The sequence below is a fragment of the Ictalurus furcatus genome, chromosome 7, assembly GCF_023375685.1.
Source record: "Ictalurus furcatus strain D&B chromosome 7, Billie_1.0, whole genome shotgun sequence".
NCBI lineage: Eukaryota > Metazoa > Chordata > Actinopteri > Siluriformes > Ictaluridae > Ictalurus > Ictalurus furcatus.
Genome location: NC_071261.1, coordinates 10286214 through 10358302, shown reverse-complemented (window position 1 = coordinate 10358302; position 72089 = coordinate 10286214). Strand labels below are relative to the sequence as shown.

Sequence of the window (72089 nt, the reverse complement as noted above, 5' to 3'; positions counted from 1 at the left end):
CAGCAAGGTCAAATCTTGTTGGCAGTGGAGGCTTCCCAGTTGTCACAACTGGCATCAGGTTCTACTTGTTGGCTGTTGTTCTTCTATCCAGTTCCTTTATGGCATGTTTGGCCCAAGGATCTGCTGGATTAGAGCATATTGTTTTGCTATGTACCAAATTAAACCTGTGAAATGACATTTTCAGTAGTTAGTGATTGCATTTTCTGGAAAGTGTTGCAAATTTCATAATTTCATCATATTCTTTTGCATACTGTATGCTACTAAAGAACTTGGATATCACTATGATTATGAAAAAATTTCAACAGGTCTTACTTGCCTTATAGCATTGATAGGGCATAGTGGTTCATCTTGATGCACATAGCTCACAATCTTTTCAACTCTGACCCTGTATTTGCTGGTTTCTCTACAACATGATATGGGGTTTTCATGTCCTGCTGAAGAAAAGTAAATCATGAACATTCGTATTTGTCCATGAAAACATACTGTATTACCATTCAAAACACACACATTTACACTCTTTCTCTTTTTCTCTAATAAATTCACAGTACCACCACACACTTTCTGTATCATACAAAGCAAAGCACACTGAGAATTCAGACCACAGTATTAACTACTGAACTACTGAGCTGAAGAGAGAAACAATTTAAAACTCACCTGTTATCATGCTGCCTCTATACTGCATGGCACACAACAACACAGCAAAGAGACCCAGCTTCATTTTGTTATATTAGACTATAGAGACGAGTATTAGAGGCCTTTTCCTACAAACTCATCAGGATCCTCCCCTCTATGCCTCAGGCACAGGGTTCAATCCTAAACTCTGGTTGCAATCTATCGGCTACTGCTGTCACACCTCTTATCGACTTGTCCCTTTTTTTTCTTATTTTCTTTGGACAGTTTGTCTGTTGTTGAGTAGATCATCTACAGAGTATTAATTTTGTTTTTCATTAGGCAGGTGGTTTTCAAGTTCACATTTTATTTGAACAGATTAGCAAAGCAATTGAAATGTCCTTTTGTGAAATCAAGGATGGAAAAACAAAGAAAGAAAGGTAAATTTATAGTTTTTGGGAATGTAACAGAATTTGCGTCAGCACCTTTAGATAATAACAAAAAGCGCTGAATCATGGTCTCTATGAAAACCAAACACAGACAATATTAATCATCTTATTTTATTCAGGATGGCTAACTTTATACATCAATAATGTTAAGGTTCATTCTCATGTCTAACACATGCACTTAAATAATGTTGTGTTTGTGTGCTCACTGACTGCTTTTATCCAAGGCAGGGATGGAGGCCTTATGTTTCAAAGCACCTGAAAGCCCCTAGTGACTCATGGGATATACGGTTCCTGCCAGTGGTCAGGACTGTGCATTGTGTCCATCTTCCTTTAGAGGGAGCTAATCAATTCAGCTTAGACCTAATCAATTATCGATCGCTGAGAGTCATACGTCTTTCAACAAGACAACAATGCTGCCTTTCTGACTTGTGCCCTTATACAGCTATTTCTTCTCTGCAAATCGTCTAGGTGCTAATGTTCTCTACTCTCCACCAACACCAATAAGAATACACTAATTTATCACAAAAAAAAAGATGTAGCGATGGCAACCACACAAAATGAAACCTTTTGCAAAAAACGATCTCAGAAAGATAGCAACAATGCCAGACCACAATCACAGTTCCAGTAAAGAAAGAAAAAACAACATAAACCGCTATCACAACTATCTTGAAAGTTAGCCTTGCCAAGAAGTTACTCCAGAGGTCTTCGATTTTAGCCACAAAAGCCAAGGTGACTTTAAGTTTCCAAAACTGAGTTACCGTCATGATTCAGTCTGGTACACTTTCTTTATGAAGAAAAGATATTTACAAAATGAAAAAATGCTAGAAGGATTAATTTAATGATTTCCTGTTTTCATAATTTTGTCTTTAGAATTAAGTTGACTTAATATTAATAATTTATACTGTCAGCACACAATAGTATATGCTGTATCAAGCGCTAGTTTATAAGCTGCCGAACAACGAAAATGGAAGCCATATCGTTAAATTAAACCATTTTGCAGTGTCACGTATTCCACATAATGAAGGTTAGGATGGATGCAAGTGTAGATAAGAGCTTTTAATAAAGAGAGACAGGTAGACAAATCCAAATCATAAGACAATAGCGTGGTCAAAAACAGGTAATGGGTCATGCGAGCAGCAAACAGGCATAAACGAGGCAAGGCAAGGCAAGAATCAAGAACGAGGAACCAGAAACAAGATCAAAGAACATGAATCAAAACGAGGAACAGGGTACAAATGCTTGGTATGGGGATAACACACAATAATTCGCAAAGTCATTGTGTTCAAATAGTCTCTTTATACTGTGGTTGTGAGTGCGTGTGAGATTGGATACAGGTGTGCGTGATTAGAAGGATTTAGTGTTTAGGGAATTGCAGTCCATGGCATGTTTGTAGGCCACAGTGCAGGATGGGAAATGTAGTCACTGGTTTGCTGTGACATGACATGCCGCAATATATTAGCCATATTCTAGACTCCCAGTGGACTTGCCTGTCTGTTTCTCATTTGTTTATCGTCATATATGTATTTTTTTTGTATTTTTTATGTCACATTGTACGTATTACATTTGACAGCAAAGACAACAAACATATTATATATATATATATATATAGACACTACTAACAAATCCTGCCTCAAATGCTTCCCCATCATTTGAATGGGAGCTCAGCAGCTGCATTTAAGCAGGTACGTAAACCAACTCTGAATACACAGAACTTTCCCCTGTGTAAACATTGACGTAACTCTGGGTCATCCTTCAGCCCTTAAGATGGATCTTAAGATAGACCCGGACACACCCCTTCCATCTTGTTATCATGTTCATCTTTTAAAGCAAAGTTTTTTAAAAAACCAATGTCTGCACACTTAAGCATTACAGTATGTGGGAAGGTATGACAGCTCATATACATACTCCAACCACTTTTTTTGAGCCTCTGCATTCACACCCACCCAACAAATGGTATATTCCACCTCGGCTTTTAAAGAAAGTGTTACCCACCTCCTCTTTGTCTCCTACACGTGCTGTGACAGAGGAAGACGTGGTCTGAGACTGTATGACATTTACAACAATCCAAATCCAACAAAGAACAAATCCAAACGAACATATCTACAGATTATCTCGTTGTATGCGAATTTATTTCTTTTTCAAACGTAAAGGGCAAGCAATGCATGCTCATAAGTCCCCTGAGCTAGTTCTGCAGACAATAACCACAGTGAACAGTGTGTGCAACAAGAGAGGAAACACAATTAGGTCACACACTTTGCTGTAGACCCTTTCTATGTACAGTATGTATGTGTGCGTATGTGTACACTATTATCTCTGAAATGGCTCGTGCTGTATGTTTGTGAATTGACCATCAGATAGCGAAATCCTCAAGTGAATCTAGGAATGCTTAAAATTTGCCATAATGACCTTGAATATCCAGTCTCAAGGTCAAGTCTTCACCCTCAGGTTTCCCAACATACTTTCAGTGCAGAACCTCCACTTTGGAAAGTTTCAACCAGTAAGTGAACCACTGCGGAAGGAGTGTGGTCACGTCAAAGACGTAGATGGTTGCATAACCCTCGTGTCAGGCCTCGTATGTTGGACCTAATGTCAGCGTTATAGTTCAGCCCACAGGATTCGGAGCATTCGATATGTTATTTGTGATACATCATTTCTGGCCACAAGCTTCAGAATCATGAAGCTTGCAATCTACTGTCCTTGGCTCTCCACATTTCGCCGTATATGTGCTTCCATTTAGAACGATACAACTCAATCAGCTTTTCAATGCAATCGATTTTCTGAAGTAACCGACTCTTGGCTACGTTTATCGCGAAACTTTCTACAAATGCTAAAAAGTTCTGGTAGCTTCCAACATCTCTTTCTATCACAGCATCTTCTTCAATGTTTCCCTAAATAATATTTTACATATCATAATTATTTTTTATTGATTATAGGACACGAAGACGAGTTCCTGTTACCGCCCCACAACAATTTTTCACATATAATTTTTATTCATTAAATAACGACACGTCAATCTTATATCTGTTTACAGTGAAGTATAATGTGGAAGTTCTTGCGTCTGTTGTTCCTGGTCCCTCACCAGCCTCTCTCTCTCTTTCTCTTTCTCTCTCTCTCTCTCTTTTTTTTTTTGCTTTCTCTTGAAATGAATCAAACAAACAAACAAAACATACCAGTTCAGACATGTTTAAATGTAAGATGTTCTTATGGAAATGATAACATCAGAACAAGTAGGGTTCAATTTTGATTCATATCAATTTCGCAGCCGGTTGTTGTTTATACAAAGTGCATAACATCAATATCAATGACCAATCAGAATCGAGAATTTTTAATATAATTATAATTATTTAAGATAATTAGAAGACATTTTTACAGACATCTAAATGACATCTGAATGATATGTGCTTTATGCAGAGAGAAGGTGAGTGGTGTGTGTGTGTGTGTGTGTGTGTGTGTGTGTGTGTGTGTGTGTGTGTGTAAAAACGCAAACCACTGTAGTGATGGGGGAAACTTTTAGTCTCATTTAGTCACAGAGCATAACCTACATCTTTGCCTTTATAGCCCGTGCACATGACACGTGAAACTTCTCTCTTCCTTTTCTTTGTATATGTTCCTACTGTATTTCCTGTCTCGGTGAGATGCTTATCTATACTAATGACTGCTTAAACCCCTTTATATTAATTCATACATGTGTATTTTATATCAGACGTGTGCACGTGAGGAAAGAGTTATGCAAAATGCCCTTTTTATACAAATTGTTCCGAGTCATTTGCTCTTACATAGTTATATGCATTGAACTGCGTGCGCCTCTGAAAGCAAGACTACAGATAGTAGCTACGATTTCATACTATAAATGCTATATAGCATTTAGATGACACTTCTGAATTAAGGGGGGGAAAACCCAATAAGTTGGTTTCACGACCACTGAGTACTATGGAGCCCATTCGTTTTTTGCACCCTGTGGTCAGAAGCATGCATGCAGACGCTGCTGGTTAACAACTGTAGAAAACCCACACAGTTCTTTCCCCGTATTTAAATAGCTTGTCACACTATCGTGGGCTACACAGGCTGTTTTCCACTTAGTGAAACCTCCCCTAGGATGACTGATAGTGGGGTCTACATACTGATTCCATGACTGGAGGGCCATTTAACCCAAGTAGTTTGTAAAACATGCATTCAGAAAACAATATCTCAACAATATCTCATTTTTAAAAGGTTTGTTCGCTGTTTTAAAGTAACGGCTGAGTTGAGTTTTTAACATTTTAAACTTTCAATCCTGGTTGTACTTTCAAAATGACCTCCAATATAACACTTTCAAAATGACAGTATCATTGTAAAATCAACAACAATGAACTTACCTTTCTTCTTCCTGTGAACGTCTGGAAAGTTGGATGTTCGGAAATTCAGGGAAATTTGAAAGACAACTTCCTGCTGGTGGGATCTTCCAAATGTTTCATATTTGGGTTGAATGTGTTTCATGCCTGACATGTTAAATGGCTTCACACATTAATGTAAAAAAAAATAACATTTAAGAGATTTTTGGGGCAATTATATTATATTTCAATGCATTTCAATCAGCCATAACATTAAAACCACTGACAGGTGAAGCAAATACCATTGATTATCTCGTCACAGTGGCACCTGTCAAGGGGTGGGATATATTAGTCAGCAAGTGAACAGTCAATTCTTGAGGTTGCTGTGTTGGAAGCAGGAAAAATGGGCAAGCGTAAGGATCTGACAAGGGCCAAATTGTGATGGCTAGACGACTGGATCAGAGCATCTCTAAAACAGCAGGTCTTGTGGACTGTTCCTGGTATGCAGTGGTTAATACCTACCAAAAGTGGTCCAAGGAAGGACAACCGGTGAACCGATGACAGGGTCATGGGTGCCCAAGACTCACTGATGTGCATGGGAAGCGAAGGCTAGCCCGTCTGGTCCGATCCCATAGAAGAGCACAAATTGCTCTAAAAGTTAATGCTAGCAAGACACCTTCAGAGGTCTTGTGAAGTCCAGGCCTTGACGGGTCACAGCAGTTTTGGCAGTTGGACCTACACAACATCAGGCAGGCTGTTTGAATGATATGGCTGATCGGCATATGTATACACATGTATACAGGTTTTTGTGTTTGGAAACAAAAACTGTTTTTATATTTACTTTCCACACTTTTTAAAAATGTAATATTGTAAATATGGGACACAACTGGCACTTCAATCCTTAAAGCATCTAAAATAAGTGGATGGTAAAGCGAAAACTGTGCCAGGGTGCAGTTGTGAAACAGGAAATAGCCACATCGAAGAGTCTAGTATGAATCTGAAAGTTAGTTTTCTTTAAGGGGTTATATTAAAAATCCAGTTTTGAGTGCCACAGATCAAAAGTTCACCACATATTGTGCCCTACTTAATTATACATTATTTTAGCCTGTTTACTTATTTATATATCTTCTTTTTTTTAAGAATACACATACACACAGGTATATTTTTGCATAGATTGGTATTCTAGCGTAATCTACAAGTGTTACGGCATCCACCTCCAGAGTACTGACTCTAACATGATGCAGTGATGTAATACTAATGTATTGAAAATAAGCTTCTCATATGAGTAATGATGAGGTGACGTGTGGCTATTTTTACTCATGGAAACAATTGAGTTCTACTCACTTTTGACAAACCATTGTGGCCACAAGAACCTGAGAATGGAGATGAATGATAATACAGTATTACACTTTACGGCAATCTTGGAATGACATAATTACATCCCTGAGTCACTGATGTTTGCGACGTGGACGTAGCCCACCCTACGTGTTACTTAATTCTCAAAGTGAGTCGACTTTCTCACCAGGACATATTTTGTCATGGGCACACCTTACACACTTTTACAGCCATCGCTTTCATATCTTGTAATTCTTGGCCATACTTAGTTGTGGCTTCGAAATTTTAACTCATGGCCTTACTATATTAATCCCTGGCTGCACCCTATTAATAAATAGCCACCATGTCACCTCCATAAAAACAATACAACAGAGCATAAGTGTGCTTTCTGTTTTATTCTGTTTGCTATTTCTTCTTATATCGCAGGTATATAACTTTCACAATACACATTTAGCCATACAAGTTAACTTATTTAAGGAAAGGGTTTATAGCATTTATACATGAAAACATGGTTCCATGGACTTATTTATAAGAAGACGTAGTATAAGAAGAAGTGTGAAGCAACACTGGTTGCTTCTTGATCTTGATTTTGATCTTGATTCTTGATGTACTTTTCCTCTTCCCAACTTTGTTCCTTCCCTTCCTTCTTTGCTTTTGCTTCTTTGGTGTAGAAGATTTTACATTAGCAGGCGAGTCTGCTCTGCTCTTCTCCATCGGCATGGCTACACTTGCAGGCACTTGAGGCCATCTACTGGTCAAAGGCATCATGGTTGCTGTCAGTAAACCCTCTGTGCTCTCCTTTGGAGCATCTGGTGCCAGTCCAAATCTGTGGTTTCGCTTCTGTTTTGCTTCCTCGTCGAGCTTCCGCATTGCTTTTTTGGTCCAGGGTGAGACTGGATTAGAGCAGAGGAATTTCCCATTGTTAAGCGTGAACCTGTGCAAAAAAAAAAAAAAAAAAAAAGTGGTCACTTTTTAAATAAAGTACTACTGCCCCTAGCAACAACTTCCACTTCCTGCAGAGGATTAATCATTTGAATTATTTCAGGCATGCTAAATTCTGGAATGCAGATGTTTTGACATTACAGATTTGTTGAAAATCACAGAATACATATACGTATATTATTAGGTTCATTCACTGTCTTACAAATTCAAATACTTGTATGCCCACGAGCAAATAAAGTAGCAACAAAAACTCTGATGCCCACTAGCAACACAGCAGCAGCAACAATAACAAGTACAACAACAACAACAACAACAACAAAAACATCATCAACAACAACAACAACAACAACAACAACAACAATAATAATAATGATAATAATAATAATAATAATAATAATACTAATGGCCACAAACGGTGACCTGTGGGGTCCAGACTCCCTTCACAAGTAGCCCCCAGTCCCCCTACTACTACTACTACTACTACTACTACTACTATTATTATTATTATTATTATTATTATTATTATTATTATATAGTCACAAACAGTGACCTCTGGGGTTCAAGCACCCTTGCAAGTCACCCAATCCCCCAAAAGGTATGGCTTATTGTATTTTACACTAAAACATCTCTAACTCCAAACTAGTAATAATAATAATAATAATAATAATAATAATAATAATAATAGATATAGCCACAAATAACAATCCACCGGATCCAAGCACCTTTCACAAATAGCCCCCTAACTACTACTACTACTACTACTACTACTACTATGACTACTACTACTACTACTACTGCTGCTGCTGCAAATAATAATCATAATCATAATCATAATCATAATAATAATGGTAACAAGCAGCGACCTATGGGGTCCAAGCTCTGAGGGGCATGGGTTATTTCACTCAAATAAAATAAAATAAAATAATTAATAAATTACTGCAACAGCAGCAACAACAACAACAGCAAATATAGTGACCGGTGGGGTCCAAGCACCCTTTGCAAATATTGCACCTTTACTTCACTCTGCAGCAAGTGTGCAGTAATTCCATTTCATTAGCAATTTATACAAAACTGCACCTTTAACAAAATTATTTTTGAGTGTAACACACATAATAGTTTCAGTGATATGACTGTAATAACTAGACCCCAGAACACTGAGTTTGAAGATAGAATACACTTGGGATGGAATGCCAGTCCCATCACCGGGCATCATACACACATTCACACACTCACTCACATGTAGGGGCAATTTAGAATCACCTATAGGCCAAAAGGCATGTTGCTGGGAGGTGAAAGGAACCTGGAAAACCTGGAAGAATCCCACATGGACACAGGAGAACATGCGAATCTCAACATAGACATTAAGCCGAGCTCAGGATCAAAACAGCCTGGAGCTGTGAGTTGTCAGTACTACCTGCTGTACCATGATGCCACCCCAACTATAATAATTACTAATACTAATAAATACATATAAGAACTTCGTGGGTAAGCCTTTCAATACTTGATATAACAAAGACTATTTATATTTTACATTTACACACCTTATATATAATATATTAAAAACACTGTAATAATGATTTTTTTGTACATATAAGATATGGGGTCACTTACACAATTGCTGTGACTGGACAAAGTCCTTTGTTCTGCTTCCAGTAGCTCAAAATGCTTGTCACACGGACTTGCTTAGGATTTATTTTGTTACAACAATTTGCGGGAGATCCATTTTCTGTGGGACAAAAGTGCTGGTTAAAGATGTTACCATAATGGGAATCCGTGATGCATATTTCTCTAATTTACTACAAAATCTTACAGATGGTGAAGACCACACACATACTGATGCAAATGAAAAGAAGAGCAGAGTTTCTCAGTTTCAAACCCACAGAAGCTACATATAACAACCTGACCTTACAGATCTAGGCCACCCCACAAAATACGACAGAAGTGTGTACTGACACAAATAAAACTTACTCGCAAAGATGCTGGAGAACACTGCAGTGGTGCAGAAAATAAAGAGCATGAGGTGTGTTTTCTCCATCTTCTGAGACTACGACTCTGGCTGCACTTGGTCTTATTGTTGGGGGTGGGACCACCATTAGCATACATCTTTCCAACGAACTACATATGATGGAAGGAAAATATGAGTCTGATGACTCAACAGGAAGTGGACACAAAGGTAGATTGAAACTCTTAGCCACCATGAACATCCTTTCATCCTGACCCCCTCAGTAGCCTCCGTAATTTAGTTAAAAAAGTTAATCTAAAACTATAAATGATAGTCTCGTAAAGGTCTGGAGTAATAATAATAACAATAAAATGGTATTACAACCAAATTTTGTCAATGCTATTTAATTTGTAACACATAATTGGGATTTTTACCATTTTATGTCCACAACTAGGTGATTGTGAAGGTGAAAAATATTGTCGTTAAGGTAATAAAACCCCAAAAACAGATATTTTTGGTTACATAAGTATCCACCACAGGATTTACAATGGATCCTGATATTTCTGCCCATGTTGCTTGGAAAAATTGGACAAGGTTGGTCAGACTGGATGGCAACCATTGGTGAACAGTTATTCTTGCCACAGATTCTCAATGTGAGCTTGTCAAAGCTGGCTAGTACAATCACGGATTTTGCTTTTGAACCATTCCAGTGGTTTGGCAGGTTGTTGTTCTGTTGAAAGTGAACCTCTGCCCAAGTCTCAATCTCTTGTGGACTGTAATTGGTTTTCTAGGACTATCCTTTGTTTCGCACTACCCAACGTGTCCTCAACCCAGACCAGTTTCCCTGGCGATGAAAAACATTCCTGCAGCATGCTTCTACTACCACCATGCTTCACTGTGTGGATGCTGGTCTCAGAGTGATGAGTAGTGTTGTGTTTCTGCCAAGCATAGTACTTTGTACAAAGGCCAAAGAATTAAAATTTATGGAAACATTTTTCCCATATGTTTGCTGGGTCTCCACGATGCCATTTGGCAAACTCTAAACAGGATTTCATATGGCAGCTTGCAGCTTTATGGAGTGTCTGGGCTATGGCTGTCCTGTGAACCGCTTCACCCATCTAAGCTGTGGATCTCTTCAGCACCTTCAGAGTAACCCTTGGCCTCTTAGTTGCTTCACTGGATTTTAGCGAACCCGGCACAATTGTGTGCAGATTCATGACATATAATCCCAATTAAGTTAATTTCAGTTCCAGGTTGGAACGCTACAAAATGTGGACTAATAATTATGTATGCTAGTATGTCTCTGATTATCTCTTTTTGTGTGTGTATGTTTTGCTCCTTTTATTCTTAGACTTTCCAAAAAACAGTTTAGGATTAAACCATTCCTTCTTGCTGCAATGCCTAGTCTCACTTCAATACCATAGACTCACATTTCCTACGAACTGTTGCTGTGATCAGAAAAACTGCCCCATTCTCATCCCAGGACTATTATTCATAATATGATCACACCAAACATTTTATATCCCTTCAACACACTTTGCACTGTTTGTCTTTTCTGATCTACAAATGTGTAATGTAACCACTTATAATCTTACTATTCTGTGTCACCCAAAAAGAGGATATATTCCCTTTTGAGTTTGATTCCTTTCAAGGTTTCTTCCTTATGTCTTCTCAGGGAGTTTCCTTGCCACTTTCACATTTGGCTTGCTCAGTAGGATCTAAATATTCATCTGGGTTTCTGTAAACCATTTTTTGTGACAATAGCCCTATTTAGGTTGGATTTGTTTTACATTGGGTGGAGGGTTAATGTACCTCTGAGATTTTAGTCCCATTTGAATCTGTCATGTGAATATTTTTTTTTTTTTACTGAACTGTACATATACATATCTGGAAAGATTGCACCATATTTTACCTTCTATACAGCAAAATGACCAGTAGACATATACCCCATGTAATATGTACTGTATCTCATCTGAATTGTCAGGTTGGTCAACTCAGAGAGTATATACATATATTACATCCTGGGAGATACAGTATATTATCGTCCATTTGCTCATTTGGCTGGCACAGTTGTTTAAGGGTCTTGCTCAAAGACCCACCGATGACTTTAACCACTTAGCCACCACTTCCCCACCAAACCAAAATGAAACCAATATGAAAGTACTGGCCGAGTTTAAAATGCAGAACAATACATAATACACCAATCAGCCATAAGATTATAACCACCTACCGGTCCCTCCTGCAGCAGCAAAACAGCTCTGACCCACCACTGCATTAACTCAAATGATCACTCTTTACATCCGTGGTGAACAGAAAAGCCTCTGTGAATGCACATCACGTTGAACCTTGATGCGGATGGTCTACAACAGCAGAATACCAGGTTTACCCTAGGTTTACAATACCATTAGGTTCCAGTCCTTTCAGTCAAGAACAATAATCTGAGGCTACAGTTGGCCCAGATACTGGACAGTTGACGATTGGAAGATCCTTCTCATGACAATGAAATACATAGAATCTACAATTTTGTGACAATAATACATTAAAATTTTGTTATATTTGAGACTATGATACTACTATCATGATCATCATGCTGAGAGAGACAGGTATTGGTATTGATTTTGAAGGTACATATCATAGTTTATGACGACATGCAAAGACATGCAAATTTAGTATCAAATAAGCAGTTGTATTTAAACATAATATCAACTGTTTCATGGGTGGATAGGTGAATAAACAAGATTTAACTATACTTAATGGTGATCCCAGAATGTTTCAAGGATTTGCCTAAGGCATATCCCAAAAAAAAAAAACAAACATGGAAGAAACACATCCTGTTGTTTGAGAAGGATGATTGGGAAGTGCCTAGGCAAACATTCCTCAGGAATATGCTGGTATGGGAATATAACATTTGTGATGTGGTCTGGGATAACCCCTCAGATATTGCTGTGGGTGAGGTCTTGGTTTTGGCCATTTTGTTACACACATTGACACCTAAACTGAAGAAGCCATAAAGATATTTCACCAAAACAATATGATATGGAAAAGTTTTTATTGACTTTATAACCTTGCATCGGCTTCCTCCAAAGATCACATTAGGTAAGGAGCTGGTTTAACAAACACAGTGGTGCTAAAGATGACTGAAACCTTGCTAGCTACTAAGTACTACTGTTATTCGAATACACTTAGTTTAGTGACTATAGTCAACTAGTGAACTGAGTTATAACATAAAACGAAAGCATAAAAACTAAACCTATTGAATCTTGGTCTGAAAAAATGGTTAGGAAGTGAGCTGAGACGTAAGTTGCAAAGGCCACAAAAGTAAGATAAGGCTGATAAACATCTCTTGAAAATAATTAATGCATACAAATACAGTGCAATGCAACCTGTCCTCCTTATAATGTAGTCAGAGAGACGCACGCAGGTCCTAGAGTTACACGTTTGCACGGTATGTATACATGTTATCATATACACTTATACATGTTATCTGTGCACTAAAGAGCATCACAGATGTACAGTGGATATAGAAAGTTTTTACACCCCCTGGTTAAAACTGCAGCTTTTTGTGAGGTATTTATTTTTTTTAACATTAAGCTGTTTGCACAGCTTTGTTAAAGCACCTTTTAAAACACCAGTCTACCAAATTAGCACATTCTAATTGTCGAGTGGTCTGTTTTAAGGTGCGTGTGTGATCGTTATACCAGGGTGATAGCTTTTTCTCTCTAATTATTTTCCTGTAGCTGAACGTTGACTCTAAGCATTCACTCGCCTGATTGAGTTCTTTGGCATCAGACGGTAAGCCAATCATAGCTGATATCTCTGGGAGGTTATTGATAAAACTCTGTGCAGTAGCTGACGTAAATGTACGTTTGATGCGGAAACGTGGCAAGGTGCAAATATTATGATCAATACGCAATTTAAACGAGATGAGATAATGGTGTGAGATAGCTTCAGAGTGACTATATTTTCTATATTTATTCAGTATGTTAGTATCAGGTCAAGAGTGTGACCACCATTATGAGTGGGTCCTATTACATTCTGATTGACCCCTACTGAATCTAGAATATATACAACCGCTGTTCTCAGTGGGTCTTCTGGGTTATCAAAATGAATATTAAAGTCACCAACAATTAAAGCTTTGTCTTGAGAAACAACCTGGTTTGAGATCAAATCTGCAAATTCACCAAGGAATTCACCATTCCTTGGATGACCTGGATTAGTGCTTTATGTTATTATCGTGCTGGAAGGTGACATTTCTGTTCATCTTCAGCCATCTAATACAGACCTGCAGGTTTTGTGGCAAAATTCTGTGGATTGGTATTCTGAGCTATGCATTATTATGTGGACTTATGAGTTATTTTGTCTCATTTGTAGATCAATCAAGAACAATCACCTTTTGCACACACTTCAGGTTTCTTCACACGCAGAGTATGACTGCTCATATGACTATGGAACATACCAGTCAGGTCTCTGTAACCACATGAGAGAAAATAGGACACTTGACAATAAAAAAGTGACAATACTCTGGAAAGGATTGTGCAACATGTATGATGCAATGCACAAACTATTAGCTTTTTTTAACCACAAGGATCTTTTATTCTTGTTTACATTTTGCCATTAATGATTGCTGACAAGAAAATGGTTATTTAATTGTCAAGAAAGTTCTTAAATAAAGAAATCAATTAAATGATTAGAAATTATTGCTTTATTTCTTTCTTTCTTTTTTTAATTTGGCTTCTGTTCTGAAATCTCCGAGCTCCTAATATATCCATTCTGTCCACTTTTTGCAATAGAAGAGAGAACAAAGTCGCTTCCCAGTTTCTGTCTAACATGACGAGCTGCATTTTTTTTCATATTAGTTCCAAGAGAGAAAGTAAGGAAAGGGATTGAATATATAGAGCTGTGAGAATGTCATGGTTAGAGGAACCGACTTGTTTCACAGACTTTCCATAACAACTATAAACAGATAAAAGTATGATGTAATTTTTTTTTTTAAAAATCAGCAGAATGGTAACAGTGTTTCGTATTTATTATAGTTTCTTTAGTTTAGCTTATTTTCCTTGATGTAACTGCTTGAAGCAATTAGAATGATTTATACTATTCATTTTGTCAATTTATCTCTATATATTTTATAGAGATTGTCTTATGATTTATTACAAAATTTTACCAGTAATATATACTGATCAGCCATCACATTAAAACCACTGACAGGTGACGTGAATAACATCTTGTTACGATGACACCTGTCAAGAGGTGGGATATACAGTACTAGTCAACAAGTGAACAGTCAGTTCTCGGGGGTTGCTTTGTTGGAAGCAGGTAAAATGGGCAAGCGTAAGGATCTGAGCGACTTTGACAAGGGCCAAATTGTGATGGCTAGACGACTGAGTCAGAACATCTCCAAAATGGCAGGTCTTGTGGGGTGTTCCTGGTATGCAATGGTTAATACTTACCAAAAGTGGTCCAAGGAAGGACAACCAGTGAACCGGTGACAGGGTCATGGGCACCCAAGGCTCATTTATGTGTGTGTGGAGCAAAACCCATCTGGTCTGATCCCACAGAAGAGTCACTGTTGCATAAATTGCTGTAAAAGTTAATGCTTGCTATGATAGCAAGGTGTCAGTGCATCACAGCTTGCAGCATATGGGTCTGCGTTGCCCCAGACTGATCAGAGTGCCGATGCTGATCCCTGTCCACTGCCGAATGCCTACAATGGGCACGGGAGCATCAGAACTGGACCATGGACCAATGGAAGAAGGTGGCCTGGTCTGATGAATCACGTTTTCTTTTACATCATATTGATGGCCGGGTGCATGTGTGTTGCTGACCTGCGGAAGAGCTGGCACCAGGATGCACTATGGGAATAGGGCAGACCGGTGGAGGCAGTGTGATGCTCTGGGCAATGTTCTGCTGGGAAACTTTGGGTCCTGGCATTCATGTGAATGTTACTTTGACACGTATCACTTACCTATTCATTGTTGCAGGCCAAGTACACGCGCTCATGGCAGCAGTATTCCCGAATGGCAGTGGCCTCAGCAGAATAATGTGCCCTGACACTGCAAAAATTGTTCAGGAACGGTTTGAGGAACATGACGTTCAAGGTGTTGATTTGGCCTCCAAATTCCCCAGATGTCAATCCGATCGAGCATCTGTGGGATGTGCTGAACAAACAAATTTGATCCATGGAGGCCCCACTTTGCAATTTACAGGACTTAAATGATGTGCTGCTAACGTCTTGGTGCCAGATACCACACCACATATTCAGAGGTCTTGAGAAGTCCATGTCTCTATGGGTCAGAGCTGTTTTGGTGGCACCAACGGGACCTGCACAATATTAGGCAGGTGGTTATGTATAATGTTATGGCTGATTAACACAACTTCAAACAGTGATAATTACAGTTTAACAGTTAGAATTAGTACAAAAGGATCATATGAGATAAATATGAGATGATGGGTGGCTGTGGCTCAGGTGGTAGCGTGGGTTGTCCACTAATCGTAGGGTTGGCTATTCGATTCCTGGCCCACATGACTCCACATGCTGAGGTGTCCTTGCATGTGCTCAGCTCTGCTACCATTGGTGTGTGTGTGTGTGTGTGTGAATGGGTGAATGTGAACCAGTGTAAAGCGCTTTGGAGCCACTACGGTTAAAAAAGTGCTATATAAGTGCAGACCATTTACCATTTACCATGGCGTGTTAATGGTGGTCATACTATTCCGTTGCAGCCTGCCTCATGAAGATGGGTCTGAGAAGAATGTGATGTCCTTATTTGTGACAAATCTAAAAAGAAGAAAACAAACAAAAAAACACTTTGTTGAAATGAAGTGCTGCAGAAGCCACAAGTGTTATCCAGTCCCTGATTGTCTTTAGACTGGAAAAAAAAAAACATAATTTGTCTTACCTCACAGCCTTCATGGGACATAAGGGTTTATCTTGTATGCTGTAGTTTTTGAGCAGTTCTCTTCATACTTTGAAGTCACAAGTTTTCAGACAAGCCACTGAAACATCTCATGATAAGCTGCCAGTTTAAACTCGCTGGAATAAATGATAAGCAAACGCCCTTCTGCTGCTGCAAAATGATTTATATCATCTTCTACTTCATCAGTAGGTGCAAAGTCACCCAAAGCTCACTGATATCATCACCTTCAAGATGCATTTGGTTTCCTTGTTTTCTACATTTATATTTTCCTAACCACAAAGATGGAGGCCAAGTGAGTAGGCAGGGCAGACGACTCATCATGAGAAGTTTACTATGAATAGAAAATTCCCAAATTTGGCATGAAAGTTCTTGCTAACTTCTTGTTAGAGTTGTTCATGTTGGATTCTTGAGTAAAAACTCATCCATAGGGACTTGTATGGAGGGGTTCAACATACAAGATATGATCCTGTTGATGTTGCGTGTGGCATGGTGGTTAATGTCAGATGGACAGGTTGTTGTATTGAATGAGTATTTCTCAGTATATTTCACTTGAAATTGCACAAAATTGTTTTCACAGTGATGTTTATTGGTAAATGGGACCTTTTAGATGTATTCAAGTTCGATGTATATGAATCAAAGAGTGCTTTGACTGAATGCGTGTTGTGAGGATGTCACATGACACGTCTTGGGCCAAATCTGCAGAAAATATGCAGTAATTATGCAAAATTGCAAGCTCCTCTGAATATTGCGGATTTTCTTGATTTTAGCTCAATTTTCTAGGCCATGACCCTACTTCCTCCCCAACTACAGTTTAAGAAGTTAGACCCTCCATTGAGAAATACCCTGGGTGAAAAAATGCCCCTTCTTGGTGGTCAAAGGGAAAGTACACAAGCATGTGAGTGGGTGTTTGTGAGTGTGTGTGTGTGTGTACTTGGCCCTATTTGTTTGCTAACTTATTGCGCAAAACAACTACAACCAATTAAATATATTAATGTTAATGTACTGATGTTAACCAACTCTTACAGTGCACTACATATTCACATTTCTTTATTTATACATATCCATATATGTATTGACTGAAAGTAGTGACTAATAAATCTTGTTGACAACAAAAAGAATGAAAAATAAAAGAATGAAGACATAAAATTACTACGTAGACTAAATATTTTCATTTTTAAAAATGATGGACGGGTAACAATGCACCATTTTATCACACCAGCACCATCTGTGAACTCTGAACACACCACAGAACACACCGCAGTCTACAGACATGGCCGCCTTCGACTACCCTACCCAGATCCCACCTCTGTTGATACGTTCGCAATCTCCAGATTATTGAACACACTTACCTGTACCCAATCTCACACACCCTTTAAAAGAGAAACTTGAATTGACAAGAATTTGGGAAAGTAAACTCTCAGTTTGTGAACCTGTCTCTGACATTTATGAAGCCTTGTTTTACTGTGTTTGTTATCCCAGTTTTGACTTCGCTAGTTTCTTGGTTCTTCACATTTTGTCTTTGCCCTGTTTATGCAGAGAGCGCCTTGCCTGACCCATGCCTGTTTATTGGCCTTGATATTGCCATTTGATTTGGATTTGTCTGCCTGCCTGATTCAATAAATATACGCTCTACTGCATTTGCATCCATCTCATGTCTGGTTATTGTGATACATGTAGGTTTTTAAAGTGCAAACCTGTTGCTAGGTTCCTGGGTGATATGACAAGCTGCTTCTTTTTCATATTAGGTTCAAGAGAGAAAGTAAGGAGAAGGACTGAATATTTATAACTGTTAGAATGTCATGATAAGAGGAACTAACTTGTTGCCCAGGCTTTCCATAACAACTATAAACAGATACAAGTATGATTTCATTTTTAATTAAAAAAAAACAAAACAATAAGCAATATTTTTGGTAAATTGGAGTGGAAACAGTGCTTCATATTTCTTTAGTTTAGTTTATTTCCCTGATTTCCCATTAACAGCATGAAGCAATTAGAATCATTTATATGATTCATTTTGTTAATGTATTTTGAAAGTATTAAATAGAGAAGTTTTTTTATGATTTATTGCAAAAAATTACCAGAAATATATATATATATATATCTCAGAATATCAGTAGGACTTCAGTTAGAATATGAATATTACATGAGTGGGTTCTTGTTCAGAAATGAAAAAACAAACTGATATGATAACTTTGACAATCATTTTAAAAATGATAACTTTATTGTCAGCTGATAAATTATAAAGCTTTGAAAAGATTTCATACATACATACAAAAATACATACACATCATTTTACTATACTATATATATATATATATATATATATATATATATATATATATATATATATATATATATATATATATAATGTGAGACAAAGAATTATAATAATACTGTTTGCTTAAAAAAACATCAAAAAGTTTGAAGATGTGAAGAATATAAAATCTTTACATCAGTATAATGCGTTTTGAGAATGAAAAGTTCAAACATTATGGTTTAACGGTTTGAAAACAAAGTGCAAAAGGGCCAAAATTTGGATTAAACATGAGATGTGTTAATGGTGGTCGTGCTATTCCCTGGTAGCATGCCTCTGTTGTCCAAAAAGGCCATGGTATTAATTGCCCAAGGTGAGGACGGGTCCAAGCAGAATGTGATGCCCATCTTTGTGACAAACCTAAAAAGAAGAATACAAAACAAAACAAAAAAAATGTTGTGTGGGGAAATGAAGTGCAGCAGAAACCACAAGTATTATCCAGTCCCTGTCATTAAGAACGAAGCTGTAGAGATTGTTGTCTGTGTTAAAATAAATTACTAAATAAAAAAAACATAATTAATCTTACCTCACAGCATTCACGGGACATAAGGGTTTCACTTGTATGCTGTAGTTTTTGAGCAGCTCTCTCCGTACTTTGGCATCACAAGTTTTCAGACAACAAGTCACTGGAAAGGCTTCAGCACCTACAGAAGAAAATAAACAGGTGGACAATTGTTCTTAAAATATCAACGAACATTGGGGACTTTTATTGATCTCCCAAAAATCCATGAACGTTATAAAGATGCATTAAAGTAGAAGCATGACTCGTACCTTGTTTTGGAGGCTCAGTGAGAAACAGAAGCAGGGCAGCTGAGAAGTGGAGTGCGAGCACCATCGTCATCTTGCCAGCTCAGGGTATCTTCAGTGGTATGAACATCTCATGATGAGCTGCCAGTTTAAACTCGCTGTCACAAATGAGAAGCAAACGCCCTTCTGCTGCTGCATCTACATCACCACCTTCAAACTTATCGATATCATCTCATACTTCAATCTGTAGGTGTAAAGTCACCCAAAGCTTGCTGATATCATCACTTCAAGATACATTTGGTTTCTTCGTTTTCTAGGTCATGGTTCGGTGTTCTCTTTTCCTAACCACGAGTGGCAGTCAGGGCAGAAGACATCTTGAGAAGTCAATGTTTTACAAAGAATAGAAAATTGTGAGACTTTGGCATGAAGGTTCTTGTTAAATTGTTGGTTAAGTTGTCCTTGTTGGATTCTTGAGTAATTACTGAGTATCAACTCATTCCTAGACCATGTGATCCTGGTAATGGTGTCCATCGCATGGTTACTGCTAGAGCAAAAAAAGACATCCAACAAGTAAGAATTCTGTTGGTTGTTGATAAGAGAGGCCAGACTGGTTCTTGGTAAATAAAATAGTTTATAGTTTATTTCAAGTTTCCAGTATATTTCCTGTTTATAGCTACTTTAATGGACGTGAAAGCAGGAACTAATTTGTCCATAAATGTCCAAAAAGAGTTAACATTTCAGCACCTTCGAAATGATTGGTTTTTTGGTTTTCTAGGTCATAAACCTTTGCCCCTACTACCGCCCCCCAACCCCCCACACAAACTTAAGAAGACCCATTGAGAAACACCCTGGGTGTAAAAATACCCCTTCTTGGTGGTTAAAGGGAAAGTACACAAGCATGTGTGTGTGCCTGTTTGTGGCCCTGTTTGTCTCTTAACTGTGTTGTGAAAACTTATGAAAACCACTTTAACCAGTTAAATATATTAATGATAAACTACTGATGTCTTATAGTATACATACAGTGTATATATATATATATATATATATATATATGTGTGTGTATGTATATATGTGTATATATATATATATATATATATATACACACACACACACACACACACACACACACACACACACACACACACATGAAGGACAGGTAACAATTATCTATATAGTTTTGTAAAGTATATATAAAAAAGCAATCAAAATATATGTATTACTTGGTACAGTGGCACATGATATAGTAAAACCTGAAAAAGAAGTATTATGCCAGCTAAAGTGATAAATACATTTTACATAATCAGTAATAATAATAAGAAGAAAATCTGATGATTCACGATGTAATAATTCACTATTGCTTACTATTCTTCTTACTGATATGTACTGTATTTTTTTACATGATAAATAGTATTTAATGGGTATATAAATTAATATGTTTATATATATTTATCATATTAATAATACACTACATGTTGTTAGGAAAGCTGAATAAAAATAATCTTTTCAATAAAATGTTTATTAAATATCAGTGCCTTATTTAAGTAATATGATATATAGTAATATTGTCTCCTTATAGTAATAAATTACATTACATTTAGTTTATTTATGTACTAAAGCACTTAAAGTAATACAAATGATTACATTGGGCCCTGTAATAAGTTAATAAGTAATAGGTTAATACATTTGAATACTTATCACACTCACACAGTGTAAAGGAAGCCTGTAGGCTTGAGAACAATCTGTCTGCGGTTTCACAAGTGGAAGTGGAAGTTTTCAGATCAGCCACAGTTCCATAGGTTTTCACGAAACCACTTTAAAGCAAATCTTAACCATTGATAGGGTGAAGTGTGAAGCCAGGAATAAAACACAATGTGGTGTGCTGCTATGGGAAAGTAATCACCAAACCGAGCACTGTGTTGAAGCCTGACATGAAGTGGAGTTACTCTCAGCATCATCTTACAGCATGTTCCGAAGTGTTTTATTCCTTTTATATCACAGAAATTCACTGACAATTTATAACTGCTTTCATTTGTTAATGAACTAAACATAAAACTTATTTTTTTCCAAAACACAACTCGTTTATTTGCATGAAACAAACATGCATATATTTATGGCATTCGCGAAAAAACAAAACACACACACAAATATCTTTGCGTTATGGTTTCATTCCTGGCTTGATTAATAGTATGCTGCCTTTGTTTAGATATCCTAAAGAACACTGTAGGGGACAAAATAGGGACATGTTGAACTGACTGTACATTGTCAAGCCTGAATTTTAGAAACAAACATATATGGTGTGTTGTATTTAAGGAATAAAACATGTAAATAAGCAACACCGGAGTGGCATCATGGTGCTGCCAATTGCTCCACTGTCTAGTTCTGATGCTCCCGTGCCTGTTGTAAGTGCTTTCAGCAGTGGACACGGGTCAGCATGGGCACTCTGACCAGTTTGTAGCTATGCAGCCCCATATGCAGCCCCATATGTATTATGTGTTCTGACACCTTTCTATCATAGCCAGCATTAACCTTTTCAGCAATCTGTGCTACAGTAGATCTTCTGTATGAATCGAACTAGACAGGCTATTCTTTGCTCCCACGCACATCAATGAGCCTGTTCACCTGTCGTCCTTCCTTGGACCACTTTTGGTAGGTACTAACCACTGCACACCAGGAACACTCCACAAGACCTGCCGTTTTGGAGACGCTCCGACCGGGTCATCTAGCCATCACAATTTAACCCTTGTCAAAGTTGATCAGATCCTTATGCTTGCCTTTTTTTCCTGTTTCCAACACAACTTTATGAACTGACTGTTCACTTGCTGCCTAATAAATATATCCCGACCCATGACAGGTGTCACTGTAACGAGATAATCAATGCTATTTACTTCACCTGTCACTGGTTTTAATGTTATGGCTGATCTGTACACACACACACACACACACACACACACACACACACACACACATATATATATATATATATATATATATATATATATATATATATATATATATATATATATATATATAATAACAGCTTGTTTTTAATCCTTTTCAGTTCTTAATTTGTCTAATTTGACAAATTTGCTCTGTTTATATTAAAATCAGTTGGTCTCTTGCAAATAACATAATTACTAAATATATTTTCAAGAACAACAAAAACAACATCTTTTGCAAAAATTGGAATCCTGCTGCTTTCTGAAAACTGCAGTTTAACACAAGCCATAGTCAACTGCAACATTTATAACCAAGCTCCAAAACTCCCACTGGCCACATAATACAGACTTTCTCATACGGTGCTTTAAGCTAAATATATACCTGAGCTCACACAAAGGAGTGCTGAATGTGACACGGGCCATGTGGGTTCACCAAAAGCAATTGCTCTGAGCTCAAAGCAAGGGAAACAGAAAGGGGAAGCTTTCGCTCCAACCACACTTCCTGTGACTTTGTTACCTCTGAAGTCCAAATATTTTTCTTTCAGCGTAGACTTGTCTCAAAGAAGTGCACGATTTACAGTGACATTTGTTAAACATTTGTTAACAGCAAATAATTCAATTCAATTTTATTTGTATAGCGATTTTTACTATGGACACTGTCTCAAAGCATCTTTACAGAAACATATAAACACGGTATACAGATTTTAAATCTGTGAATTTATTCCTATTGAGCGAGCCGGTGGTGACAGTGGAAAGGAAAAACTCCCTAAGATGTTAAGAGGAAGAAACCTTGAAAGGAACCAGACTAGAAGGGAACCCATCCTCATCTGGCTAACAACAGATAGTGTAAAAGTAAAGGAAAGTTCATTATGGTTTTATATGAAGTCTGTTTGTTGAACTAGTCCACTGTTCAAAGGAGACCCGAGTACAAAACTGCATGTTGTAATTGCAGTCCCAGGGCCATAGTAGCAACCGTAGTCCCAGCAACCACAGTGAGAATGTCCATCTGGAATTGGAGTAGATGAGAGCTCCATCCAGAGGGAGGACATCCGAACGGGATCAGGCAGGTCCGTAGAGCAGAAAGGATCAGGATCACTAGCATCTTCGTATAATCATGTGTGGCTCGCCAGAAGACATATAATGTACATTGTTATCGACTAATAATGTACATTAGGTGCCAAAAAACACACCTCATTCTGATGTCTTTACATCTTCAGCATAATGCAATGAAATAATTTAACACTTTGTGTTGAAACAGCAACCTCATTGTTCCATGATGTTTTGTTTTTGTTTTTAAGAATAAGGAAGTACATGGTTGAAAGAATTTCTAAGAATTGAATATACCCATAAGTGGAGCTTATCTGTCTTTATTTATGATTCTACATAAATATTCTACATTCTCTGAAGATCATCCCAAAGATCCTTGTGAACCTTGATATGAGATATGAGAACTAGATTATTTTATGGAAATATTCATGGCCTATGAACATGCCATGTTTGCAGATTTGTTGCCTCAGAACCATGTGTACACGGCGCCACCTAGCTCAAGATGGCAAGAAGGTCACGCATGTAGCCAAAAGAGAAGCATTCTCAGTTGACTTTCTGCAAGACCTTTGTGCATGATTATGAAATGCTGAGGGTTTTCTCTAGACTCTACATGAAATATATGACATCTTAAGGGTACAGGCTTCCTGAATTTCAACACAAATCTATTCTATACTACACAAAAAATATACTCTACATATTCCATTGTTCTTTTTATTCCCCACACACACCACCTTGTGAAACTTCAGTATGTGGGTATTTCCCCACAGCCACAAGATCAAGATTCATGATTAATCACAGTATTATTATTATTTATTTGTTAATACTAATACTATTAACCGTGTGAAAATTCTGACTGAAATCAATCTTGCTGTGACAGCTAGTTCGCGATCAATATGTCATTCTTATTTTTTCATGGAACATTCTAGCTTCTCTATTTGCTGGTAATTCTTAAAATAGCAACTGATCTCACTACATTCCCTTCCCTTTTATTTTAAATGAATGACTGCATGACTGCCTGTCATGGCATAAGTTGATTATGCCACTGTTTAGCTTGTTAAATGTTTAGCCTAGGTTTACCAGTCAATAGAAATACTCCATTTCCAATAGATATATTGTTCATTGTTATTATAACTATGAGTGCATTTGCAATCATGACCCCCACCCCCCCACATTAAGTCACAGCCATGTTCCGCAAAGTTCTCCAAATATCGTCAAAATGGACGATAATACATTGACTTGTACCAGTATTAATCTCTCAGTTAATGGCTAGCATGACACTTAAAAGCCAGCTGTCACAATACTATCAGTACTGATAAATACTACATAAAGTTTGTGTATCAACAGAAGACAGATTACAACGATGGGTATTATGCCTCATTCCAGCTGTTACATGTGATAAAGTTTAGATTGGAAGAATTTAGATCTGTGTAACTGTCTGATGTTAAAAATTCATCTTATGACTCTAGACAAATGTATGGAAATGTAACGAGTTGAAATGTAATCAAAGGTTTTAGGTGGATCTGAAAAACAAAAAAAGGCCAATACGTGTAAATGACCCGAATGTGTACAGTGGTGCTTGAAAGTTTGTGATAGAATATTCTGTATTTCTGCATAAATTCCATATAAATAAATAAATTCCAGCATAAGCACCTTATTCCATTTCTGTAACATGGTGGTGGTGGTAGTATCATGGTTTGGGGCTGTTTTGCTGCATCTGGGCCAGGATGATTTGCCATCATTGATGGAGCAATGAGTTCTGAATTATACCAGTGAACTCTAAAGGAAAATGTCAGGACATTTGTGTGTAAACTGAATCTCAAGAAAAAGTGGGTCATGCAGCAAGACAACAACCCTAAGCAAACCGACGTGCAGGACTGATCAACAGTTACCGAAAACATTTAGTTGCAGTTATTGTTGCACAAGAGGGTCACACCAGATATGAAAGCAAAGGTTCACATACTTTTGCCACTCACAGATATGTAATGCTGAATCATTTTCATCGATAAATAAATGACCAAGTATAATATTTTTGTCTCATTTGTTTAATTGGATTCGCATTGTCTACTTTTAAAACTTGAAAACGTGAAAACCTGTTGATGTTTTAGGTCATGTTTATGCAGAAATATAGAAAATTCGAAAAGGTTCACAAACTTTCATACACCACTGTATCTCAAACTTAAACAGTGTACATTACACGTACTTTACAGTACCACATATATACATAACAGATATAATGGAGTGTATATAAGGGCTGAGAGATTCCTGCCAGAATGTGGTCTGATGCAACCTGGTGGAAATATTTTGCTCTCATAAGCAAGGGTGCTGCAGGTATCAATATGAGTGATGTGCTAGCTAACAAGATTTAAGCAAACACAAAAGGTCCAAAGTTCACTAAGTTTACTATTTTAAGAAATCTTATTTCCCCCCAAAATCTCAAGATTTGCCTTTAGCTAGCACACATTCAGTTAGTGCACTCAATTAGTACAGTTCTGTAATCCTAACTACTTGAGTTCCTTATATAGCTCATTTACTTTAGTAAATACAGGATGTCCGTTCTATAAATGTAAAAGGAAGTAATATTTTATATACTGTATTTATTTACATATAATTGGCCAGGATGGTGATATATAAAGTATTTAAGAAAATGAACTCTTTGGTCATGGAGGTTATAAGATCTTTCTTGGGTTTTCATAGAATGTGACAACTTGCAAAAACTACAGCAGAAAGTTCACAAATATAATATCTGAAATGTGTTAAAGGTTGGACAGATGAGCCATGGGGGACTTACATTGGACATCATATTTGTCAGACTGCAAGATCAATATTCCAGTGTATACAAAGACCAGATTTGGTTTGTCATTACATTAAATGTAATTTCGAAGGATTTGTCAATGACAGTCTTTTTTGAGAAAGAAATCTATGATTTCACCAATGATTAAGTCCTCAGAAAAGTTTGTACTAGACAGTGTGACAGCCAATAACAAGCCCAAGTAAACAATCTTAATCAGTACGCATCATATCCTATGATCCTATCTATATAGCAAGCACTCTAACCAGACACTGGCGATCTGTAAAGGGGTGGAGCGATACGCACAGCACATTTGATTAAATTGTGTCTCAGTTTTAAACAAGACACAGTCTGTCACTGTGCTACAGGTATTTGAGAACAGAAAAAACACAATTGCACAAATACAGAGCTGTGAGATTTCAGTAACAATGTGGTCTGATGCAACCTGATGGAAATATTTTGGTCTCATAAGAAAAGCTGCTGCAGTTATCAGTATGAATAAGTGCATATGCTAGCCATATAGGATAAATCAGAGATCTTTATGGATATAGGGCTTAATGTAACTTTCGTATATTTTACCATAATACTGGTATGACTGGAAAAAAGAAACAATGTGAAAATGTTTAACACTATATACAGTAATGACAATATACCATGCTAGATTTTTTTTTTTTTTTTATACAAGAGTAGCATGCAAGTTGGATTTAAAATGAAATTAGGACCAGTTGTGTTTACCAACGCAGCGGGCCTGTAATGTCATCTCTATTAAACACAATATGTGTGTATATTCCTGTAGTTTCGACTTTCTTTTTGTAATCTTTTCTTTCCCTGATGGGATTCCCCAGGAGTATAAGTATCATTCATATACTTGTCATCTTCACTGAAAGTTTGAAGCAGTTTGATACTGTGATATAGAAACAGGGTTGTACGTTTCTCATACCATGAATATTTCATACCGTTCCATACCTAGTAGTTAGTTTCGATCTCAGGGTCTACAGGCCACAGGTGGCAGATTCTGGGATTTATAAATCATGGCAGAGGAATGCTGTATGCCTGAAAGATTCACCATTAAAAAAGCCACCTTGAACTTCCTGAAAGTGGGGCAGAAAATGGAAGCTTTCATTTCAACCACATCCCAGAGGTTCCCATCTGGGGCTAGATTAATGAAATCTCTCAGCAAAACTAAAGGGGAGATCCTCTATGTTTGTAGCACAAAAAAAACAACACCACATAGGTAAACATAGTGGTTGGTTTTTTTGGAGTAGTATTTACAGTAGAGTCTAAATGAAAAAAAAAATGTTGGTTTTTTTTGTTCTAACAATTTGACCCCTAGAGGGGGAATGGTGGTTTAGTGGTTAGCATGTTTGCCTTGAACCTCTGAGGTTGGGGGTTCTTTGGGGGATTCCTCCAGGTACTCCAGTTTCCTCCCCCAATCCAAAGACATGCATTGTAATCTGATTGCCATCTCTAAATTGTCTGTAGTGTGTGAATGTGTGTGTGTGATTTTGCTTTGCAATGGCTTGGGTCCAGGGTGTCCCCAACTTGTGCCCCGAGTTCCCTGGGATAGATTCCAGGCTCCCAATTGACCCTGTGTAGGAAAAGCAGTATGTAAACTCAAGCCAGGCCTGGGGGTTCTCTCTGCAGGCAAGCACTTAAGTAACTTGATTCAGCGATTGCCTGCTGACTTTGAAGTGGCTGGGATGAGTCCAAGGACATTTTTCTCTTCTGGAAATGAGTGGAATGCTCCATTCATGTGAGGGGAAAAGAACATGGCCCCTGGGGAAGACCCAGGACTTGATGGAGTCTTGGCAATGTCTGGGGATCCCCCAGGAGGGGTTGGAATCCATGGCCAGGGATAGAGTAGTATGGGATGACCTTTGCCTATTGCTACTGTGAATCCCACCAGGAAAAGTGGAAGGAAAGCAAACGAATGAGTCAATGAATGAATGACTCGAATGTATAGAACTGGAAAATGAAACACTCACTGTATCATCAGATCCCTTCTCACGTGCACACATTAGTCAATGAACACTTCTCTTTTTAAAAGACAGAGCTCTGCAATGACTATGCAAATATTGTATACAAAGTGTGTCTTTAAATAAACAGGAATTTTTGCCAGACATTTTGCCAAATTGGTCTGTAAATGTGCTGGGATGTCCAAAAGTCTGTGTGCAACCAATAAAAGATGAGATTTGATCTTTTGTTAAAAGCTGAGAAAACTTTTTTGATACAGTTGATACTAACCTTTCTGGTTTCTGTTACGTCAATATTAGACTATTCCATTTTTAGATGCTGAAAAAGAACTGGAAATGATTGAAATGTATCTAAGGATCCTATACACACATTTTCTTTGTTGCAACACAGCCTTATGATGATAACATTTAACATTTTGAGTGGTGCAGCAATTCTGGGGGATTTTCAATGTTACGTAATAAGTACTTAGGGCCACGTGGCCCATGACACTGGATTCTGTAGTCTATGGAAAAATGTTTAATCAGGGCAGGAATTGGTTACCTAATCAGCCATCTTGAACAGGAACTGCAATCTTTGGGTTTAACCACACTTTACACTTGGAAAGGAACTTAATTCACACTTTCAAGCCAAAATCTTTTTTCCCCCATCAACAATAAAGATAACGTGTAAACCCAGAGATGCACTGTATCAATATAAGCTCCATTACCCACAACTAAAGAGCAGACATGCTTTGCCTGACCTTTGTATCGGAACTTGCAGCACAAGGTCGAGGACACCCTGAATGAGGTACCAAGCCATTCACACACTATGGACAATTTGGAAATGGCAATCAGCCTATAAAACATGTCTTTGGACTCGGGGAGGAAACCAGAGTACAGTGCTGTGAAAAAATATATTTTTTTAAAGTATCCTGATTTATTCTATTCAAACAAAATACAACATAAAACAAAGGCATACAATACAGTTTTTATTTATTTATTTATTTATTATTGAAACAAAATAAAAGTTATTCAACAACATTCACCAATATGAAAAACTAATTGCCCCCTTAAACATAAAATCTGGTTGTGCCACTTTTAGGAGCAATAACTGCAACCAAATTCTTCCGTCAACAGGAGATCAGTCTTTCACTTAGTTTTAGTACTAAGATTTAACCCTGTGCTTTGGATCATTGTCTTGCTGCATAATGCAGTTGCATTTGAGTTTAAATTTACAGACTGAAGACCAGACATTCTCCTTTAGGATTTTCTGGTAGAGAGCAGAATTCATGTTTTCCTCAATTATTGCAAGATGTCCAGTGACTGAAGCAGCAAAGTATCCCCACACCATCACACTTCCTCCACCATGCTTGACCATAGGTATGATGTTCTTTTTGTGGAATTCTGTGTTCGGTTTATGTTCTTCTGGGTTGGCAGTGTTTTTCACCTAGCCACACTTCCATGTATGCCATTTTTGCCCAGTGACTTTCTGATAGTGGAGTCATGAACAGTGACCTTTATTGATGCAAAAGAGGCCTGTAGGTTCTTTGATGTTGTCGGCTCTTTTGCGACTTTCTGGATGAGTAGTTGCTGTGTTTTTGGAGGAATTTTGGAAGGTTCGACAACTTTGAGGAAGGTTCACTACTGTGCCAAGTTTTTCTATTTGGAGATAATGGCCTTCTCTGTACTCATTTGGAGTCCCAGAGCCTTTGAATTAGCTTTGCACCCCTTCCCAGACTGATGTATTTCAAACACCTTCTTCTTCATCATTTCTGGAATTTCTTTCAACTTTGGCATAGTGTGTTACTGGGTAAGACCTTTTAACTGCTGTTGAAAAAGTTCAATTTAAGTGTTGATTTGATTGAACATGGTTTGCAGTAATCAGGCCTGGTTGCGTCTAATCCACCTGAAGCCTATTATGAATGCAGTTCATAGATTTGGGGAATTATGGGGGCAAATACTTTTTCACAGCACTGTAAGCTAACATATTGACATAAGCATTATGTCTTTTAGAGGGCACATCTCTCATCTGTGAAAGAATAGTAACATACTCTAGCATTCTCTATAGTATTCCCTGTTTGCTAGCTAGGTGACATAGTGTGTAGCAGTGATAACAGACTAGGGCTGTTGAATTTCTTTAAAAATGCATTCACATTTAATTTCTTAAAAGTTTTAGTGTAGCTGATTAGCGGAGTATAATTTTATACTGCCACGCACATAGTGTCTCACTTCCTTAAGTAAAAACCAAACCTACAAAAACATGGTCCAGCTTGATGCTGAAATAATCTTTTAAAATTGGAAAATGGCCCATAGAAATTGACATAGGGAATAGCAGAGTGGTGTTATACAGTAAAGAAATTAAAAAAGTTTAAAATAAACTGTTAACCTTCGTTTGTTGTTTGTTCTGTGTAGCGATGGACTTACTGTATGTAAGATCTAACCCCATTGTTTCCTTACTGAGAGTGAGGATAAGACAGGTTTCCTGTAGTACAATATACTTTTGACAACACTCCAATTAATCCCAAAGGTGTTCACTGGGATTGAGGTCAGGGCTCTACACAGACAACTCGAGTTTTTCTGCATCAACCTTGTCAATCCTCGCTTTGAGCACAGGGATGTTGTTATGCTGGAAGAAATTTTGCCCCTTACAGTTCCAGTGAAAGGAAATTGTAATGTTGCTGCATACAAAGACATTCTAGGCAATTGTGTGCTTCTAAATTTGTGGCAACAGTTTGGAGAGGGCCCACAATATAATATGATGGAAGTGTTGGTCACAGTGGTGTCCACATATTTTTGACCATAAAGCATATTTCAAATTCTACTTTGATTCTACGTTGATTCTCATTGAGTCAGCCAGTCTGTCACATTCTCGTTTCCTCTTTTTAACAAGCAATAACTGATCAAAAATGGTAATCCCATTACAGTTTCACAACATTAAATTCTGAAGTACTATGCATCAATATTTTATTCATACACATTTCTAGGATCTGCTGGTCATTTTCTTCTTCAGGACAGTATATAGGAGAATATATTCATGGTAGCAAGTGACGAGTCATTTGTGTAGCCTGTAGATTGTCTCTTATGGCCGTGTAGCAACTGAAACTAAGTCCTTCCTTGCTTTGGTTTATTGCTACACCAATTTATTTCAACATCATTTGAATTGCATAGTGCTTTTAGCAATAGCTGTTGTCACAATGGAGCAAAAAATCCCAGCATAGACCTAGATCTCACTATAATAAGCAAACCAGAGCTGAGAGTGGCAAGGAAAACTCCCTTAGACAGAATGAGGAAGAAACTTCCAGAGAAGGAACCAGACCGAAAAGGGAACCCATCTTCATCTCTTTTGGGCAACACCAGATAGTGAGATTTTGATCATGTATAAAGTAAACAATGCAGACAAGCTGTAATATCATCGCATATACGGCTCTCTACAGTAAAATACTTAATTCGAGTTTTCATTTTCACCCTTGTTCAACATTTTTTTTCTCTACACCAAAATATGTATATATATTTTTATACAAAAAATATGTAGAAAATATGTAAGAATATGTACAGTATCTCACAAAAGTGAGTACACCCCTCACATTTTTGTAAATATTTGATTATATCTTTTCATGTGACAACACTGAAGAAATGACACTTTGCTACAATGTAAAGTAGTGAGTGTACAGCTTGTGTAACAGTGTAAATTTGCTGTCCCCTCAAAATAACTCAACACACAGCCATCAATGTCTAAACTGCTGGCAACAAAAGTCAGTACACCCCTAAGTGAAAATGTCCAAATTGGGCCCAATTAGCCATTTTCCCTCCCCGGTGTCATGTGACTTGTTAGTGTTACAAGGTCTCAGGTGTGAATGGGGAGCAGGTGTGTTAAATTTGGTGTCATCGCTCTCACACTCCCTCATACTGGTCACTGGAAGTTCAACATGGCACCTCATGGCAAAGAACTCTCTCAGGATCTGAAAAAGAAGAATCGTTGCTCTACATAAAGATGGCCTAGGCTATAAGAAGATTTCCAAGACCCTGACAGTGAGCTGCAGCACGGTGGCCAAGACCATACAGCAGTTTAACAGGACAGGTTCCACTCAGAACAGGCCTCGCCATGGTCGACCAAGGAAGTTGAGTGCACGTGCTCAGCATCATATCCAGAGGTTGTCTTTGGGAAATAGATGTGTGAGTTCTGCCAGCATTGCTGCAGAGGTTGAAGGGGTGGGGGGTCAGCCTGTCAGTGCTCAGACCATACGCCGCACACTGCATCAAATTGGTCTGCATGGCTGTCGTCCCAGAAGGAAGCTTCTTCTAAAGATGATGCACAAGAAAGCCTGCAAACAGTTTGCTGAAGACAAGCAGACTAAGGACATGGATTACTGGAACCATGTCCGGTGGTCTGATGAGACCAAGATAAACTTATTTGGTTCAGATGGTGTCAAGCGTGTGTGATGGCAACCAGGTGAGGAGTACAAAGACAAGTGTGTGGGAGTGTCATGGTCTGGGGCTGCATGAGTGCTGCCAGCAATGGGGAGCTACAGTTCATTGAGGGAACCATGAATGCCAACATGTACTTTCTCTGTGCAATCTCAAAATTGCAGCAGTTAAGGTAACAACTCTATTTTATTTTCTTGTTCAGTTTTAGAATTCAACAGAGGTGCAAACATTTACTCTAATAAAGGTGCACATATATAAACCAACATATTTGTTGGGGAATATAAGCAACTTTAATCCTTGATTTAAAATGTTTTTATTTTATTTTAGAATGAGTTACATGAATTTATCAATACTGTGCTCAAAAGCACAAGTGGTGTATGTGAACTGAATTGTGGATCTGTTTTCACTGCTTAGACACAAAAGGCATTAAATAACCTCAGCATTCACAATTCGTGAATTCTTGTTCCCTTTCAAAGGGAACTCCACGTTGCATTTAGCATAACACTATGGGAGAGTCCCTCGCGAGCGACTGGTATCTGAAGCTTGTGTAAAATCATGCCTATTTATAGGCCTGCCATGATCAGGTGACGTGCCAATTAAGCGCGTCGCGTGATATAAATATGGCACATGTGAACCACACACAAGACTTGCTCTCCTCTAGGAAGCCGAAGCGAGTTTGGTTTCGGAGCCTCGCGGATCTGGGCCGACCACTGCCGAGGCAGCTAGCCGTCTGAGGTCCAGGGGATCTCTTATGGATTCAGAAGAGGAGCCGGTGACGAGCGCTTCTCTATCTCTTGCTCTGTCTTCCGGGTCTGGCTCTCTGCTGGATTTTGGAGCTCGCGTCGCAACTCCTCCGTCTGCTATGGAAAGTCAAAAGGAAAAAAAAATGAAAAAAACCAACACATACAAAAATAATAGTAATAATTCCTCTCTGACTCCGAGGAGCCAGGATGGTGTACTAAAAACTGAGAGCAGCATATAAATAGCTGCTTGAAGTGCTTACTAAGGCTGGATGAGCTTTTTTCTCCCTCACACTTCAGAAAACTCCCCTTTCTTCCAGAAGTGCATGGCAATATATCAGGCTTCTGGGGGAAAACCATGCATAAGCCGTATTTATAACCCCACGATCTTGGATTATTCGGCCATTGTGGGGAATGAATGGCATGGCTATTTAGCTATGCTGAAGGTGGAGGAGGCGCTTGCGAGCTACCTCTCTCCATCGACGGCAGGTAATTTAGGCGGGGCCGGCTTTGCCATCTAAGCCACAGTGTAAGGCCACCGTGGCATTGGTGGGCAAGACCTACGCAGTAGTAGTCTTGCTTGTGGGCCACTGCAGACAATGCCAGTGTTGCAGGCCTACCAAGCAGACCTGCTGAGTGAGCTCGACATATTCAGCATTCAGCCAGTTCCTTCCCTGTTGTGTGAGCCTGGGCCAGCACTAGTGCGAGGGAGACACAGTGAGTATGGCAGCCTGCCAACCCTCGCAGACAGCCAGGGGAACCGGGCGGCCACAGTCTCGGCCTGCTAATAGGCCCAATCTGAGAATGGTCATAAAGGCCAAGCAGACAATGAAGACCAGTCCTGAGGGGCCGTGGAGGGACGTACCAGGGGACATGAGGTTGTTAGGGAAGTTAGCCGCTAGTGCTACTGTAGGGCCTCCCCTAGCCAAGGCTGTCCCAAGTTTTCAGTGTTCTCTGGTCAGCGAGCTGTCACAGGGCAACGAAAATCTGATGCTTTCCCTCCAATAGAATGTGGAATAGTTAACATCACTAAAAGACCATCTGGCAGTGTGGAAACTACTGACAAATGTGTCTCCATGGATTCTGTCTAACGTAGAAAAGGGTTACTGGGTCCAGTTTAGAGCTCAACCCCTGCAGTTCAGAGGTGTGCTCACCACAGTTGTCAGCACAGACCAGAGCCTGAAATTAGCACATAGGGGCCATAGAACATGTACCCCATTCCCTGAGGGAGGGAAGTTTATACAGCTGTTATTTCCTGGTCCGCAAAAAATAAAGGAGTATGTGGCCAATTTTAGATCTGCGTCATCTGAACTGTACTCTTCGGATATACAGGTTCAAGATGCTGACCCCCAAACTTATCGTGATTCAGGTTGAGGACTGGTTTGTGATGATAGATGTAAAAGGTCCATATTTCCACATAGAAATATCGCTAGCTTTATCCCCTCGCACCTTCACAAAGTGCATGGATGTCATTCTGGCTCCATTGTGACTCCAGGGCATCTGTGTACTTAAGTACCTTGACGACTGGTTAATTCTAGCACGATCCAGGGAACTGGCGGTTCAACATCGAGATGTTGTTCTCGCCCACATGAAGAGCTTGGGGCTTAGGGTGAACCTCAGAAAAGTATGCTTTCTCCAATGCAGTGGACAACTTTTCTAGGGGTTATAAGGATTCTACTATGATGAGGGTGTTTCTATCCAACATGCACAGTGTCAATCCTATCAACATTGAACAAGATAAATCTGGATTTTGGCATCCACCCCAGTCACTGTGGGAGACTATTGGAGCTTATGGGCAGCCAACATCATACCATTGGGCCTATTGCACAAGAGACCATTTCAGTGTTGGCTGAGAAGTTGGGGGTCATCCAAGGACGAAACTTCTGAGAGTAATCAGTGTCACGTGGCGATGCCTACGTGCCCTGAGAATTTGAGTGTCCCCAGTTTCTAGCCTTGGGTCACACTCTAGGGGTGTCTCCTTAGCGCAAGGCGGTAATGACAGACACCTCCCTCACGGGCTGAGATAGCTGTCCAGCTCACGTTCTCTGGAATGGGCCTCATCTGGAGCAACATTGCCTAGAAATGTGGGTCATGTTTCTAGCACTGAAATTCCTTCTTCCTCAATTGAGAGGTCACCACGTGTTTATAGACAACACAGTGGTGGTCTCAAATATTGACCACCGGGAAGGATTATGTCCACGCCCCCTGTTCAGCTATGCGCAACCAATTCTTCTCTGGGCAGAGGGAACGTTTTGTCAGTGAGTGCAATGTACATTCTGGGCAACTGGAATATGGGGGCAGACATCCTGTTGAGGAAGGGGCTGAGGCCCAAGGATTGGTGGCTCCATCCACAAGTGGTGGAGTCCATATGGCGGAGGTTTGGCCAAGTGGTACTGCATGTGTTCGCCTCTGAGGAGACAACACACTGTGGTTCGCCCTCACTCCTCCCACACAATTAGGGCTGGACACCATGGTGCACATGTGGCCAAGGTCACAGCTGTATGTTTTTCCCCCGGTTGCTCTGCTCCCACAAGTTCTAGAGTTCGCCAAGACAGTCTATGTCTGCTGCTAGTAGCACCTTATTGGCCAGCTCGTATATGGTTCTCAGAGATAATATCCCTGCTAGATGGCACTCCTTGGGAGATTCCCATCTGCAGGGATCCACTGTAGACCCAATGAACTGCACAATAGCTACAGTCCTGGAGTTCTTACAAGAACTTTTCTCAGTGGGGTGGGCTCCTTCTACAATCAGGGTTTACGTGGCCACCTTTTTGGCCAGCCATGCCCCTGTTGATGGAGCCTCTATGGGGCAACATCCTCTAACTTCAATGTTTATGGGTGGTGTCAGGTGGCTGAGGCCCATCTGCAGGCCGTGCATACCTTCCTGGGACTTTTCTGTGGTCCTGGAAGGTCTGTCAGGTGCCCCATTTGAGCCCTTAGAGTGGATCTACTGTCTCAAGCCGAGGGCTGATTTATCACACTCGGCTAGAACTATGGAAACTGTGGGTCTGGCCCCTGAGGGGCACCAGCTCATAGATTCTGGTCTCACAACTGAGGTTGTAGAGACCATGGTAAATGCTAGAGCACCATCCACAAGGAAATTGTATGCACTCAAGTGGCGGCTTTTTGTCTTGTGATGTGAGGAATGTCAGCTAGACCCAGTGAACTGAGCAATAGCTACAGTCCTGGAGTTCTTACAAGGACGATTCTCAGCAGGGTTGGCTCCTTCTACAATCAGGGTTTATATGGCCGCCATTTCAGCCAGCCACGCCCCTGCTGATGGAGCTTCTGTGGGGCAACATCCTCTAATTTTGAGGTTTATGCGTGGTGTCAGGTGGCTGAGGCCCATCTGCAGGTCACGCATACTTTCCTAGGACCTTTCTGTGGAAGCTTCTGACTCTAAAGGTAGCTCTTCTGCTGGCCCTGACATCTCTCAAGTGAGTAGGAGATCTATAAGCTCTCTCTGTTGCCGATTCCTGCCTTGACTTTGCCCCTGGATTAGCTAAGGCCTTCCTGTACCCTAGGCCGGATTATATTCCTAAAGTGCCTACATTGGCTGCTCACCCTGTGGTGTTGCAGGCTTTCTGCCCAACTCTGTTCCTCACACTGGAACAAGAAAGGATGCACTTGCTGTGTCCAGTAAGGGATCTCTGTACTTACGTCCACCGCTCCGGCCAGTGGCGTAAGTCGGAGCAGCTGCTGGTCTGCTTTGGCGGCGACAGTAGAGGTGATGCTTTGTCAAAGCAGCGCATATCTAATGGATAGCACTATCTATTGGATAGTGGAAGCAATCTCTATTGCTTATGAGGCACGTGGTCTCGCTATGCCTCTGGGCATAAGGGCTCATTCCACTAGGGTGGTCACCTCCTCGGAGGCTTTGTCCAAAGGGGTATCCTTACAGGATGTGTGTGCTGCTGCAGGATGGTCTACGCCACACACATCCATTCATTAGTACAGCCTGGATATTTATTCCACCCTGGGTTCAAGTGTCTCACAGTGACCCTCGGGCTTGGGTCTTTTTGAACAGGCCGTACCCTCAGTATGACGGAGTGGGTATTGTCGTTCCCATACTGTTATGCTAAATGCAACGTCGAGTTCCCTTTGAATGGGAATGTCTGGGTTACACATGTTACCCTGCTCCCTGAGAAGGGAACGAGACATTGCGTAGCTTTGTCATACCAGGGCAGGCCTGTGAATTGGGTCCTCACTTCAGATAATGGAGGCTGACGGCGTGGTTCAGAGGTGCCATATTTATATCATGTGACACGATTAATTGCCATGTCACCTGATCATGGCAGGCCTATAAATAGAGGCATGATTTTACACAAGCTTCAGATACTGGTCGCACACGCAAGGGCGCTCCCATACTGTTATGCTAAACGCAGCGTCTCGTTCCCCTCTCAGGGAACATGGTTACATGCGTAACCCAGACGTTTTGAGTCATTGTCTTGCTACATGATGAAGTTCCTGCTGATTCATTTGGATGTATTTTTCTGTAAACTGGAAGACGAAATGTTCCTGTAAACTTTTGAATTCATTCTGTTCTATGCTGTTTAACACATCTACATATAATTACCAGGAAATAAAAGCTGAAATTCTAAACTCTCTTCTCATATTACTTAAAAAAAAAAAAAAAGAATAATACATTTTCCATCTCAAACTCAAATGTCTTCAGTCTATAGCAAAAACCTGAATTGGCTTTCCCGTTCCAATAGATTCGGAGGGGACTGTAGATTACATTAGAACTATTTAATATACAGTAAGTTCAAAAACAAACAAAATTGCATTTATACAAAAGCAGACATCACTAGAATGATTTTCAGATATGTAGCATTCTCAGCATTCTAAATATTGTCATTTATATGGAGTACAATTGTAATATGCTGTAACGAAAGAAATAATACATAATCTGACAATTCGACATATGCCGAATCATTCTTGTTGGTGATTCAGTGATCACGCTTGTTCATGATGGCCTTTTAGTTTCCATTTAAAAAGAATCAGACATTAGTCAATGACCACTTCTCTTTTCAAATACACTGAGGTCACTGAAGGTTTGTAGACTGATCAGTGAACGAACCACAGAGGCATGAAGGGCATTAGAGATGGCCACATGATCAGCCATGAGGACGTTATGCGTTGATCCAGCGTCTTGTCACTTATTCTCATTCACAAACATGCTTAGAATAAACAATCTGTCTGGTTCAAACAGTCCAAAATTACTTTCAGCCTAGTTTTATTATTACATAAATCTTCATCTATTTAATTCTAGCCATTCATTCTCATTCCACATGCGGCTGATGCATTGCCTTATTTTGGCGAAAGCATTATTGCAGATTCCCACGTCCTTCCTCTTTTCTGTTCTCATTTGCTGAAGCCACCTCCGGGGGGAGGAAATACCTCAGAGCCAGCATTCACAGCATCGTGCCTTCCGCTCATCTTTTTATCACAAGGAAACATCTTTTAGTTGTCTCATCACTGTGTAGTTTTATTTGTTATTATTTGTGTAACATGGTTTGGATCAGTTATATACCATGAAGGGACATATAGAGGCTTGCACAGTATTTTACCCAGCTTTCAAAGAACTTTCAATTCTTTTAACCCTCTGCTGCATAAATTATTACATTTACATTAAAAAAAAAGTTTTTTATGGATTTTATTAAAATTACTTGAATTAGTGAACTGTTACCATATGGCAACAATGTGCAATGGTGGAAAGTATCATATAGTAAAAGATAACACAAAGTGTTTGAGATTACAATTACTCTATTTTCCAGACCGATTTCCAGATAAGTTGCAAGGCTTATTTTGCCACCTAGTACGGCATGTAAAAGTTATATCTTCTCGAAAGGAATTACACTTGTAAAAAATATGTGGATGGATTTACTGTACTCACTCAAAATACATACAAAAATGAGATCCAAACATGTTTTGGGTGAAGTATGTTTTTCATTTTTGTCTCTATAATTCTTAATTCTTTATAGAATTATTTTTAGAAAATAAGGTGCAATTGCAAAATGTCTGAAATTACAACAGATTTCTTACTTTGAATGTGAAAAATATGTAAATATATATGTAAATATACCATTAGAAAATACTAGTGTCTTTATTTGCCTCCTAGGCCTGTTTCGTTTCATGAATGCACATACCACAGTTCCATTGTTGCATGTTGTTGTTAACTGACTGCTCAAAATATATAAACTTTTTTAAATAAAAAAAGAAAATAAATGTAACTTATCTCAAGTACTGTCTCATTTAAAAAAAAAAAAAAATTAAGTAGCTTTGCCTAAATATCGAAAAGTTAATGAAATTTTGAAAGCCCTATGATGATGACCTTCACCTTAACATGTGATTGCAGAAAAGCAAACAGTACTTCCTGTCACGAATCGTGATGGAGCAGAGATAGGACGGATGCAAGTGCAGTATGAACGGTTGTTTATTGGAAAGAGAGACAGGCAGACAAATCCAAAACGTGATCCAAAACGTAATCCACAAACATGCAAGAGGTCAGGCGATTGGCAAACAGGCATACACGGGGCAAGGCAGGAATCTAGGTCGATAAACAAAACAAGAAACGAACTATGACGAGGGACTGGAAGCGGATAATCCAGCGCGAACTAACTCTAAACATGGACCGTAACTATGACTATGATACGAGCTAAACCAACTCCAAACATTTAATCTTCCGCGTTGTGTGCTGGGAGGTGCGCGGTATATATGCGGACATAATCAGCGTCTAAACTGCTAGCAGCTGAGAGCAATACAGACCCACGTGAAATCCCAGCGAATGACAGAACAGGGAGGAGACATGACAGAAACATAAACAAAACACACGTGTCCAGATGTCACTACGGTCAGCAACGGGAAAGCAGGTGCTCGCGCATTCGTGCTTAGAGCACGCTGCTTCAAGGTGGAATCGTGACAGAACCCCCCCCCAAAGGCACTGCTCCAGGAGTGCCATGAGTCATCCCATTTAATTGGCGGACCCGGCCCCCTGGACTGAATGTCCCGGGCAGAGCCAGGAAACTGCACGGTGTTCTTGGTGGCGCAGGGAAACGGAGCGACGTCCTCGGCGTAGCAGAGAAGCAGAGCGACGTCCACAGCCGGGCAGGCAGGCTGAGCGAAGTCATCGGTGGAGCATGAAGGCAGAGCGACGACCACAGCAGGGCAGGCGGGCTGAGCGAAGTCCTCGGCGGAGCATGAAGGCAGAGCGACGTCCTCGGCGGAGCATGAAGGCAGAGCGACGTCCACAGCCGGGCAGGCAGGCTGAGCGAAGTCCTCGGCGGAGCATGAAAGTGGAGCGACGACCCCAGCTGAACTGGAAGGCAGAGCGAAGTCCCCTGTAAGGCCAGGGAGAGGAGCGTGGGTCTCCATGCGGCCAGGGAGAGGATCGTGGGTCTCCTCGAAGCAGTAGGGGGGAACGACGTTTGCCATGGAGCCGGAAGGCTGAGCGACGACCTCAGCTGAACAGGGGGGCTGAGCGACGACCACAGCTGAACAGGCGGGCTGAGCGACGACCTCAGCTGAACAGGCGGGCTGAGCGACGTCCTCAGCTGAACAGGCGGGCTGAGCGACGTCCTCAGCTGAACAGGCGGGCTGAGCGACGACCTCAGCAGAACAGGCGGGCTGAGCGACGTCCTCAGCTGAACAGGCGGGCTGAGCGACGTCCTCAGCTGAACAGGCGGGCTGAGCGACGACCTCAGCAGAACAGGCGGGCTGAGCGACGACCTCAGCAGAACAGGCGGGCTGAGCGACGACCTCAGCAGAACAGGCGGGCTGAGCGACGTCCACAGCTGAACCGGGCGGCTGAGCGACGTTCACAGCTGAACAGGGAGGCTGAGCGACGTCCACAGCTGAACAGGGAGGCTGAGGCTCTGAGGTCACCAGGTGAACCTTGGGCATGGGCGGAGCTTGGCTGGCTGTGTCAGCAGACTGGGGCGCGAGCAGAACTTGGCTGTGCGTGTCAGCAGACTGGGGCGCGAGCAGAACTTGGCTGTGCGTGTCAGCAGACTGGGGCGTGGGCTGAACTTGGGCGACCGGGTCGGTAGACTTGGGCGTGAGCAGCATTTGGTCATTAGGCTGAGATATTAGCAGAGCTTGGTCAACTGGATCAGCAGGCTTGGACGTGAGCTCAGGGACGGGAGGCTTGGCTCGGACCTCAGGGACTGGAGGCTTGGCTCGGACCTCAGGGACTGGAGGCTTGACCTGGATCTCAGGGACTGGAGGCTTGACCTGGATCTCAGGGACTGGAGGCTTGACCTGGATCTCAGGGACTTGAGACTTGACTTGGATTTCAGAGTTGAGCTCTGCATGAAGTTGCCTGTAGTAGTAGGTAAACGGCAGGGCAGGTTCGCCTGCCAGACTTACCCCCCTGAGAAGTTGTTCTAGCTCGTCCTTCGCCTCCGGACTCCCGAATCGCACCATGAATTCCCCCACAAACTGTTCTACACCATCCAGGTTCCTACAGTGCTTATCCAGTTTGAGCTGCACCCATTGACAGGCCGGTCCAAAGAACCGGGACCACATGAATCGGAGCCATTGCTTCTCCTCTGGCTTAGGGTCTAACAGGCTGGCAAAATGGTATTGACAGTCTACCAGAAAATATTCAGGGGCACCGAAAAATCCGTCAAATGGATCAGGAAGCTCCATAAATGTCCATTGTGGGAAGTGGACGGAGTCCATAGTGGGGACGGTTGGCGTCGACTTCCGGGTTCTGCGTCTCCTCCGTTCTCCTGCTGTTTCCATGTTTTGACGGAAAAATCCATGTTTTGGCGGAAGATTCTGTCACGAATCATGACGGAGCAGAGATAGGACGGATGCAAGTGCAGTATGAACGGTTGTTTATTGGAAAGAGAGACAGGCAGACAAATCCAAAACGTGATCCAAAACGTAATCCACAAACATGCAAGAGGTCAGGCGATTGGCAAACAGGCATACACGGGGCAAGGCAGGAATCTAGGTCGATAAACAAAACAAGAAACGAACTATGACGAGGGACTGGAAGCGGATAATCCAGCGCGAACTAACTCTAAACATGGACCGTAACTATGACTATGATACGAGCTAAACCAACTCCAAACATTTAATCTTCCGCGTTGTGTGCTGGGAGGCGCGCGGTATATATGCGGACATAATCAGCATCTAAACTGCTAGCAGCTGAGAGCAATACAGACCCACGTGAAATCCCAGCCAATGACAGAACAGGGAGGAGACATGACAGAAACATAAACAAAACACACGTGTCCAGATGTCACTACGGTCAGCAACGGGAAAGCAGGTGCTCGTGCATTCGCGCTTAGAGCACGCTGCTTCAAGGGGGAATCGTGACACTTCTCTTTGATATGGCATTTATTTTGTTATGTCAAAGTTAAAGCCCACTTTTTCCAGTTACACAGGAAAAAAATATTATTATTTTTTTATTATTGCCTTTCAAAAAAACTTTAACTTTAATATAACCACCAAAAGTCTGAGACACTGTAAACAGTGCATTAGTCAGACAAGCAAAACAAAGACACCAAGGGTTATGCTGAACATGATACTGCCACCACCATGCTTCACGCTGGGGATGATGTTCTCAAGATGATGAGCAGGTGTTGGGTTTCCACCAAACGTACAGTAGGCCAAGAAAGTTCAATTTCAGTCTCATCACACTAGAGAACCTTCAAGACCTGTTCAAGCAGGATTTCATGACTTGCACATATTGTTTTTCCCATAAAGCCAGCTTTGTAGAGTGTCTAGACCATGGTTGTCCTGTGAACAACTTCTCCTCTCTGAGCTGTGTATCTTTCCGGCTACTTCAGCATAATGGCAAACAGTCTGTTGGTAAAACGAGATCTTACAGAATCTGCAAAGCACTACTATGTTTGCAGAAGTTAATGGCGCTCGTCATGTCTGTTTCCAGTGTCAGCTGAGCATGACTTTTCTAATAAATTATTGTTTTTGTAGCTAATTCAAAAGGGACTTGTATGGCAGGTGCTCCACATCATCATTATCATCATTTAACAAACTGAAAAAGTATCATCGTTAACATGGAGAAGCTTTCTGTAAGGAATTGAATATGGAACGAGTCAGCAGTGTCAGCACTTTGTAACAGTCAGTGAATTCACCACGGGAAAGTGTTCAGGACAGGAAAAGTTTGGGCTTTCCTTTTTCTAAGGAGCATTTTAGTTTTGTCTTATTAACGTCGAAAAAATGAAGAACCCGAGAGTCTAGGGAGGGAATAACTATTTTTAGCCGCTTTAATGTAAGTGAAACAGGAAGTAACTTATCTTGTGGACTTTCCATAATATTCGGCCTCATTAATCAGTATTTTAGTAAAGTTGTGTGGAAATGTTTTTGCAGGCCAAACTGCTAAAAAAAAAAAAAAATCCTGACTGATTTACACATTTTTAGGTAACACTGATAGTCAGACACCGTACTCGTGTGTATGTTGATAAATCCGATCAGCCTTAAATTATCAAGTGCATTCATGGTTTGGATGAATTATGTTTAGTGATCCACCCCCCCCCAAAAAAAACCCTATAAAAGCAAAGTTCAGAGAACTGACAACATGATGACATAATGATTAAACATTGACAGCAACATGTGCTAAATCATCCAATAACACAGCTCGGCCATTGCAGCAATTCAGCTACCATAGACACACATTAAATCTTCTCCTTTTTATAGTGTGCGATTTCTTTTGTACTAATGCTAGAATTCATAGTGTTCTGAAAAACCCGACCTCTATCATAAAAAAGTGCAATGGAACAGTCACTCAATGGAATTCGGAATTCCCAGTTGGGAAACTTGGGCAACATTCACTTAACCCTGACATAAATGTACTGGACATCACACCAATAAGGCACGGCACAGCCTATCCACAGTGCACAGGTTTGGGTAATGTTCACAACAACCATCAGAATGGGCAAAAAATATGATTGCAGTGATTTGGACTGTGGCATGGTTGTTGCTGCCAAATGGGATGGTTTGGGTATTTCTATAACTGCTGGTATTTTCACACATGACAGTCTCAAGAGTTTACTCAGAATGGTGTGAAAAACAAAAACAAAAAAAAAAACAAAAAAAAAAAAAACCAAACAGCAAGTGAGCAACAGTTCTGTGAGTGGAAATGCCTTTTTTGATAAGAGAGGTCAGAGGAAAATGGCCAGGTTGGTTCAAGCCAACAGAAAGGGAGCAGTACCATCAGAATCAGTAATTCTTCTTACATGAAAAATTTCCACAAAAAAAAAAAAAAAATAGGATACAAATTAAACTGCATAACTAAAATTGCATGAACATCCTGCAAACGATTTACGTTTGAAATCGTTCATATCCAGCTTGATAAAACAGTGTAAGTTCAAAACCAAAGCAAGTGGTTTATTTTTTTTATAATTTAAAAAAAATGGACGTTCTCCCAATGGGTTTTCTCCAGGTTCTGCGGTTTCCTCCAACCTCCTGCTGTGCCAGACTGGCTAATGCTCCGTTCGCACTTGGGTGATCGGATCGGATTTCATACATCGTTTCCGCTGGATGCTGGCTGTCACGCACATTTATTATGCCAATCTTCTGCTGCATTCACTTTCAGGCAGAAATATCCCGTGAATCATATCTCATGTACCAGTACAGACTGTTTCAATTGTTTTAATCCACTAATAAAACTTGCTAAATCTGCTAAACGAATACGAGATAAGACACAAAATGAAGCAGCTGCTTTCAGAACGTTTTACGTTCAGTGCAATTTCCAAATAGTCTCACAAGTGATTACATATTTTCCAGCTAGGGCACTGATGCAGTTGGTCCTTCGTTGCTGTCCGGGGCACATAGAGACCTGATGCAACTATATGCGTCCTAGACCACCTTGGAATGTAGTTCGAGTGATTGGAACGCAACGCGTCTTCGAGACACATCAGAACAAAGACTGCGCATCGGATGTGTTTTGCATTTTTAATGTTTTGGATCAATTTATGAAGCCACTTTAAACTTTATCGTTACGTATTATATCGTAATTGTACAATGCTATCGTATTTTGCGCAGGCAATTAGCTTGTTTTATTGTAAATAAATTGTTAAAGCCTGACAATAACTTACTGCATATACCAAATGCATTATAACTGAAATCAGCTTCTGAGACGAGTAAACAGTCAATTTCAACAAATTTACTGTCAACTACAGACGTTGCATGCACTGATTCCACCATGTTTTCTTCCTTATTACATGCCCCAACTCGGAAACTCGGCACTGAAAGAAAATCCAGAGTTTCCCCCACTCATAATTGCGACTTTTTATTGGCGTTCATGTCTATTCAACTCGTAAATACGATCTTTCCGACATAACTTGAATGCACCAATACAATCCGATCACCCGGGATGCACGTTAATGCAATCAATATACCATGTGTGTGGTAACGTTGCCCGAGGTTAATGTTTCTCACGTCATTGAATTGTGAATTATAAAGTGTTGAGATAGATAGAGAGAAAATCATTTTCCAGTGTTTGGTAGAAAGAGTTATTGAGACACGTTATTGAGAATTGTGTGTTAGTAGTAGTGTGTTAAAAAAATAAATAAATAAATAAACCGATGACACTTTACATACAGGTTCTTTTGGAATATCAGCACCTTAGAGTTAGGAAATTAAATTAAGGCATATATAAGCTAGGAACTGCTTCAAAAATCATAATAAACCTTTAAATCAACTTTTTTTTTCATCAGCAAACGAATCATCTTGTAAAGAGAAGTAAGATGACATTGCCTCAGTGGTCTTTCCTAATCAAAGGCAGGAGACTGTCACACTACACATGACGTAGGAAAACTTTCGTTTTTATTTTTTCCAGTAAAATCCCCGTGTACAGACGGTGGCACACAGACCTTTTGCCTCCTGCTGCTCTAGTGTTAAACCACAAAATCACTTGGACAGGAAAGTGCTGACAAAGAGAGAGATTTCTCCGAAAGGAATTCCCGGAGGGTTGAACCCCTCGTGAAAGCGTGGTCACTTCCTGTTTTGTAAAGTATTTAAGATGATCACAGAGCATGAAGCACCACAAGCGACCACTCGCGCCTTCGTTCAGCTCTGCTTTAGAAAAGGACACGAGGAAAGCTGAGAAACAACTGCAACATGCCTTTCAGCCAGAAGATCCGAAGCCTCGCTGTCATCGCCGTTCTTGCCTGCATCGCGATTACAGTAGCAAGTGCGTCAGACTATTTTGATATTTCAATTGCACTTCATTATTTAAGAATTGAATATGAATCACAATATACTGTATCATTGTAGTCAGTATGGTTAATAATATGCTATATGGGTTTATATATTGGATTATATCCCAGATGTTTCAAGCGTATGTTGAAATAACCGATCGTTTTTTTCCCCCTCAGCTGAGAAAGAGTCTGTGTGCTGCAGGCAGGCTTCCACCAAAGAAATCACCGTGCCCATCACAGGATTCAGAGTTCAGCCTCCACAACCTCCATGTGTCAAAGCAGTCATGTAAGCAATCTTAACAGACTAAACGGACATACAGATGTATCATCTCTTAACCCTCCATATGCATTCTCTCTCACTCACTCGTCCTAAAACTTGTCTTCCTGCAGCTTTTACACATCCACGGGTCCTGTATGCAGCCACTGGAAGGAACAATGGGTCATGAAGAAGGTCACCGAGCTCAGGAAACTTCAGAGCAGAGTGTAAGTTCTTCAATACTAACACTTAGAAGAAGTGTTATTTTTGCATGTTTTTTAAAAAAAAATAAAACATTAATGTGAATGTTTTGTGATCTCTCTCACAGAAAAAACCTGACGATGAACACTACGACAATCGTACCCCAGACAACCGGCTCCACTTCCAGCTTCAATACTACTTTGAACAATTAAGCAATATTTGCTTGTGTATGTGGGTTATGGGTTCCCCCCTCCCCCCGTTAATTATTTATTTCTTTTCATTTATCCATTTGGAAGGACCTGATATATTTATTATAATTTTTTTCTCAAATGAAATTGATTCTTTTCAAATGTATGGAACCATAATTTAATTCAAAAACAGATGTTTACATACTTTATTTAAATGGTTTAATTTATCAATTTGGAAGAATTGTGACTTGGATGTGTATGCATAAATAAAGGTTCTTTTACAGTACGCATTTGTACGTGTTAGTATTTTTCTTCTTAATGAGTTACAGTTGAATTAAATTTGCATGGTTGAGAAATGAACAAATAGTCACAATCTTGATGTCAGGTTTGAAGGCAGAAAGGTAGAAAGAAATTCTAGAACAGTGATCACCAACCCTGTTCCTGGAGCTGTACCTTTAGCTCCAACCATAATCGTGGGCACCTGACCAACTAATCACTGCCTTAAGGAGTTCTCGATCAACTAAAAGAGGTGTGTTAGATTTTGGTTTGGAGATGAAGCCTGAAGGAAGGTAGATCTCAAGGAGGGATGGTGACCACTGGTCTAGAACATGAATAATACCTTGGTAGACATGGAAAATATACAGGAACCATGAATTGAAGTTGAAATACAGGTGCTAATTAGATTACAACATGACTCAGGTGAGCGTGATTAAGGTGGTGTGCCAGGGATGATGGGAAATGTAGTTCTGCACAGCTTTCAGCGCTGATCTGACACCTGACATTATTTATTTATATTATGTATTTATTAATTTTTTGTATTCATGGCGAATTTCATTAGCTATGTAAGAAAACGTCTTCGAGTGTTACCCATGATAGCTGCATCATGGATTTGCTACAAAATGGACATGTGACTACATCCACAAAAGAGCAGCGTGATCCCGTTTCTTAAAGCTTTTCCTCCACTGGTTTTATTTGAAAAAATAAAATAAAATAAATTATACTCCCTATTGATTTCCCTAAATCATCTGATATGTTTCTTTAAACATAACACGCTCCATTTGACACTCACGTACACTCACTCTCCGCTTTACTTTGACATTCCAAAACATTAATCTTCTTCTTCTCAAGTCATTTCTTTGTTGATTTGGATTTGTGCTTTGGATCAACATCAGAAAAATAGATTTGTATTTGGAGCTATTTGTGAGTCCTCCCAAAACCCCACTCCTATCTGAAGAGAAGCTTCATAGTGTGATGCTACCACCACGGTGCTTCACTGCAGATACAGTATGGCGTTCTTTGTTTGGAAAGCTGTCTTTTTTCTCTTTTTTTTCAGAATGATGCCCAAAACATTCTACCTTGGTCTCACCAGACCATAATACACTCAAAGAATGTAACAAAAGAACATGTATATTCACTACATTTACAATATATGAAGCAATTATGGCTTTCAGTTTATTATTTATTTACTCTTGCAAATGATTGTGTCCATGTATGTCCATATATGTACGTATATACATATACTGGGTATATTCAGTGCATCACTTTTCCGTGTAATGCTAGTCAACCCTGTCTTCTGCCATTGCACCACAAGTGTTCCTCAACATTACACGCAATGTCCTCTTGAGCAATACATCTTCTCTATTTCATATTAAGTTTGCAAAGTTGTGGCCTTTTGTATAGACAGATAGCACAAAGTGGAAAAGAAAACACTAAGTTAGGAATCATTGTGCAGACATTTTTCCCAATGTAACTACTGTACAACATGTAAATATTTAGCTTGCTATCTACTGTTTAGGTTTTTGACTTCTGACTCAGAATTTACGCAGAATATTAGATGTCAACAGATAAAAAAAAGTGTCTGTTACACTGTAATAGTCTGTTACAGGAAAATAATCGACTTCACAGATTTTACGTAGCTGTTTTACAGCTCACTCAGTTGTGAAATCATGTTTTCAACATTACTCAGATGTTAAGTCCTCGTCAACGTGCTTTCAACTCATCAGCTTGGTGTAGTCTTCTGAACTACCACTTCATCAAATCAACACTCTGAACTAGTGTTCATTTTGTCAGCTGTTTTTGTTTTTATTATTTAGTCTTAGTCTTAGTCCCGTGTCAAAAGTCTTTGTTTTTTGTCATATTTAGTCAACATTATCCTGATATTTATGTTAGTCATGTTTTAGTTGACTCAAAGTCTGGACATCATTTTAGTCTTAAAAAAACGGTATTTCAGTTTAGTTTTAGTCAATGAAAATTGTTGACATTTTTAGCCATAAGATTATTACTGATTAACATTTCAGTCAATCAAGTCTAGCCAGTGGTGGCTGAGATTCACTGGGGGACCCATTGGGGAGTGTAAACATGTGTAAATGTAATGTAAACATATACAGTGCTGTGTATTGAATTCTTCTGTTTTTGTGTACATCTGATGGAATTTCTTTCAACTTTGGAATACTGTGTTACTGGGTAAAACATTTTAACCAACTTCATGCTGTTGAAAAAGTTCTAGTTATTGAACTTAATGATTTGACTGAACAGGGTTTGCAGTAATCAGGCCAGGTTGTGTCTAGTCCAGCTGAACCCCATTATGAAGATAGTTTCATAGACTCAGGGAATTATTAACTACGGGGGCAAATACATTTTCACACAGGCCTAGTTGGTATTGGATAACATTTTTGCTTCAATAAATAACTATCATTTATTTACAAACTGTTTTTTGTGTTTAGTCAGGTTGCTGTAACTTAATTTCTGAAACAATTCAGTATGAGATATACACATGAACAGAAGTAACCAGATGGGGGCAAATACTTTTTCAGAGCACTGTAACTATTTACCAAGTTTCTATCTATTATAAACATGTAGGCTAACAAAACTGTGGATTTAATACTATTTAAAACTATGATAGTAAAAAGAAATTTGCACAAATAAGGGCATGCAAAATGGATTAAACTTGGATCATTTCAGGTAGGTGCACACAGCTTTATCCATGTCAAAGTTTCTACTATCGCATCTGTTTAAGTCAAGTAAGATTTTCAGCTCAGTTAAGACTCTGTTAACTTACCTGGGGTGGTCTGATTGATCCTGTGAGGAACGTGCTGATAGAGAAGCGTTCCCATTGGCTGTGGCCTGTAGGTATTATGGTCAATCATGAAAGTCAACATTGCGCAACCACATGCAGAACATAACTGCTATACTTATGTACGGAACTCACGTTTATTTCCAAAACTTGCTTTTTCGGGGGGAAAAAACTGTCTATAATATTTTGTCTCCTCCTTTTTGTCAATGAAAGGGATTTTGGCAAAGTTTTTATTTTTTAAACTACATTTCAGTCACTGTTTTTTTCCCCCCCTTCAGCAATACAGCATGTTGATACAGTCACAGTTCGTGTTTATTGACATGGGTGTCATCTCGATATCGTCTTGTCTTAAATGGAAATAGTTTTTCGTTTATGAAATTAACACTACTCTGAACAAAGTATAGTTATCTTTATTTTTACAATTAAATGACAATTTTACAGCAGTACTGGCTTTAGATCAGTTAATATACAGACACTTAAATCTAAAACATTGAAAATACTTATCGCTGTTTTTCGTGGGTAATCATCAACAGTAGAGTTATCACTAACATTAGCTGGGTTTGCCTGTTGACTATGCATGACTATGAATGCAGCATAATAAACAATGTGTTAATTAACACCCAAAGTAGACAAAGTAGATTTGTTTTAACTGCAGGAAGTTTAGTGTCATGCAGGAGTTCAGCAACTTTTCCAGATTTTGTTGGTGTACATGTGGAACACCTTAGTCATGCAATTCCTCAATGGGTTTATTTGATTTTTTATTTTAAAGCAAGGAATGTGCCAAAGGATTGAATATGTGCTGATAGTGTTTCACTAAAGAGCAACTCCAGAATTTTGGTAAAGAGAAGTAAGAGATCGTTTTTCTGAATGAAAGCCAAAAAGCGGTCATGTCACATGACCAAAATGATGTGTCAAAACTTTCCTTTTATTCCAGTAAATGCCCTTCTGCTGCTATTTTTCTAGTAATTAAATGCAACGTTGCATCACTTCAACCACAAATGCTGACGACCCAAGAAAGCTACTTCTCTTTAACGAATTCCGGAGGATGCACTCATCCGATAGAACTCTGGAGTTCCTTTTTTTCAGCTTATTTAAGATGATCCCTGAGCATGAAAAGCCAGAACGCTCTGCACCTTCAACCTCGCATTGTTAAAAGACCGCTGGGAAACGACTGCAACATGCTTTTCAGCCAGAAGATGCGAAGTCTTGCCGTTGCCGCCTTCTTCTCCTGCGTTGCTATTTCGCTGGCAAGTAAGTACAGGCACTTCTATTTCACAAGCTATTCCACAATATACTTGATGTAGTCAATATACAGGTTAAAACATTTTATCCTTTTCGTCTCAGACCAGAGAGAGTCCGTGTGCTGTAAGGAGGTTTCCTCCAGCAAAATCAACGTGCCCATAACAGGATTCATGGTTCATCAAGCAAGACCTCCGTGTGTCAAAGCAGTCATGTAAGTACCTTACACAAGAAAATGTCAAGATTTATGGATATATAGAATGGTACACGTTCATATTTACTCACCTTTGACTCTTAAAACTCATCTTCCTGCAGTTTTTTCACATCTGAAGGTGCTAAATGCAGCCACTGGAGAGAGAATTGGGTCAAGGAGAAGGTCACAGAGCTCAGGCGACTTCAGGCAATAGAGTAAGTTCTCTAATCCTAATGCTTATAAAAGCTAGCAGATTATAGACAGAGTTTTATGTATTTATTTATTTATAGATATAGTAGTAAATGTAACAAAATATAGCTGTAAATTTGCTAATATCCTAATTATCAGCTTTTTTTTTTTAAACAATACAACAAAAGAGATTTTTATTTCCTCACGTTCTTTGTGTTCATTATGCCCAGCTTTTATTTATGTTCTGCATATATAAAAAACTTTTTTTTTTCTTCACAGGAAAAACAGGAAGATGATCACGACCACAATCGCTACAGAAGACTAAATCCGCTTCAACAAACCTTTAAGAAGATTTACAAAAAAGACTCTTCCTGTTTTCTTTCTTATGTGTATTTGCATGACCTGCTTATTATCCCAGTTTGGTTTTAACAAACTTATTTATTTGTTAATATTTATTGTCATCGTTTGAGTTGAGTAACATATGAGAGAATATTTCATAAGGCTTTTTATTATTTAAAGAGAAATTCCAATCCTGCAAATATTTTGAAATTTGAATTGTGAGCCCATAGATAAAAATACCATAATTGAAATGTATTAAGAATGAGCAAAAGTGTAATAAATAGACGTTTTGAAAATTATATTCTTTTCTCCTTCAGGCTGAGTATACACACTATATAGCAGTACACTATTCAGGGTAAAAAATAATGGGTTTAATTAAGCCAAATTAATATTTAAGGTGCAATGGGTCACTTAAATCAGAGAGGAGAGGTTGGAAGTAATTTGTTACCTCAAAATAGTTCCCCTTCTAAATCTGGTTGTGTTTGCAACACGGTACTGCTTCCTCACCTGTGAAATAAGGACTAAACTGAGCACGTGTAGAGTGAATTATGTGATTGATAGCTTGTACCTGATCGGAGAAATTGAAAGTGCTACAATGACTCCGTGTTACAACCGTCCCCAGTCTCCCTTAACTGTTATATGTACATATATAATAATGACTTGCTGACAATTTGTCAAGGGCGCTAACATGATGATCTACATAAGAGACTTTATTAGGAGACGATAATAATCCTGAACTTGTCTATTTTCTTTAGTCTGTAACTATTTAACTTAACTATTTAACTAGCTCACCATATGTTATTATGTTACGTTTTATTGTTTGTTTGTCTGTTTGCTGTCTGTTTTACTCTCCCAATGGGCCTGCTAATGGATTTCTGATTTGTCCAACACATTGAGAAAAGATCTTGATTAAATATTGGAATCTTTTACTTGGTCTTGTCTATATCTATATCTCTCTCTCTCTCTCTTTCTCTCTCTCTGTATGTATATATATATATATATATATATATATATATATGGAAATTGTTGGCTTTTTTTTGTCATATTTGGACAAGCAAACATTTGATCCTCTTTGAAACAGTATATAAATTCATCTTAGGGAGTTTTTCCTCGCCACCGTCACCACCGGCTTGCTCAATAGGGATAAATTCATACACTTAAAATCTGTATCCTGTCTTTATATGTAAAGCTGCATTGAGACAATGTCCACTGTTAAAAGTGCATGGATTCAAAAAAAATGTCCAAGCAAGGAAGACAGATGCATCCGCTTTAATCAATCTTTAATGTGAAGCCATTGGTTTTGATGAAAGATACAGTCAGTGGATTAATGGGCAATATACTGTATATGTCACATTATTATATTGTACATAACCAAAAATAACTGTCTCAGATATTCATTTTATTCTGGAATTTGATGACATATCGTGTTGAGAACAATGTCAAAGTAGCTGTTTTTTGGTTGTAGAAATTCTACTCCCTGTTACAAATGTTGTAATTAAACACAACAATACCTGGTTAGAAGCATAAAAAAAACCTTGAAAAAGGTTAACATGTTATAGATATAAGCGTTTGAAAACATCAGCTTATTGATTATATTTGCATTAGATTTGGAAAAAGAGTCTGCAGCTTGTAGACAGAAGACATAGCCACGTGAAGAGGTGTTCACACATCCGTGGAGGTACTCCAAGTTGGGGTATGGTTGACCTTGTTATGAGGTTGCTGAGACATTTTTTTCATTTTAGAGCTGCAAAGAAATCAACAAGTTAGTGTTGCTATGGGCAGGAAGTGCTTCCTGTTTACTCGAACAGTCTACAGAGTGTAGTGAACAAAACCTTTTTTGAAACTTTCAGTAATGGACGTGGCCAATTTAAAGCTAGGTTAAGAAAAAGCTGAAAAGTGGCCTTGAGAAATCCATTACCTCAGACGTGCTAGGATGTTCCGCACCCACTCGTCCTTTGCAGATGCGCACACTTTCTGGTTACGCTTTGTCAGGAATCTGGAAAAGAACATGATTTATTATTATTTGTTAGAGAAAAAAAAGAAAAGAATGCACATACTACTGTACTAGTACTGTAATACTATATAATATTAATATTATACTATAAGCTGTATCACATTATCTAAATAATTCCCCAGCATTATATATAGTAGGGTAGGGTAGGGTACCCCAGCATTATATAGAGTAGGGTAGGGTAGGGTACCCCAGCATTATATATAGGTAGTTTTGGTAGTATTTTGGTATTTGTTTGTTGATAGTATACTCTCATTTGTGACTGTATCTATGAAGGATGTGTAACCACACTGCATTGTGGGTAATGGTTGGTGGCACACTGTGGTGAGATGACTCACATGATGGCGTCGATGCGGCACACCTCGCGGGAACTCTGCTCCGCGAAACCTTTGATCTGATTGAAATTCACTGGTGTGCGAGTGTATTTGACGCAGCAGGCATGTTTCAGTGGCCCATCTAGCAACACACACACACACACGCAAACACACACATTCAACATTGTCATTGTAGACCATTGTACACATACATAAATACAGCATCCTAATAAAATCTTTGAAAAAAACTCATTAAAATGAATACCTACTTAAATTACTGTAAAGCGACACTGTAACAAAAATGACAAATATTATTTTTTTTAAATAAATAATTTAAACCACATCATAATCATATTTTATTATAATTCAAAGAAATATTGTTTATATCACAAATAATTGACAAATACATGTATTTTATATGTTATATATTTTTTAAAAATTACCATTGTATTGCTATGAAGATAAGAGAGGCTCATACACAGTACTAAATAATAATAATAATAATAATAATAATAATAATAATAATAATAATAATAATATGGTTAAAGGGGATAAATCAGATATACAAATGTATTTATTATTGTAATGTCATGTAGTGTGCCATTCATGCTAATCCTAAAATCATACCAGTTATCATAAATAATAAACTGATGAATATATGTTAATGAAGCAGTAGTAGTAGTTAAGTTGAAAAACGGTAAAGAACTTTGGCAAGTGGTAAAATATTTATAAGATCATGTTAAATAGATATATATCATGACCTTTGTTTTCAGGTACAAATGTGCCTGAAACGATGAACAAGGTAAAAGTATAACCTCTGTGCGACAAGTTATATCGACAACAACAATATCCAAGTATTTAAATGTACAGTAATTGTTCCACACTACAGCGCTTAAAAAAAAAGAAATACTCACATGCGTCTGTCGTGAGACAGAACATGCACAGAAGCCAGCATCCAGCGAAAACGTTGGTCAAAACTTTCAGAGACATAATGGCAAATGAACTAGAGACACACACATGCGCTGTGGTCTTATATATATTACAGAAGAGGGAGATAACATACCATAGGTTACTACTCCCACACACACACACATCACTGTGTGGGTATTTTTTTCAAAGGAATTTGCGGTGACTGAAATGGGGACACCTTGAAGATAAAGAGGACAGGAAAGCCAAAGCTATTTCCAAGATATGCTTACAGTGCAAAAAAATAAATAAAATTAAAAAAAAAAAAAAAAACGCCAACACATTTTTGTGTCAAGGGGTATGAAGCAGTCATCAAGGAAAGTACGTTGTTTACAGCATAAAAAATATTATATTTATTAACTGATGAGGTGGTGTGGCCCAGCTACTTAGTTTTATGGCACTCAAGACCACAAATCAAAGGTTTTGGGTTTTGTCATAAACTCCGGTGACATTTTTACTCAGGCTTGTCCGGAGTCTCAATATTATATATATATATATATATATATATATATATATATATATATATATATATATATATATATATATATATTTTTTTTTTTTTTTTTTTCAACAACACTCGAGACCACAACATCATTTCCGTGAACAGATACTTTATGTTTTCATTACAGAACGAAATGTAATTGTCTATGTCTGCGTGTGGGGTTATATAATGTAGCGCCTATTCATTTCAAGTGACTATGTTTCAAAACACTTGTTTTTCTTCTTCTTCTTAGAGTATGTTCAAAATAATCGAGCTGTATGCATCTGCTGTGGGCTTTTCCATGTGCTGTTCCATTTCTTTAAACAAACAAACCAAAATTGAATCATTTGTATAATTAATGTATCATTATGTTTGTCATTTCATTTACCTTACAATATAAAAGAGGTTTATACTACAGAACCTTGCACCTGTGTACATATTTGTACAAAATCATCATATAATATAAAGTACATGGGTTATTTTAGTTAATTCAAGAGAAATTTCCATTGCCTATAGATCTGGTCTTGACTCAGACCTGGCTAAGATGGTCTTAAACTCAACACTATTATTTTGCAATTACAGCATGTCTGAAATTGTTTTATTTTTTTAATAGCACAACAATTTGTCACAATTATTTTTATTCTTTTCCATTTATTAAAGAATGAAGCTGGATTTTTAATACAGTTACATTTAATTTCCAAGTTAGTTCTTGTTATCACTTACCGTAAGTTAAAGCAGCTATAAACAGTCATTCTCTCACCAGCTACTGTTTTTCCCCCCTCACTTGCCATGTCGGAAAACTTAAACTTACAGCTTCACCTCTGACACTGGAGACTCCTTCTATAAACTTTTCTCCTGAGAGAAATCGTTACCATATCTACTTTAGAAATGACACATTTTGAATGATATTCTTTTTCAATCTGATAATGTGTCATCTACGACCTCATGAAAGAGAAAACAAGTAAAAACCTTCTGACCAATCGGATTTGAGAATTCAACAGCAGATGAAAAGCTACCACTTTTTTTTTTAGCCTCATGATTAACAAGGAACTAAAACATAGGACTGGGCAGTATTTTGGAGCTTTTACTTGCCTGGTAAGCTAGTTAATAAATGTATCCTGATTCAATGTAGGGTATGTAAACTTTTCTCTGGTAGTGTATGTTGTATGTCCAGAAGGTCTTAGTAACCTGGTTAGAAAACAGTCAGAAATATTGACATACTGGACTTTTCAAAGTGGACAAAAGAAGAAGAAGAAGAAGGAGAAGAAGGAGAAGAAGGAGTGCACATTTACACACACAGTACTTTAAACGTTTTGTTTTTCTATTTGTGAGTAATTTTTCCCAAAAGTTGGTACAAATTCGAAGACAAGAGAGCTTGATTAGGTCAAACCAGGTAGTAAGCAGAAATTATAATAATCATCATCATCATAAAAAAAAAGCTTAAATAGTGACTGGCCTAAAAACGAAGAAAAACGAAAGAAAAAAATGAAAGAAAGAAAACTTCACACCACCAATTACACAAGTTTCTGAAATTCGTTTATATGGAGTAGCTCTATGATTCACTTCAGAGAGTTACTTTTACATAAGGTTAAATGTTAGGTTGAAGGTTAAGTATACGTATCTGCAATGTCACCGTATGCCATGTGTGTATGGAGGGAAATTTGTTATGTAAGATGCACAGGCCTCTACTTTACCATGACCCATTTAGCGGTAAGAATGATTTTCCCCCCCCGAGCGAAAAGAGCAAATTAACATGCTGTGCTTCCAAGTGACCTAGAAAAATGTTCTCAATATGAAGAAGCAACGTGAGACCAGTGTAAATGCATATAACTCGTCTCACTGCATCTTTAAGTGTGTTTTGTGTGGCAACCAGCGTAACACCGCTGTTGAAGATCGGTGGAGGTGCACGTTCATAGGGTTTCTTAGCGAAAAATAAACAAAAGAACTGTCCGAGAAAAATTCATCCACGCCATCTGACCAATCAGAATCGAGAATTCGGATGATAGGAATGTAGCTTGAAGCTTGTTTATAATTATTGTATACCAAGTATGGTTTCAATTCATGAGAAACTTGCTGGTGGAAAGGTGCTTTTATTCCTCTCACATGGGAGAAAAGTGGGACCTAGGCAACAGTTCCATGACACATTTTTTCTTGAGATATTGATTAGTAAATCATACCATCATCAGCATTAATTAAAGCTATCTTCACCTTTTTCATGCTGTTATATAACATGACTTTTATTGAGGCCCTGAGCCTTTGCAACTCCACACATTTCATGTCACAATACATTTCTTTTGTTCACATCAAAAGTCATTTTAAAACAATCGATAACAGACAGATTTATTTCAGCTTTAATTAACTGTATCAGAATTCCAGTGGGTGAAACTTTTATACAGATCAAGCTGATTGTCTCTTTAAATGGTCTGGAAGATTTCGGAAATTTATGTAGTGACTTTTAGAAGCTTCTGATTGGCCAATTCTCATAATTAGGAGTTACCAGGGAGCATATCTGTAGCTGTAAATGGGCCTACAGTGTTTAGAGACAGTGCGCTTCAAGCAACTCAGCCAAGACCTAAAAAAAAAAAAAACTGTTGACCTCTACAAGTCTGTTTCATCCTTAGAAGCAATTTCCAAACAACTGAAGGTATCACAATCATTTGTATGAAACAATTGTATAAAAATCATGGGACCACATAGACACTGCATTGTTCAGGAAAGATGTACAAATTAACTACCGATGATGAACAAACTTTGGTTCAAAAGATTCAACTAAACCCCAAGACAACAAAAAAGGAACTGGCGAAGGAGTTGGAGGCATCAAGTACCAAAGTATGTACATCCACATGACCTGAAAGGCTGTCATGCAAGGAAGAGTTTCATCCTTTGCAGGTGATCACCAGCCATTTGGAGGAGTATTTTCTAATCAAGTGAACCATAAATTGACCTGTTTGGCCATAATAATCATCCCTGAGGCTTTTAATCCGCAAAACACCATTCCAGTTGTGAAGCATGGGGTGGCAGCATCATGTTATGAGGGTGTTTTGATGGAAAAGGGAATGGTGCACTTCAGAAAATAGATGGCATCATGAGGAAGGAGGATTATCTAGAACTACTGAGGCAAAACCTCAAGACATCAGCCAGAAAACTACAACTTTCCAGCAGTTGTAACAAAATAAAAAGTGAAAGTATTGGAGTGGCAATCACAAAGTTCTGACCTGAATCTCATAGAAGATTTGTGGACTGAATTGAAAAACCTTATCCGAGCAAAGAGGCCCACAAACCTGACCTGAGTTACACCAGTTCTGTCAGGAGGAATAGGCAAGCTTGTCGAAGGCTACCACAAGCTTTTGATTCTAGTTTAAAAAGCAATGACACCAAATACTATCTAAACTGTTGACCCAGTGAACATTGGATATAAGCTGAAATAAATCGGTCTCTTAGCTATTATTTCGAAATGACCTCTTATGGAAATAAAGTACACACCATTTTTGACTTAAGGGATTATAAATGTGTTCATTCTAAATGACAGTGATATCAGTGAAGCAATACAATGAAGCTGGAGAAATGCTGAGAATGAAAGAGAAACTAGACAGGATGTGGAAGGTAAAAGCAAGGTTGTCTCCTTAATGATGACAATTGAAGCTATGACCATGAGCCTTACCATGAGCCTGAACACACTCTCAAACCCAAAGCCTGTGGTAGGAGACCTTCAGGTTTCATCAATTACATGTGCCATTGTTTTAATGGCCACTATAAAATAAATGTTTCCAACACCAAATAGCCCAGTGCTGCAGAGATGGCGGTTCATCTGGTAGGTTTTTCTACGACACAAAACTTTCTGGAGTTCCATCGGAGTGATGGAAATGCCCTTCTTGCTACCTGTTTGCTCAGTTTGGCTGTAGGATGACTCATTGTGGTGTCAAACTTCTTCAATTTTAAAAGTTCCACTGTGTTTTTTCAGTGCCTTCAAAGCCGCAGGGCATTTTTGGTACATTTCTTCAGACTTTGCCAGCATAATAATGTCTCATAGGTCTATGGACAATTCTTTTTCAATTCTTCTGTACTACAGCAGAAATGGGTTTGGGATTGTACTCAGTTTCAACTGTCTTGGTAAAGGGTCTGTTTGAACAAATATGATTTTTTTTTTTGCTGTTGTAAAAAACTGTTTGGGTGGCCCAGTGGTTTTCATCACTCCCAGTCTTCCTGTGACTTATCTAGTGTTTCCCCAGATGTTTCCATTGGCATACAACATACTTGACTCTATTGAGAATACCGAATACTAAAGAAAAAAAATAAAAATAAAAATAAATAAATAAATTAAAAATCATCACTGACAGTTCTGCTTACCAGCAGAAGGGGGCACTGTCTCTCTAAAGTTGAACCTCTTCACCTGGTGTTGCTGCATTGAATGGTGGGATACCCAGATTCTGATTTTCCATTTGCTTCCTCAGAAATGACATACTGGTATGATGGTATGCATGATAAGGAAATCTGAAATGGTTGCATCATTAGTGTCACAGTATATTTCATAAACTTAAAGACCACACAGACCAGGGAGCGTTTATTAAGAATTTAGTGCTTTGTCTATTATCTAGCATTATCTAGCAGATTTTCAAATCTAACACTTTAATACCCACAATAATATACCAAGAATTTTTCTTAATGTTCCACAAAGGACACTAACTCAGGACTTGTGGAGCTCTAAGACTTGCTATGTTGAGAGCTTTGATTAAGAATGTTGTCTGAACACTGCATTATCTTTTGGTTTGTTTGGTCTTTTGGATGTGGAAATAATAATGAATAGTAAGTGTTGTGTCGATTTCTTTCGTTAGCGTCCTGAAAGCAATGTGGTTCTGTCATTCTATTCCAGTCTATTTACCTCAAAAGTCAAAAAGTTTCACTCAGCTAGTGTCTTAAATGAAAAAATTCAGCCATTTTCAGAAACATTCAAAATGTTAGCGTCACAAATTTACTCTCTTAGTTACCTCTTTGGGTTAACGACATTGGTGTGCTGCCTGATTGTGTTCACCTGTTCTGTGTCCCACTCTTGATTAGTTTGTTTCTTTATACCTTTTATATCCTGCTGTTTTTCTTGTTTTGTCTTGTTGTGAAGTTTTGTTGATTGTATTTGTGCATTTCTGTGCATGGTTCCTGTTTTCGAGCTAATATTAGATTCTCGCCATCTGCCACTAGGACTGCAATACTTAGTTTTCACCTAGTCCTTGCATCCTGCCGTCACTTACCACACGTTTGATCTAAAAAATATGGGATCTCTTTTAACAAGACTTCTTAATAGTCGTTTCATTTGAGGGCTCATACTGTGTAGTCAATGAGTGAGGAACCATGCGCATTACCCACAGTGCACTGCAATCAAGAGATCACTGAGAGATCGCTGCAAGCAGCTTGTTGGTTTACGAATGCCACATTCAACTGATTTAGTTATTATTTAAAATGTAAAGCAGTTTCAAAATTATGGCGTCCTCTTTTCTAATTACTTGATTGACTAACAGTTTATAATTTTTCGAATGTTCTCTTTCTCCATAATGCTGCATTATAATCCCGCTGTTCTTTCCAATCCTACATTTTCATTTCAGTTCTTACTTCTGTGCTCTATTTCTCAATTATGATCCGTTTCTGTTCTGCCACCTCTTCTTTCTTTTTCGCCAAAACACACTCAGAATCTTTACACCCTTTCCCTGGTCAGCTTGTGTGGGATGTTGCTATGTGTCCGCTCAAGATTTCATGTCATTCCATCTGGAGAGCTGGTGTATGTAGGAGGCTTGAGATTGTGGGTGCACACTTCACTAATTTCATGACCTAGTAGGAGGTTTGCAATTTAATACTGATGGAAGAGAGAGAAAGAGCGAGAGAGAAAGAGAGAAGTCAGGATCATATTGTTTCCTTCTTTCTCCGCATGGCTTCTGCAATAAATGTTTCATCAAGGCTTTAAAATTAAAGCTGCGTTGAGGACACCTGGGTTTTGATGAGCAGTTCACAGATACAGGTCGAAGATTTCAGAAACGGGGGTTTCAATATTAATCTGAGAAAGTGGGATCAGGGAACACGAGTCGATTGTACTGGTCCTCAATATATTGTTTTTTTTCAATTATCAGTTTTGACTGTAGGTCTTGAGGTACGTCATGAGATTTAGTGATGAGGCTCAGCTGCTTTTCGACCAATGAAGATATTCATGCATGAGCTGGTGCTTGATATCCAATCAGTCCTTGCTTTGCCACTCTGAAAGAAAAAAAACAAACATTGAAATTGGTTCGATTGCAGGACCATAAAGCTGCTGGTGTGGAACTTGGGAGGTTTTCAAGACACTGAACAATTGAACTTGTCACTTGACTGTCATTAGAAACAAAAGTGACATGGACAGGAAGCTGGATTTGGAATTCCCCCCTGCCCCCTCCCCCCCAGAAAATATGCATAAACAATATCCAAGAAGTCATTAAGTTGTTCGGTTCATGGAAGAATGAAAAGATTTTCGCTGCAAGACTCGACAAATTTGTAAGAAGATGAATGGGTGTGTGAGTGTGTATGTGAGTGAGCCCTGCGGTGGATTGGCACCCTGTCCAGGGTGTACCCCGCCTTGTGCCCGATGCTCCCTGGGATAGGCTCCAGGTTCCCCGTGACCCTGAAAAGGAGTAAGCGGTAGAAGATGGATGGATGTATGGATGGATGTTTATTTAACATTTAATGGAAGGAGTGTCCAGTGTCAGCGCTTCGGAACAGCCGGAGTCGGTTTTTCCACCATGTGAAAGTCTTCAGGAGGTTTCTTGGTAACATGGCAAGCTGTTATTAATGTCAAGTGAGAGAAGAAGAATGCGAGGCTAGGTGAAGGAACAACTGTTTGTAGCTGCTATAACATAAGCGATAACTTGGACATTCCACAATGTAATTGTAATTGTTGGCAAATTGTTATGGTGTAAGATTAAATAAACATCAGAATGTGATGTTTGGGGAACATCAACTTTGGTCACTGTTGTACTGGATAGCTAAATAACATTTCTCTAAGGTAAACAAGAGATTTTATTCAACACAATTGTTGTTATGATTATGGAGTGTGTTTAGTGAATTGCCATGTCTGGTTACGAAATCATTGGCTTGGTTTGAGAACTGGACTTATTATTTGCATGAGTACTTGCCTTGTGTGGCAAAAAAGTATGTTTTTTTTTTTTTTTTTTCCCAGTTTTTAATATAAAGTCATTTAAGAGTTATACAGTGAGGGAAAAAAGTATTCGATCCCCTGCTGATTTTGTACGTTTGCCCACTGACAAAGAAATGATCATTCTATAATTTTAATGGTAGATTTATTTGAACAGTGAGAGACAGAATAACAACAACAACAAAAAAAAATCCAGAAAAACGCATGTCAAAAATGTTATAAATTGATTTGCATTTTAATGAGGGAAATATGTATTTGACCCCTCTGCAAAACATGACTTAGTTCTTGGTGGCAAAACCCTTGTTGGCAATCACAGAGGTCAGACGTTTCTTGTAGTTGGCCACCAGGTTTGCACACATCTCAGGAGGGATTTTGTCCCACTCCTCTTTGCAGATCTTCTCCAAGTCATTAAGGTTTTGAGGCTGACGTTTGGCAACTCGAACCTTCAGCTACCTCCACAGATTTTCTATGGGATTAAGGTCTGGAGACTGGCTAGGCCACTCCAGGACCTTAATGTGCTTCTTCTTGAGCCACTCCTTTGTTGCCTTGGCCGTGTGTTTTGGGTCATTGTCATGCTGGAACACCCATCCACGACCCATTTTCAATGCCCTGGCTGAGGGAAGGAGGTTCTCACCCAAGATTTGACGGTACATGGCCCCGTCCATCGTCCCTTTGATGCGGTGAAGTTGTCCTGTCCCCTTAGCAGAAAAACACCCCCAAAGCATAATGTTTCCACCTCCATGTTTGACGGTGGGGATGGTGTTCTTGGGGTCATAGGCAGCATTCCTCCTCCTCCAAACACGGCGAGTTGAGTTGATGCCAAAGAGCTCCATTTTGGTCTCATCTGACCACAACACTTTCACCCGGTTGTCCTCTGAATCATTCAGATTTTCATTGGCAAACTTCAGACGGGCATGTATATGTGCTTTCTTGAGCAGGGGGACCTTGCGGGTGCTGCAGGATTTCTGTCCTTCACGGCGTAGTGTGTTACCAATTGTTTTCTTGGTGACTATGGTCCCAGCTGCCTTGAGATCATTGACAAGATCCTCCCGTGTAGTTCTGGGTTGATTCCTCACTGTTCTCATGATCGTTGCAACTCCACGAGGTGAGATCTTGCATGGAGCCCCAGGCCGAGGGAGATTGACAGTTCATTTGTGTTTCTTCCATTTGCGAATAATCGCACCAACTGTTGTCACCTTCACACCAAGCTGCCTGGCAATGGTCTTGTAGCCCATTCCAGACTTGTGTAGGTCTACAATCTTGTCCCTGACATCCTTGGAGAGCTCTTTGGTCTTGGCCATGGTGGAGAGTTTGGAATCTGATTGATTGATTGCTTCTGTGGACAGATGTCTTTTATACAGGTAACAAGCTGAGATTAGGAGCACTCCCTTTAAGAGTGTGCTCTAATCTCAGCTCGTTACCTGTATAAAAGACACCTGGGAGCCAGAAATCTTTCTGATTGAGAGGGGGTCAAATACTTATTTCCCTCATTAAAATGCAAATCAATTTATAACATTTTTGACATGCGTTTTTCTGGATTTTCTTGTTATTATTCTGTCTCTCACTGTTCATATAAACCTACCATTATAATTATAGACTGATCATTTCTTTGTCAGTGGGCAAACGTACAAAATCAGCAGGGGATCAAATACTTTTTTCTCTCAGTGTAAGTGTACAGTGTATCCTTAAGACTTCTCCAAGTTTTTCTAAAAGCAGCCCCATCGAGAATCCACGGGGATTTCGGGCGCCGAAAAAAAAAAGAGACGATTTGAAAAGAAAATGAGCGCTCATTTGTGGTTTCCAGGCCAAAGGAAGCACGTTTGAATAAAACCGTTGGTTTCTGCGAAAGGTAACATAATTTTACCTTGGGCAAATCATCCTCGATTGACTGTCTACACAGTTTTTCTTGCCTTCACCTCCTGCTGAGGCCTATAGTTTCTCTACGGGGCCACTTAGGGGGTATTAGTCTGATGTCAGCTGAATGTGCAATCGCAAATAGCTCATTGTCTCGTTCCCTCATGCAGAGACGACTAGAGCATTCCGGGAAATGTCTGAAGAGAAAAGTTTGCAAAGCAGCACTGCTCCGCTTTGTATATTGTGTTTCTACGTCTAGGGTCCAAAGGTTTGAGCTAGCAGCCTTCTAATACTTGTCTAAGCTCTTTTGGCAAATATCAAAATTCATACCAAATTAAAATATTTTGTTTGCACAATATTGATGTCTCCCTGTGTGTTATGTATCTGCATTATTTTCACTAAATAAGACTGAATGTTTTTTCAGTTTAGATTGGTGAAAAAAACCTCCTCTTCGTACTGCACTTTTTTTTAACCTTCTGTATGTGAGAAAAGAAAGACAGCTGATGATGTCCATCACCGCCACTGCCACCAGCACCATGTTCAAAATGAAATTATGAATCACGTCAGGGTGAATATTGTTTTGAGAGTGAGAACACTCTGCGATTAAGAGTGTTTTATATCAAGCAATTTTGTTTCTCAGATTTTCCTATTATGCAATAACCATGTATATGATAAATAATCAATGATGGGGTGGTGTAGCCCCATGCGGAATACGCGGAATACATTTTTATCCATTTACAGTTACTTCCTGTTATCACTTACATTAAAGCAGCTATAAACAATCCCTCACTCACCAGCCTCTGTTTGTTTCTGTCTTGAAGGAAAAAAAAAACATTAACAGTAATAAGTCCTTACCATCCTGAAGACTTTCCCGTGATGGAAAAAAATTTATTGACAGGTGACATTTTCTGTTGTGAAGCGCTGACACTGGAGACTCCTTCCAAAACTTTCCCATGTTAACAATTTAACATTTTCCCCTCCTTGTTAAATAGCAAAACAATTATATTATATGAAGAGTCATAAATAGCAACGATAACATATTAGAAAAGGCGTGTTAATATCATAAGTGTCAGATCTGCTGTTATAGAAAATTAATCAATTAGACTCGAGAACTGGAAGGTGCTTTGGAATGAGATATGAATAATTTTGTTTTAAAATTCGTCCGAAAACGACGACAGCCTCATCATGGTAACAGAAGGAGATAAATCTGATTGGTTGTAGTGAATACAGTACATATTGGAGTGATGTCGCTGTTTATGCTGATTATGTTTCTGTTTAAAACAGCTCTGGCTAATGTAGCATGATTGGTACGCATATTTATAAACAAAAAGCCCTAATTACTGTCATCTTAACCTGGGTAAATTTAAATGGCTGTCTCCAAAATGGCCATCGTTATTCATTCAAATTCACTCAATTTATAAAGAATGTATCGTAGCTATGTATATGGATTCAGCATCATTAGCCTTATTCAGGCTAGAATAATAGATCACTGATTTATGTCCTGGATTTTAACTTAAAGCATGCACTCCACTTTCCTTTCTCCTTCCTTTTCATTCCACTGCCAGCACATGACCCTACAACCGCAAATTCCGAAACGTTCTCCTCATGAGCCAATACAATTTATTTTATTTTATTTTTTTAAAAAGGCAAGGTCGGATAAAATTCCAGGGATGGTAGGGTTAAATTTCCACACCCATGCTTGTTAGAATGCTTACAAATGTGTAGGAGAGCAGCCACTAAAATACTCGACGCACCATCACCGAGCTGCTTTTCCACTCGCAAATTAAGCCGAGGGACAAATTTCCATTAAAGGCTCTCGCTAATGTGTCTGCTAGCTTTAATTTCATTATTAGTTTCCACGAGTTTTATTAGCGATGTTTTAAGTGCTGTTTTAATGGCGCGATTTAGAGCAAACTGTACTGTGTGTTTGTACGTGTGTGTGTGTGGTGTGAGTGTGGGTGTTGTTGTAGATTAGCATTCTCCTCCAGGGGGCGACCAGAGCTGTTTATAAACACAAAGATTTTTGGTTGTTCAGCGTTATTGCTAATGACTAACCTACAGGGCTTCGCAGCACTGCGTGCTCAGAAAACATCACTGTGATATTTCTTTTTCAGTTTGTTCTGGAACTGCTGCGAAAGTGCAGTGACTGAGTGTTGACTCAATAAGTTATAATTAAAATATCTTCATATTGTCATATTGATGTATTATCAACATTAAGGAGGACAAAAGTTGAATAGTTTTTCTTTTTTTTTTAACACCCATTAACCTAGAGACAATTTTTTTTTTTTTACGATGAATGTTTTTGACAGATGTAGGTTAGAACAAACATTTGTATTCGTTTTCCATTTACGTAGTTCACCTTTCCCCGCTTTAAACGTTTCCTTTGCACTTTCCAGTGCCAAAGTGATTAAATATTTTTTTTAGTGCAAGGATGACTCGTGTAATTTCCAGTTAATGAACCTGATGGGACGGCGGCCATGACTGGAAAGGACGGAAAGGACAGCAGGAACAAAAAAGAATGATTATTTTAGGCATCGGTGCCAGAACAGAGGGCACGGTGCCAGGCCAGGAGTGTAACACAGTCTCTATTAATGCGCCACATCAATATGTGCTAATTTTAGCATAATATCAGGTTAAATCAAGTAAGTGTGTGTGTGTGTGAGACGAAGAAAATGTAATGAATAAAGACATACACCGATCAGCCATAACATTAAAACCAGTGAGAGATGATGTGAATAACATCAATTATCTCATTACAATAGCACCTGTCAAGGGTGGGATATATTAGTCAGCAAGTGATCAGTCGTTTCACGAAGTCGATGTGTTGGAAGCAGGGAAAATGGGCAAGCATAGAGATCTGAGTGACTTTCACAAGGGCCAAATTGTGATGGCTAAATGAGCATCTCCAAAACGGCAGGTCTTGTGGAGTGTTCCTGCTATGCAGTGGTTAGTAACTACCAAAAGTAGTGCAAGGAAGGACAACCGGTGAACCGATGATAGGGTCATGGGTGCCCAAGGCTCATTAATGCACGCTGGGGGAGCGAAGGCTAGCCCGCCTGCTCCAATCCCACAGAAGAGCTACTGTAGCACAAATTGCTGAAAAAGTCCATGCTGAAGATAGTGGCCTGGTCTGATGAATCACATTTTGTTTAGCTCATGTGGATGATTAGGTGTGTGTCACTTACCTGGAGAAGAAATGGCACCAGGATGCACTATGGGAAGAAGGCAAGCCGGCGGAGGAAGTGTGATGCTCTGTGCAGTGTTCTGCTGGGAAACCTTGGGTCCTGGCATTCATGTGGATTTTACTTTGACACATAGTACCTACTTAAACACTGTTGCAGACAACAATCTTTATGTAACATGGCAACAGTATTCCCTAATGGCCATGGTCACTTTCAGCAGGATAATGCACTCTACCACACTGCAAAAATTTTTCAGGAACGTTTTGAGGAACATGATGAAGAGTTCAAGGTGGTGACTGGGCCTCCAAATTCCCCAGATCTAAATCCGACCAAGCATCTGTGGGATTTGACGGCCAAACAAGTCGGATCCATGGAGGCCCCACCTCGCAACTTACAGGACTTAAAGGATCTGCTGCTAACGTCTTGGTGCCAGATACCAAAGCACACCTTCAGAGGTCTTATGGAGTCCATGCCTCGACGGCTCAGAGCTGTTTTGGCGGCACAAGGGGACCTACACAATATTAGGTGGGTGGCGTTAATGTTATGGCTGCTTGGTGTAAATGTCAGTTCTGATTTTGAGTCCTTGCAGTGACATAAGCCGTTTGAATTCATTCAGCTAAAAGATTTATATACTGATTTGTTCATTTCTGGTTATATTTGTACAACTTAGAAAATAAAACAAAATTAATTAGTGGGTGGGAAGATGCCCCAGGGTCATGGGTTCGATCCTGGGCTTACTATAGGTTACTGTCCAAAAACTTACAGCTAACTTACAGCTTGGTTCTGCTAAATTGCCCCTAGGTGTTTGCAGGATTGGTTTCAAATACATTTCGACCCTGAGCAAATGAATGAAATAATGAACATATAGCTGTTTGCATCTACTGCTTTTTTTCTTTTTTTTTCTTACAATTTAGTGTGGGGACACCACTACACCAGTCGATGTTGTAAGAGAGCCTGATAGTTTGACCTAAGGGGTGCAGTGGTGGCTCAGTGAGTGAAAGGCACTGGTTTATTGATCAGATGTTTGGGGGGTTCAAGCCCCATCTGTGCCTAGTTGCTTCTGTTGGGCCCTTGAGCAAGGCTATCTGACTGTCTGATCTGCTCCAGGTTATCATAGCAGACACTTGCTTCAAATAAAGGCTTCTTCTCCTTAAAGTTAATCACCTTTCTATCAGTGGATCAGGTGCCTATGGTGTGAGTCAGGAAGACACCCTGGATGTCCCACTACCAGTCCACCAGCTCATAGGGAAAGTGCAGTGTAGCCAATCCACCAACTGGCATGTTTTTGGGAGGTGGGAGGAAACCAGAAAACCCAGAGGAACCTGTGTCGCTACAGTAACCACGACAGTAACCCAGAAAGATCTAGGAAATCCAGGGAGCTGTGATAATTATAAAGTTAGTTATGTGCATATAGGAAGGTAGTCCATTGACTTGTACATTTAAGATATATATATATTAAAAAAAAAAAAAAACATTATATAAAGTGTAGCTGTGATTTATCTTTATCAGATTATCATTCATCAGTTTTTACCAGAACCCTTAGATCATTTGCTAACTCTGAGTCAGTCAATTGAGTCATTTAGTTCAAGACTGAGCCTGGACTCTCATCTTTGAAATGTCAGAGATGGGCGTATACTTTCCGTTCGTTTCTCCCATCTGACAACTGTCTCCTTTGATAAATAAATCAAAGCAATTTGCTCATGTTATAGTCATTCAGTCTTAGGTACACTGAGTATAACTGTGAAATCTGTCTATGAAACCGAAAAGGAATGACTCAGTCTGTTGCAGTAATCATTGTTGCCTTTACCTCAGTGAATCATTTAATGACACATATCTAGTTCTAACAAGGCTCTTTGAGTGTCAGGGTTTCTTGTTGATATTTAGAAATAGCAGAGTGTACTTATTTCTCTGGGGGCGAACGAAGGCCTTGATGATCACGGACTTTTGCCTGTTTATATAAACAGAACAGGAGAGTTATTGCTCTCCACCAAGTGTTCTCAGCTGCCGTGTGACAGTTTATAAGCAAGAGTCCAAAAGGAGATGGTGGCTTGGAGGGAGCATGTGTTAGCCCATGTCCTCCCCATTTGGTAGCCTCATTTGGTCATTATGTTGCTTTATCACCATACTGTATACTTTAGTCTTTGGTTCCATTTTAGAATCGTTTCTATGCTCATGATGCACTTAATTACCACCGGTCGGAGTAATATCGGATTCCTAACTAAACCACCACGCCGATCCGAAGGAAACCATTTCGGCTATTCTTTGACCTTGTGGATTCAGCCCTGATGCCACTACTATCAAACCCTAGAGTGTTGTAAGTCTCCGGACATGCATTTATACATTAGAGCTTCGATGTTTGCAGAATTGCAGGCTTGATAAAGAAGTAGGTCTATCATTAGACGAGGCTGAAGGCGATGAAAAGAGAGTATTTGCTCCTTCTCACTAAGTCTGTCTTTTTTAGTATCTGTGATAATGCTGAATGTGACATGAGAAAGTGCGCTATCATGGCAGTTCAAGGTGCCCTAATCTCAGGCTTAATCCCTACCATAAATCCATCCTGTTATCTCTTCTGTCCCTGCACAGTGCAGTGCAGCTACCACACAAAGACTTTCCTTTACTTCCAGGAGAGAGAGAGAGAGAGAGGGAGAGAGAGATCCTGCTGTCCCCTGTCTCTGGCACATTGATTTATTGTGCCACTCTGGCCTGGGTTCCTGCAGGACCAGTGTGTGTGTGTGTGTCTGTGTGTGTGTGTGGGTGGGTGGGTGGATGGGTGTGTGGGTGTAACTTTGTTTTCTGTTGGCAAAATGTGTAATGTTAGTCTAACTGACCTAATATATAACAACATGGCAGTGTGTGTGTGTGTGTGTGTGTGTGTGTGTGTGTGTGTGTGTATGTTTGTGTGTGTGTGTGACCCTTTTCAGCAAGTATGGTAGAATTAATTGGTCTACCAGGTGATAAATGTTTGGCTCTTGTGTGTGTGTGTGTGTGTGTGTGTGTGTGTGTGTGTGTGTGTTTCTTATGTTTAGGCCAGATTCCGAGTTAAGTTGTGCACTTTTAGTGAGGATTTAATACTGAATCACACACATCTGTATTTAGACCTCAGACGTAACTATAGAGAGTTTCCCAGAACAACAGGAGAAGGGGGCGGAGTTTGACTAAAATACAAATGCTTGTTTTTTGAAAACAGAACAAAAGCGGTCTATTGAAAAACGCTGCTTCAATTTTCTTCTACACAAGAAAAAAATCTGGCAACCTTGAAAGCCCCAAAGTACACACAGGTCATTTTTAAGCATCCACTTAACCAGGTGCGTAACCCGACTCTGAATACGCATAACTTTCCCAACATGAATATTAATTCAAATCCACTGTCTCTATTCAAACTTTAAAAAACAAAAACCCGATAACTTATGAATATTGTGTATCTATGTGTTGGTATGGTGTGTTTCGTGTCAGCTAGTGAAATCCCACGAGAGTGCACTACACGCTATCATCGTTTAAGTGTGTGTACATGTGGCACTAACCTTAACTTCTGCCCCGTTCATGAAGACAGCCTCTGCTTCGTGTAAGGAAGGGGGGAAAAAAGCATTAACGGATTGGAGGATGACAGCAGGATCATGACCCCTGTGACCCCCTCAGAGAATTGTGGGAGCACTCGAGCACGATCTCTGGGAAAACCGGAGGCTCTTAGACAGCATGCAGCTTATCACACTGGTCCCAAGACTTGACAAGCCTCCTCCGTATGAATACACACATAGTCAAGCATCGATACAGGAAAGACATAAAATATCAAATATAAATCTTTTCAAAAAACAT

The 72089-nt window shown here is 39.3% G+C and overlaps 4 protein-coding genes across 5 annotated transcripts; 2 read left to right on the top strand and 2 right to left on the bottom strand.

Annotated features, from left to right (window-relative positions):
• Positions 1-18876: 18876 nt before the first annotated feature.
• On the bottom strand, positions 18877-19795 carry xcl32a.1 (chemokine (C motif) ligand 32a, duplicate 1). Its single transcript, XM_053628303.1, has 3 exons — positions 19587-19795; positions 19342-19459; positions 18877-19175 (listed from the first exon to the last, which is right to left on the bottom strand). Exons 1-3 carry the CDS (start codon positions 19654-19656, stop codon positions 19040-19042), a joined length of 324 nt encoding a protein of 107 aa, XP_053484278.1. The 5' UTR covers positions 19657-19795; the 3' UTR covers positions 18877-19039.
• Positions 19796-46411: 26616 nt separating this feature from the next.
• Positions 46412-47553, top strand: LOC128609661 (uncharacterized). The gene is made up of 4 exons (XM_053628307.1): positions 46412-46615; positions 46800-46908; positions 47013-47105; positions 47207-47553. The coding sequence occupies exons 1-4, from the start codon at positions 46543-46545 to the stop codon at positions 47289-47291; spliced, it is 360 nt and encodes a 119-aa protein (XP_053484282.1). The 5' UTR covers positions 46412-46542; the 3' UTR covers positions 47292-47553.
• A 3881-nt stretch (positions 47554-51434) lies between these two features.
• On the top strand, positions 51435-53234 carry LOC128609660 (uncharacterized). The gene is made up of 4 exons (XM_053628306.1): positions 51435-51591; positions 51685-51793; positions 51895-51987; positions 52241-53234. The coding sequence occupies exons 1-4, from the start codon at positions 51450-51452 to the stop codon at positions 52284-52286; spliced, it is 390 nt and encodes a 129-aa protein (XP_053484281.1). The 5' UTR covers positions 51435-51449; the 3' UTR covers positions 52287-53234.
• Positions 53235-53563: 329 nt separating this feature from the next.
• Positions 53564-55649, bottom strand: ccl20l (C-C motif chemokine 20-like). 2 transcript variants are annotated; one of them, XM_053630089.1, is made up of 5 exons: positions 55540-55641; positions 54895-54915; positions 54650-54767; positions 54219-54296; positions 53564-54044 (listed from the first exon to the last, which is right to left on the bottom strand). In XM_053630089.1, the coding sequence occupies exons 1-5, from the start codon at positions 55613-55615 to the stop codon at positions 53963-53965; spliced, it is 375 nt and encodes a 124-aa protein (XP_053486064.1). In that variant the 5' UTR covers positions 55616-55641; the 3' UTR covers positions 53564-53962. The 2 variants fall into 2 exon arrangements, with proteins under 2 accessions (XP_053486064.1, XP_053486066.1); XM_053630091.1 differs by lacking the exon at positions 54895-54915 and having other exon boundaries at positions 55540-55649.
• Between the last annotated feature and the right edge of the window lie 16440 nt (positions 55650-72089).

What these genes read in the sequence shown, in the direction of transcription:
- LOC128609661 (XM_053628307.1), top strand. Translation starts at nt 46,543, where the DNA reads ATGCCTTTCAGCCAGAAGATCCGAAGCCTCGCTGTCATCGCCGTTCTT. An exon ending in CCATGTGTCAAAGCAGTCAT is followed by an intron (nt 46,909 to 47,012) that starts GTAAGCAATCTT and finishes GTCTTCCTGCAG; the next exon opens with CTTTTACACATCCACGGGTC. An exon ending in AGGAAACTTCAGAGCAGAGT is followed by an intron (nt 47,106 to 47,206) that starts GTAAGTTCTTCA and finishes TCTCTCTCACAG; the next exon opens with AAAAAACCTGACGATGAACA.
- LOC128609660 (XM_053628306.1), top strand. Translation starts at nt 51,450, where the DNA reads ATGAAAAGCCAGAACGCTCTGCACCTTCAACCTCGCATTGTTAAAAGA. An exon ending in CGTTGCTATTTCGCTGGCAA is followed by an intron (nt 51,592 to 51,684) that starts GTAAGTACAGGC and finishes TTTTCGTCTCAG; the next exon opens with ACCAGAGAGAGTCCGTGTGC. An exon ending in CCGTGTGTCAAAGCAGTCAT is followed by an intron (nt 51,794 to 51,894) that starts GTAAGTACCTTA and finishes ATCTTCCTGCAG; the next exon opens with TTTTTTCACATCTGAAGGTG.
- xcl32a.1 (XM_053628303.1), bottom strand. Translation starts at nt 19,656, where the DNA reads ATGACGATGGTGCTCGCACTCCACTTCTCAGCTGCCCTGCTTCTGTTT. An exon ending in CACTGAGCCTCCAAAACAAG is followed by an intron (nt 19,460 to 19,586) that starts GTACGAGTCATG and finishes TTTCTTCTGTAG; the next exon opens with GTGCTGAAGCCTTTCCAGTG. An exon ending in TGTCCCGTGAATGCTGTGAG is followed by an intron (nt 19,176 to 19,341) that starts GTAAGATTAATT and finishes TCTTCTTTTTAG; the next exon opens with GTTTGTCACAAAGATGGGCA.
- ccl20l (XM_053630089.1), bottom strand. Translation starts at nt 55,615, where the DNA reads ATGTCTCTGAAAGTTTTGACCAACGTTTTCGCTGGATGCTGGCTTCTG. An exon ending in CTGTCTCACGACAGACGCAT is followed by an intron (nt 54,916 to 55,539) that starts GTGAGTATTTCT and finishes TTTTTGTTACAG; the next exon opens with TGTCGCTTTACAGTAATTTA. An exon ending in TGCCGCATCGACGCCATCAT is followed by an intron (nt 54,297 to 54,649) that starts GTGAGTCATCTC and finishes GTTCTTTTCCAG; the next exon opens with ATTCCTGACAAAGCGTAACC.